The sequence below is a fragment of the Ambystoma mexicanum genome, chromosome 1p, assembly GCF_040938575.1.
Source record: "Ambystoma mexicanum isolate Mex_15411 chromosome 1p, UKY_AmexF1_1, whole genome shotgun sequence".
Classification (NCBI taxonomy): Eukaryota; Metazoa; Chordata; class Amphibia; order Caudata; family Ambystomatidae; genus Ambystoma; species Ambystoma mexicanum.
The window spans coordinates 947,556,587-947,628,675 of record NC_090921.1 but is presented as its reverse complement, the minus strand read 5'-3'; the positions used below and the strand labels follow the sequence as shown (position 1 = coordinate 947,628,675).

Here is a 72,089-nt window from a genome sequence, read left to right as displayed (position 1 = left end):
CCGTTCCTCACCACATCGGTTTTCCTGAATTACACATACTAAGTACGTCTGTTCAGGCCGTAAGCATACAACTCCTGTGTACCATGGCTCAGTGTTTGGCTTGTGGTATTGCTTGTTTTGTGAAACACTACAAAAAATGCGTGCTTTCCTAACTGCAAGAGTCGGGGAATGTAGCAGAGCATTGTTTTTCTCAAAATTCATAGAAGCCATTGCCGTACCAAGCCAACCATATCCACTGCATACCTTTTTTTTGGTAATTTTCCCGCTTTTTCCCCAATCTATGGCATTTTCCCCTACCTAGTTGTTGCCCGACCTGCGCAAATCCCCCTTCCTAAACTTGGAATTTTGTCTACTTTTCAGAAATGTATGCCTTTCTGTCCTCCAATTCGGCTTTCCTACCCTTTTCTTCCATTCCGTCCATGCATGTCCAATTGACACAAATGGCCAAAATCGCCTACCTCTCACAAAACGGTTGATAACCACATCAAAATAAAATAATTTAGTTTCTACTCAACCTGTTCTTGAAAGCCAAGAAATTAGGAAATTCAGCACAGCAAACCATTTGTTCCCAGCTCTTACCAGGAAAAAAACACATCATTTTATTACCATTTTTTGAAAAAACACATTTTTGCCCTTTACGGTTATTTTCTCTCACCCCCCTACAGCAACCTAGGATTCCTGGTTGGTGTTACAAAAGCCTACATGTGGGAAAATAAGGGGCCAAATTTGGCCGAGATATCTCATGTAACAAAAAAGTTACAAGGCATTGAATGGCGACATACCGAAATCCCCAAAAAAGGCCTTGGCACTGGGGGGAAAAACCCATGGCACTTAAAGGGTTAAATATTGTACTCAATGTTATTGTCTTCACGCTTTGCGCTGAATCACCTGGCACTTTGCACCTTTCACGATAATGGTCTGATTTGATACATGATACCCTACATGATACCCTAACAAAAACACCTGTTGGATGCAGTCTTGATAAAGACCCTCAGCTGGTCAAAACACGTGTCAGCACCTATGGTGAACAATAATAAAAACCTACAATGGTACCAAAATTAAATGTGTGGACTATACCTACTACGGATTACAGTGAACAAATCAAACTCTTATAGTATATGTACAAGCTCCATACAAGTAGAAATCCAACACAAAACCCGGTGGGTGTATTGTGTGTTGCCAGTCATATAGCTCAAGCTTGGATGAAGAAGGATGCCCAGACCATATATCTAGGTTTACTATTTTTATTCAGGATATTTAAAATGGATATCCCCGTTTCACTGCTTGCGCCTACTACACCTGCAGCAAGATCTGTGCGGGCTTTTCGCTCCCTCTCAAGCTACAATGAAAAAAAAATAATAATCACTCAGCAGAAACGAAAGGACGTGCCAGAAAGAAGAGCAACAAAGGTTGCGTCCTTACAAAAGAACCAGGGATCTACTAGATCCAAAAAAACACTGGTAACTAACCATTTGCCTGATGGTTCCACTAGGCAAACTCAATTGTATGGCCCTATGGACCAACCCTATTACATTGACGGCTGCAACCACATGCTCCTTTCCTGGGAGCGTGAATTCAGCGGGCAATTCGTCCGGGCTTCCAATGCAAGCTCTGGTTTCACCAACCAATGCACCTCAAACTGAGTGCTGTGCTGCTCCGAAGCCACTGAGCAAATTGCCAGACAACAAACTCTAATCACAGCTTCCCAAACTCAACCATCAACTCCAACCGACATAGATTACAACAAATTAGGTGATCTGGGGAAATGGGTTTTCATAGAAGAACTATATACCACAAATATCAGCCCTTTTCTAAATCGCTTGTTTATACTGGCTCTATTTAGACAAACTACTCAACTGAGATGTATTAATACTGCTGTTATTATGACAATTGAACTCCCCACAATTGGCTGTGAACCGAACTGGGCACTCAAAGTTAACCATCCCACTTATGGTTGCTTGTTTAAAAAAGCATGTGTCATTGCTTGCAGATCTGGGTTTTGCATTAACTGTATGACGTAAATCAAAGAAACAAAATCCTAAAGCAGCTCTTGGCAGGGAAAATCGTGCACTCCCGACAGTGTCTATCCACCCCTATTCAGAGGAGGACGTTCTTTGAGCCCTTCAACGTTCAAGCCAACAGCAAATCCCGAAACAGCAGGAAATTGAATATTGGGGTCTTGAGCAAGTGCTCAATAGTGAAACTGACCGGATTGGACCGAATGCAGATCAATGCTTTGGCTCTCACGGAACACGAAAGGCCACCGGGCATCCCTCTTTCAATGAGCTGAACTGAAAAATATTTTGCATTCTGATGTTTGCTTATTGCAGGTAACTTGGTTGACTGTTCCTTTCTTTGTTAGCGGCTACAATATATTGTACTACTTTGCTAAGCCTTCAAATCGGGGCTGAGCCAGTGGAGGGCTGGAAATAGGCGTCAGATCGAACCATCTGCTGGCACCATTTGTGTCATGTCACCATTTTCCTCCCCCTATGTATTATGTGCCACACTTACTATACCATCAATAGATACAAAGAAAATTATGAACAGGCAAACACACCAACACTTTACAAAGGACTATTGGAAAGGCCATCCCGGCATAGCATGAGTCTCACTCTAAAGATCTCATCATAATTGCTGGCAACCTAAATACTAGAGATGTTCACCTTAGCGTGCAATCAGGGGGCCATGGCAACAACAAATGAAAAACCTTTCTGTCAACCTATGCGGTGCAATGCCTACCCCTTGAAATGTCGAGACCTGAAGTCCCTATCTATATGTGGTCGAATGGCAGCTCTTATTCACACATAGATATGTAATAGTTGATCTAGAAATGGCTTCCTGTTGTAATGTGTCTAAAAGCAACTCAACTGACTTGAGCAATTACACTTATATCACATGGGCTATCAATACAGCTCTTTCCTCTAGCTGAAAGAGGTTTTGGCCAACATACATATCAACATTAAAAGGTAATCGCATAATGTGGTTGGCCGAGAGGATTAAGGAGATCAATGACTTTCTATCAAACGATCACTTAGACGAAGAGGATGGGTGGGAAAAGATATGGGACCTTGCGGGTCTCATCGGATCATTAACTAATTGTGCGCATATGGGATCGAAGAGTTCATTTGGCAATAGGAATTGGCTTCCAACCGTTCCTTTTGATCCTTTGATTCAGGAACAAAAAATATCAAAGCGCAAGAATAAGGCCTTCATTAGAAGAGACAAGGCCCTCACGAGTTTGGAAAAAGAGGCTGCCTTAACCAAGACAACCACTCGCTATAAGAACTGGCTTAAACAAACAAACAATCTTTTCTGCGGGCCAATTGGCTGGTCATCGCCTCTCTACTAAAATCATCTTGAAAATTCTGGTCCCGGTTTAATGACCATCAAAAAATCCCGCTGGCTAGTGATCTTAATCCAGTGACTGAGATTGCATGGGAAAGGAATATAAGGAAGCTGTATACTGCGCCTGGAAATACGATGGAATACGCTAATGAATGGCTGAAAAATGTAACAGTCCCCATCGCATCTTGATCTGGAGGATTTGGAAAACATAATACGAAAGCTAAAATCTTCCAGAGCTCCAGGACCCAATGGCATTCCCAATATTCTCCTGAAGAAAAGTCCACAGATCTGGGCTACGATCTGGTCTTCTATTTTTGACCAAATCTACTGTAGCGGCCATCTCCCTGAGAGTTGGCTCAAATCTATATTAATCCCTGTTTTTAAAAAGGGAGACAGAGCTGTCCCGTCAAATTACAGAATGCTGGCCATGCTCAATGTAAGCCAGAAGTTTTTCGCGACCACTCTGCTAGGAAGGCTCACAACATGGGCTGAGGGAAACAACTTTTTAACAATGTTTCAGATTGGCTTTAGGAAAAAGTATGGCACAATCGATAACTTGTGTGTTATACATTACCTCATGGTGCAAGCCTTAAATGATCCAAAAGACAACTTGTATTTCTGCTTTGTAGACTTCAGAAAGGCCTTACATCAGGTCAAGCGAGATCTCTTGTGGGAAAAGTCAAGGCATTGGGGGTATAGAGCCTGACCTTCTGTATTATATCGAGCTGCTCTATAGCAATACCACAATCCTAATACAGCAAAGTCATTTGGGCACTTTAAGTAAACCATTTGACACCAATCCAGGATTGAAGCAGGGGTGCGTTTTAGCACCCATCCTTTATCATTTGTAAGTAGCAGACATGGCACAGGTTCTTACCTCTGTACGAAATTTCCCCCAAAAATTAATAGCGAGCCACTGCTATGCATGACCTATGCTGACAACACAGTTATCTTTGACAGGATCCCAGTAGGCTTTCAGAGATCAACAGATGCGCTGCCAGGATACGCAAAGGCTAATGGTATGGAGATAAACATCACAAAGACAAAGATGATGTGTCTAGCTGGCAAACTCCCCCCAAAACCTTCCTTTCAGTGGCATCCTAATGGAGAGGCATTAGACATTAGACCAGTATAGCTACTTGGGCTTTCCCATTAAATATAAACAGTCTGCCCATTTCTACGGCACAATTTTTGCCTAAAAAATCTGGAAAAAATGGCTGGCAGTTAAACATTAAACACTAAGGTCTATTAGAGATCTATCAAGTAAGTAGGGTTCCCAGTCTACTATATGGTCTGGCAGTCCTTCCCTCGAAATGTGTCCTATGGCTTGACAAGACTGAGGGAAAAATACTGCGTAGTATCATCAATGTACCACCGTCTGTCCCTGTCACATCACTGAGTTTGAAATAAGGACTCGCCTCTTTTCCACACGCCTTCTACAAAGGTCGCTATTGTATTGCAAATTAACATCATCTTATGTAAATTCCAACCCTGTAATGCAACTGCTAGGAAAACAATCTGCGGTGGTAAAGAAAAAAAAATAACTTCAACGCTGAATTGAAGAAATCTTTGGAAACTAGCGCTAATGATCTGAATATACCATTGTCATACTTTTCTGATTCTCCTGACAGAGAACATACTTAAGAAAAAGATCAAGACATGGGATAGGATCAAGGGTATTGATACTCTTGCTAAGAAGAGACGATATGATAATCAGTATTTGCATCAAGCTTTCAATTCCATTTGCCCAGGTACGTATCTTAAAAAACTATGCTCAGAAGACTTGAGGCGCTTCATGTTATACCTTAGGCTAAAGATCCTGCCAACGATGCTTGGTAAGGCATCCCATTGGCAGACCGTTAAAGTAGATTGTGCCTAACATACATTGAGACCTGCCGGCATGTGTTCACCGGGTGCCTGGTCTGAAAATCACAATATATAAGAGGCTATGGCTCACTGGTGAACAGGCATGAGAGCATTGAATTGGAACAACTCTGGACAATCCTATTTGCAGCAAACTCTCTAGTAATAACAGCTGCCACATTCCGTGTCTGGAAGGAGGCACTGAAATTAATCTAACAGAGGCAATTGAATGATTGATTGCATTATATTAATTGTTAACAACTGTATATGTTCTAACTGTATCATATGAGAAGATGAATTTTGGCGCTTAAAGTTTTCTCTTTTTATTTTACATTTCTTTCTTCTAAATGCTTTGTTATATCTTAGTGCTTAAGGTTTGTAAAATATAACTGGATGCACAATAAAGAAAAAAAAGAAAAATATGTCTTTAAAATTTTTGGCAACTGAAAATTAAACAAGATCTACATAAACAAACAAAATGTCAGGATTGTTCAATCTTAAATTGGGGTTGTGTTTCTTTCCCTTAGATCCCCCACCCCCTTGTCCCAAATCCGTTCATGGATGTGGGTGCATTTGCCCTTCTGGCCTTAGAAGCAAGGATCTCAGTCCGTACAGTTCAAGATGGGTTACCTCAAAAGTTATGGCCTGGCAGGCTCTAGGGTGTCCTAAACCCTTCCTCTTCTTGGCCTAAACTAAATGCGGGCTGTCCGGGGTCCTGTCTCCAAGACTCATATGATGATACATTTTTCTGAGCAGGCGGGTCAGTGGACATAGGAGGTCATTACAACCTAGGCGGTAAGGGGTTAACGGCGCCGGTAAAGGTGCCGGAGCTGTCAACCCCTTACCGCCCCTTTACGAGTCTGCTCGTGGGAACCCGCTAAGGATGCCTGATTTTACCAGGCGCCCTTAGCAGGTCTCGCGAGCAGACCAGGGTGATAACAACGGGCGGCCCGTTATTAACGGTTGATTTTTCCACCACATGAGGTTCCTGTTTTGGCTTTTCTTTCTCATTTTGTTGTGATTCCTTCGTCTCCACTGTGCCACCTTCATAACCCCTTTGACCTCTTCTTTGTTCTCTCCTTGGGCTCTTTAAGATCTGTCTTTCCACTGATATTACTTCCATCGTGTCACTATCAGTCTCTAATGTTGACACCTATTTCGCCTGGGGTCTCACTACCTTCTCATGCACCCATGCTCCTATCACCTCTTATTGACTTCCACAACAGGTCCTGGTTTTATTTTCTCCGCCTGCCACTGTCCTTCTACTGAGGTTATCAATTCCTCTCTTCCTAGCTTAATTTGCCATCTCCTCCATTCCTTTACCTCCGTTGGTTATTATCACCTCTTCTTGTCTACTATCCCCTCTGATGCTCTCAGCTTCTCCTTCATGACTCCAACCACCTCCTTCTGTTCACGGCCACTGTGATGCTGGAAATGCATTGGAGGGACAGGGCCTCCGTATCCTTGTCCTTTATGCCTTTATCATGTATGTTCTGTGTTATTTTCTTTACAGGAGTTCATGTGGGACTCCTGGCGGTGTGGCTCTTCCTCTTTTTGGTTGTGGTGAACAGACCCTTGGGATACCCTTATGGCACCCCCGGGTGGGGCTACAACCCTGTACCCCTATTGTATGTTTTTGGGCACCTGTGTGTGGCCCACAGAGCAGGGTATGGGCTGGAGGCAGCTCCATGCTGAATTTGACAGGTGCTCTGACTATCCTCCATTTTGGGATACCCAGGTTCTGCCATTGGAATCAGTTGATTCCTGATGGGGACAAGACGGCCCCTGTGGCCTCTTGCTTTCAATCGCCCATTACCTTGTTTTTCCAAAGTCCTGGGAAGCCCTGACTCTGTCCCTTCCCCTGACTGGCTGTTGGGTGGAAGTTCCATATATGGTAGTGTGAGGTAGTCCAGGCCAGACTGGCTGGAGCCTTCCCGATGACTGTATGTTGTGGGTACGCCCGTGGGGTGGGACCCGGGGGGAATAAAGTGTGTGACGAATACGCATTTCATATTATGGGTCAATAGTATCTGGTGAGTGACACAATGACTGAGACAGCCCTGCCTGAAAAACTGGTATGAATGCAGTGTGGAGTGCTGAATGGCTGGGTGCTTGTCCGAATCCACATTCCGTGTTGTGAGTGTCTGGATGGAGAATAATGACCTGAATGTACTGTGAGCCTGATTAGCTGCCTGACTGCATGAAAGCCCTTCTGAATGATTGGTTGCCCGATTGTGACCCAGCAGAGTGAATGAAAGACCAAACAGTATCTGGGGACCTCTCACTGATGGAAATCGTTCAGAAGCTAAAGTCGAAACTTGATGCTTAACCTTGAAGCCCAGCCGGACGAGAAGATCTGCAGCCTCATTGATTCACTCACTGAAAGCTGTTGTGTCTTCAAGAACTGATCCAAGAGAGGGCCTGGCTAGGAGACCTCTTCCCGAGCTACGAGGGACCATCTGGCACCAGCTGATCTTTGCCAAAGCTCCCTGGAAATCAGACCCTCGAAAGGCTACTGACCGGGGAAGGGGACTGCCGCAGAATCCAAAGTGAAGCACCCAGACATCCAAGTCCATCGTCGTTGACCATTGTTTGCAGGTTTGTTATAACTGCTGGAATTCCATCGAAGTGTGTTGCCCAGACACAAGCACAACTTGACGTTGTGCTGCTCAACGACCGGAGCTGCTACGCTCCAACTTTGCCTAAGACATTTGATTCAAGTACTCCCTTGCTCATCATCGTCGACCGCTTTGTCTGGCTGCAGAAAGTCAAGGTTGTCGATGACCGAGGAGAATCCGCTGGTGGGTTTCCTGCCACCCGAAGACCTCGAAGACGCCGAAAAAGAGCCGAGAGCCAGCCGTGGTCACATCCCAATCGCAGACGCCAGACGCTGATGACCCAACTCCCTTGCTCGGCCAAAGTTCTTCATTGACTCTATTTGCGGCAACAAACTATCGGCGTCGAGGTATACCGGATGCCTCAATTTCACGGGACGTTCATAAGCTTTCGTCAACGAGCACCACGAGGATCGAAGCTGCTTCCCCGAAGCGTTCACCTTTTCTTCACTTGGAATCTCGATGACCTGTGGCTTCTGCCTTAAAGGGAGTTCACTCAAGAAGGGCCCGTCGACGACTCATCGAGGAACCCTACGAAACCGGGTACATTGGGGTCATAGAACCTTTAGAAGGAATCAAGACTATATTAAGCATATCTGGACTGGGCTTGTCAATTACGCTTTATTTACAGGTTTCCCAGGTGGGGGGATCCTCACACAGAACTCATGGTAGTGGGATAGACTGTTCTGCCATTGCTTGATTTAACTTGCCTTCTTTCTGTGGTCTATCGTTGATTCATCTTGCAATCTGATTTGTATGCCATTTGGACTGTTAGCAGTTGATGCATTTCAAAGGAATCGATAGTTAAGGGTGGTACCACGTAGACATGTATATATTTTCCATTATAGTATTGCCAGAGTACAAAGTGTGTTATTGTGATTGTGTACATAACCTTGGACCTTATTTATATAAAGAATGTGTTATCACTAACATAGTATGTGGACATTCCTTTGTGGGTGCTTGGGGACTACACTGTACTTAAGAACCAGCCCGCATCACCTCCTGAGAGCATAAGCCTTGATTGCTCGTCCACATTTTACTACAAAGAGAATCTTGGCTGGGGTGCTCTGTGCCTCTACTCTGCCACATATAGAGAGAAGGAGTACAGATATCCCCCTCCAGTCTTTACAGTCACCACCTTCTCTTTGACCCTCTTAACTCTTACCACCTCCTCCTGCTCTCCACTGCTACTTCTCACTGTCCTCCATCTCTCCGGCCCTCTCATACAGCCTACCCTACATGATTGCAGCTGCATGCTTTTATAGTGTGTTCCCTCATCCCTTGGGGTTAATTTACCATTGAAAGTCTGCACTGCCTCAATTTATTTATGTCATTGTTTTTTTATAATGCCCAAGTTCAGTTTCTAACCATCGATCCGGGATTCAAAGCGCTGTTTCCCTGCGTGGTCTTGCTCCCAAGACCAGCATGTTGCCCCTGTGCTATCCTCAGTTCACTTTTTACTTGATCATTGTATTGCACCGTACTGCCATTATTTTGGCTTTGGAGTGCTCTGTTATGCGTGACCCTTTGGCAGACCACAGTCTGAACGTTGAAAGCGACATCTATTTTGCATATTTAATGAACTGCGTGGGGTCATCTGATCCAACACCCCCTATCACAACGATCCCACCCCAGAATTCGGAGACAAGACACACGCTGTTTTCAATCTAAAATAATCAAAATTAAATGTTTTCCCCTAGTTTTACGCTGGGGAAGTCACCCACAATATGTTTTTATAAAATAGTACAGGCTGCTTGTTTAAAGAAGAAAAACACAACCTGCCTGCTATTTTCTTGCAAACATTTTATGGACACTACACATAAACACCCCATTGATATAGCTATTCTAGACAAATACATGTAATCATCTACAGAATAAAGATAAAAATGATTGCCGTTTGTTGGCATTGTATTTAAGGTACGACATTCATTCATCGCCCTTTTTTCTTTGCAGCACTTTTTGCTTATGCATTTTTGCCCAAAAAATATCTTAGACAGATATGGTGTGTTAGTTTGTAGGGTATAATTAAAAGGGCCGGGCGGTTTGGGGGAGGGGCCGGGCGGTTTGGGGGAGGGGTGGGCCCAAATGGAAAAAAAAAACAAAGATTTTATTCAGCAAATAATTGTCGGCAAAGAGTTCAGTGAAAAAAAAAAGCCAATAAATGAACATGAAAATCAACAGAAAGCATTCAATATTATCAGAAATGTACGTTGTGTATTTCACTTATTTTTCTCTAACACCATCAATAAGTTAGGCATCATAGAAATGTTTTAAGATATACATTTCACTTGAGTTTATCTACCACCATTGACAAGTGTTGGCATCAGAGAAGAACATAATTCTTTTTTTTTTCCAACATAACATTTTATTGACATTTTAAATTACAACAGTACATCAGACATTGCGTATATTCCAGAATACATTATATCACATATTGGTTTAGTGGCTTGATGGTTTACTAGTGAGAGGAGGTAGATTCTGGGTTGGGCGACTAAGTCCGGGGTGAAAGGAGGGGGGATGGTAGCGCTGCTGCTGTGGTGTCTCGTAGTCCCTCATATTATTCCAACCAGTGGGTGTGTGGGGGTCTACGAGAGAGGTTTGGGAACTGTGTTGTAAAGTCCATACACGGGGCACAAGTGTTCTGGAATTGGTTCAGATTCCTTGCTCGGAGAGCTGTGATCTTCTCAGCCTTAAGTGGGGTAAGAAATCGAGGGGGGGGCCCTCATTTGGGGGTGTGGCTTCTGGGAGGGGCGTGGCCTAAAAAGTACGCAAATCGTAGGGTATACACACAAATATATATAAATGTTATATATTTGTGTGCGTACCTTACTATGGTTTGTGTACTATGCAAGCCATCTTTTCTAAACATAGAAATATGTATATTTCTACGTTTATAAAAGATGGCTTGCAAAGTACACAAAACATAGTAAGGTACGCACACAAATATTTATATATATTTGTGTGCATACCCTTCGGTTTGACTAGTTTTCAGGCCATCTTTTTTAAACATTTCGGGTTTATAAAAGATGCCTTTGAAAGTACACAATTCAAGCCATCTTTTATAAAGCTTTGACTACGGACAAAATTGTCCGTCGGCAAAGCTTTATAAAAGATGGCTTGAAATGTGTACTTTTAAAGCCATCTTTCATAAACTTCGAAATATGTCGAGGAATCCCCAGGTTCGCCGAGGGTTAAAGACGCCTCGGCGACCTGGGGAAACAAAGGGACAGTAACTGCCTCTGGTGACCTCTCGCGCGACGGGTCACCAGACGCAGTTACTATGACTGACTGAAGTGGCAGCCAGGCACAGCATCGCTGTGGCTGGCTGGCACTTCTGTCAGCTTGCCTGACTTCATTGCAGGCGCATCTCCCGTCGCGGCTGCGGCCGCGACGGGATAATGCATCCCGCGATTTCCGCCAATGTTGCGGTAGGACGGGGCCCCGGCAGGGCCCCGGCTCAGTCCCACTTTTTGGAGACCCAGCATTTTGCCCACCATAGCGTGATTGATGGGCCCGTAGGGTTCTTCCAGAGCCGTGCTAATGCGATTTTTGCTGCTGTTAGGAGGTGTGTACAGAGACGAGCTTTGTGGCCTGTCAGGGGGAATTCCCCATCCCCTGTGTCCCCCAGCAAGACAATCCCTGGATCCCAGGGGATTGCAAGGCCTGCGATTGCTTTTATGTGGTCTAATACTTCTCTCCAATAGTTTGTTGCTTGCGGGCATGTCCATAGTAGGTGGAACAGGGTACCTTCCGCTTTGCAGCCCCTCCAGCAGCCAGGTGGAAGGTTTGGGTTGGCTTTGTGCAGCTGCGTAGGGGTGATGTAGTATCTGTAACAGATCTTATATCCGCATTCTCTATTGGTGATGCATTGGGTGCTTTTGTGGGTTCTCGCCCAGATCTTATTCCAGGTTTACTCATCTATTGGTCGCCCCAGGTCTTTCTCCCAGTTGATGATATATCTCTTTGATTGTGGGGTCAGGTTTATCCAGGCGCCGATATAGTGTGGAGAACTTGCCTCTGGGTGGGGCTGATGTTAGTGTCAGCTCTAGTGCCGTTAGGTCTCTGGAGCCCTTTTCCTTGACTGCTCTTTGGGATAGCCAGTGCCGCCATGAATCGCTTCGCTATCCGGGCCCTCCCCCCCCCCCCAGATTCATTTTAGTATGAATCGCTGTAGGCCGTTTAGCTCGTCCTTTGGGATGTGTACTGGTAGCGTCATGCAATAGTAGATTAGTATGGGGATCAGGTTCATTTTTGTTGCCGCCACCCTGCCCAGCCATGAGATCTCCTATTTGTTCCAGTGGAGTATATCCCTTCTCAGCTCTCTGAATAGTTGTGGGAAGTTGCTTTGGTATGTTTGGGCATGGCTTTTGGGAATGCGGACCCCCAGGTATTGGATTGCTACTTCGGTCCAAGGGATAGGAAATTTGGGGGAGAGTTCCTCCTTCTGCTTCTTTGTGATGTTGATTGCTAGTGCAGCTGATTTGTCGTAGTTCACCCTGAATCCTGGCGCTCTTCCAAACACTTCTAGCTCTTCTCGTAGGGGGTCCAGGGAGATGATTGGGTGTGTTATTGTTAGGAGAACGTTGTCAGCGTATAATGCCGCTTTATATTCCCTGCCACCCACTGAGATTCATTGTATGCCCGGGTTTTGCCGAATTCTTCCCGCAAAGGCCTCCATAGATAGTGCAAACACCATGGGAGAGAGTGGGCAACCCTGACGTGTTCCCCAGGTGATGGCTATGCTTTCTGATCTACTCCCATTCACCCACAGCTGGGTCGTTGGAGATTGGTAGTTCGCCATTATCCGTGTTGTGAATTTATGGCCAAAACCCATTTGTTCGAGTGTGTTCTTGATGTAGTCCCAGCCTACAAGGTTGAACGCTTTGTGTGCGTCTAGAGATATGACCAGGAGTTCTTCCTTCTGCCTCGTGGCACTCTTGATAAGATCTAGCGTTCTTCTGATATTAACAAACATACTCCTCCCGGGAATTAACCAAGTTTAGTCCCTGTCTATCAGGTCTGGAAGCACCTTCCCCAGTCTAGCGACCAGGACTTTGGAGTAGATCTTCCCGTCTAAGTTCATGAGCATTATCGATCTGTAAGAGGTTACCTGCTTTGGGTCTTTCCCGGTTTGTGGACTAATTCGGTGAGTGATTCCCCCATTGACTTAGTGACCTTCCCGGATTCTAGGAATGAGTTAAATACCCGAGTGAGCTGTGGGGCTAGTGCCTGCGTGTATTATTTGAGAAATTTCACTGTTAGCCCATCAGGGGCTGGGGAGGTGTTCTTCAGGGACTTGATAGCCTCCACGACTTCCTCTACCGTTATTGGGATTTCAAGGGATTCAAGCTGGAGTTTCATGTTGGGCGCTATGAATGGTTGTAGGTATTGCTTGCTCTGGCGTTGGGCCCCGGTTTGGGTAGGCGGGCCGGTCATAATTGTTTTGTGATGGGCTAGGAGGGCATTCATTTTTCCCCTGTCTGCGTACCGGGTTATGCCATCTTCTCTGGTGATGCAGACTATATTGTTCCTTTTGTGTATCCGCTGAAGCTTAGTATATGCGATTTGCCTTGTTACTTTTGCAATAATAAAACTGCTTCGTATATGCAAGGGCTTTAGCCGATCGGTCCGCCCAATGGATTTCTAGTGCGACTCTCGCTTTCCCCACCTCTCTCTCTAGCTTCCTAGAATGGTGAATTTTTAGGCTCTTCTCTATCTCTGAAACTTTTAGCTCCAGGGTGGATGCTTGGATCTTGGCGATCCGGTAGTGCTCCGCTGCTGCACTGATTAGTGTTCCCCTGATCACAGGCTTCATAGATTCCCATATTATTCCGATGGGTGTATCAGGGGTTGTGTTTTCCTTGAAGTAATTAGTCAGCGAGTCCCTCATCTCTGTTTTAATTACTTCATCTAGGAGTTTGGAGTCGTTTAGTTTCCAGTACCTCAGAGGGGGTGCTGGTAACCCACTTATTGCCAGGTCTGCTGAGACCGGGGCATGGTCTGAGATCATCCTGGTGAGGATGTGTATATTCTCCAGGCATGGGAATAGGGCCCCCGTGATTAGTAATAGATCAATCCGAGAATGACCTTCATGGGCGCTAGAGTAGAATGTGTAGTCCCTGGCCCCACCGTTCGCAAGCCTCCATGCATCTATTTTTTCAGTTTCGCGCATTAGCCTTGCGAAGGTTAGGGCTCGGGTGTAATTCAGATTGGATGGTGGGAGGGTTTTGTCTACTAGGGAGTCCGGGACCATGTTAAAGTCCCCTCCCATAAGAAGATGCCCTGTGGTGAATGTTACCAGTGTTGGGATTAGGTTCTGTAGGAATTTGTCTTGGTCCTTGTTGGGATAGTAAATCCCTACTATGATGATTGGTTGTTCTGAGATATATCCCTTTACCAAGATGTACCTGCCTTCTGGGTCTCTTTTCACTGTGGGATCCCGGATTGGGAAATTGTTGCTCAGTAGGATTGCTACCCCCGCTTCTTTTCCCCTGAAGAGGCAAGGTAGGCCTGTGTAAATCACCTAAGCCTCAGGCGATGCCCGTCAGTGGCCAATAGATGGGTCTCCTACAGGATTACGATATCGCCCTCTAGGTTGTTGAGCCTGTTCTCTAACGATTTGCGTTTCCTTGGAGAGTTGAGGCCGCCCATGTTCCATGTAAGAATGCGGACGTTTCTATCCTCCTCCAGCCCTGTTAGGTTCATGCGGTAGCGCTTCTATGGGCTCCTTTATTCCGGGCCCTCGGGTCGATGTTTTGCGGGCCCCCTTTGGCGAATGTGTATATGTCATGCCTGTGTTTTTCTGAGTTGTAACGCAGTATTCCTTCTTAGGGGCTAACATACCCCAACTCCCCCCCCATCCCCATCCCACCCTCCTCCCCCCTCCAACAGGGTAGGCTAGCTGGACCTCATCGTCGAGCTAATAGGGGCCAACGGGTCCCGAACGCCGTCAACAGGATGACTGGAGAGAGCGAGGCCCGATAGAGCGGGACCGTGTGCATTGCGTTAAGCTCAGTGTAAGGTATTATTGGGTCTGTGTATCTGCAGTGTCACCCTGGGTCATCAGTGTACCCTCTCCCATTTCGAGCTCCCCCCGGGGGGTGCCTATGGTTATGTCGTGGGAGTACCTTGGGAGAGTGGATCACCGCAGCGGGCAGCCGGGTTTTGGCTGTGGTCGTTATTCTTGGATCAGCCTGGTTCTGTGGCTTTCCGGGGGCCCCTGAGTCTACGCCTCCTCGTGGACCGCGTCCGTGCTGCGATCGGAGGTGGTTTCATCTTCCCTTGGCTGTGTGCTTTGGATTCGGAGGCTCCGCTTTTTGGACCTTTTCCCATGAATTTCTCCGCTTCATTTGGTGTGCGGATGTATCTCCGAGTTCCCTCCCATGTAAAGTTCAGGGCAGTTGGGAAACTCCATCGATACTGCACCTTCCGTTCTAGTAGCCATTCTGTGAGGTTGCAGAGTGCTTTCCGCTTCTGTAGGGTAGTGACGGACAAGTCCTGGTACAGTGAGATGCTTGGATGCTCTGGCCTCCCTCATGAGCTACTTCTTTATTTTGAAGAAGTGGATCCGTGCTAGGACATCAGGAGGAAACGGGGAGGATTGCCTCTGGGCTGTTGGATGCACCCAGTCGAGCTCCAGGGGGGAGCTATCTCGAAGGGTCAGGATGCATCTAAATAACTCCATTGTAAAGATCTCCATTGTAAAGTTATCCAGTTCTGCATCTGTGATTGTTGTGGGTATTCCCCGGAGGCGAATATTGTTCCTCCTGGAACGATTTTCCACGTCCTCTTGCTTGAGCTCTAGTAGGTCACAATTTGCATCCAGGGCTACGATTCTGTCCAGGTTTCTTTCCAGGTCGAAGGCATGGTCGCATACAGTGTTTTCCAGGTCTCCTGTGCGTCGTTCCACCTCTGCCACCCTTTTGTCAAGCGCCGTAATTCTCTTTGTGACCTCTTCGGTCCCCCTTTGGATATCCTGTGTTATTTCTGCTAGTAGGTCTTTGAGGTCAGACTTGGTAGCTGACTGGGCCGCTTCCGGGCCCTCAGGTGTGATGGCCTTCTCCGCAGCAGGGTCCGATATATGTTCGGCTTTCTTTAGCTTCTCAAAGGTGGAGTTGCCCATCAGGGCCGCAATGTCCGTTTGTTTTGTTGCCTTACTACTTTTCGCCATGGTTATGTTGGTTCCAGCCACAGCCCACTGTAGTGTGTCCGCCTTCCGGGACTGGGTGCGGGAGCTTCTGCTGCCGCTGGTATGCTGTGATGGCATCTGGCTGCTTGGTCTTTGTGCGCGACTGTGACCCCGGTTCCGCTGCGTGCTGGTGCCCCCCTCCCCATGCGTTCCACTGGGTCTGGGGTTGCTTGTTTCTGGTGCTGACCCTTTGGCTGTTTGCGTGTCCGATTGAGATGCACTTTTTGGGGTTGTAGTATAATCTGCGTAGGTAGAAGGGGGGAGCAGGACGATGGTGGGTGCACTCGTGCCTTGAGGAGCCTGAGGGCTCTGCTTTTCTGGTGAGTTGGTGTTTTTTTCTGTTGGCGTTAATCTAGCTGAAGGGATTCTTCTGCTTCCCCTCCTCCGTGTGGGGCCTTATTCAGAGCACTGCCTGGCGGGGTGTGCTCCCAGGGCTGTGCGGTGCCTCTTTGGGCGACTCCTAGGTTTGGCTCTAATTCTTCTCTGCCCGGTGCATATGGGACAGAGTTTAGTGCTTGCTGTGCGCTCCCCTAGTGAGGTGGGTCAGCTGGCGTCTTCCCTTTGTTCAAGGGTACTCCTGGGGCCCTTCTTCTCTAAATGTGGTTCACATTTGGAGGGGCCCTTGCTGCGAGGCGGCGTTTGAAAAAGTTGCTGACTGCGCCTCTGGGACCACTAAGGGTCTTCCCCCTTTGATGACTGTAGGCCGGATAGTGCCGGGTCTTGGTGGTGTCCCCGTTGGGTCTTGTGCAGGACCTGCCTGTTAGTACACCTTGCCCCGTCCCTCTGATAGTCATCCCCGTGGTGCCTCTTGTGGTGCTGGGACCCACCGGGTTGCCGACTACGGCTTTTCGGGTGTTTGGCAGTCAGGGCCCAGAGCCCCTCTTCGGAATATTATTTTACCCCTTACATTCAGCGGGGAGGGAGCTTACCGCCAGCTTGTGCGTACCTTCTTTTTTCTGCGCCGCCTCTTGGATTGAAGTGGTACGGCGCGCCGTCGGGAGTCGGCCCCCGCCGGTCCCTCTGCTTGCTGCTTGGGTGGGTCCTGCCACGGGATGCCTCAGGGCTGAAGGGCGCTGGTGCTGTCTAGGTTGCCCACCGCGGCGGCCCCGTGTTATCTGAAGCTCGGGACGTTACATTCCTGTGGGTGAGGGTTGGTGCCTCCCTTACAATACTGGTGCCAGGCTCGAGCCCCTCGGTCGGCATCAGCTGCTGGTGCTGGGATGCAGCTCTTCGCTGGCCCATTAGTCCTAGGGCACACTGGGCTCACTCTGCAAGCTTAGCACTCCCCAGCAGTGGGTCGCTAGGCTTTCAGGTTAGTGGCGCTGCTTCTGCTTCTCTGTGTCTTCCCGCTCCTTGCCGGGCTCTGTATGATGGCACCCGCCATTTTTTTTTTCGGTCCTGTTGACCGAGCGCATCTTCGGCTCAGCGGCATCTGGATTTTGGAGCCGTTTTGAGCGGGTCAGAGCACAGCGTTGGGTGCCGGGCCGCTTCAGCTCCACATGGTGTTATTTTGGGCTCTTAACAGAGGAAATTGTTTGTATACCTGCTTGAATGATGGGTCCAGCCAGGAGCTTTCAGGGAGCCATGCTGTCCGTGTCGGCTCCAAGCCACGCCCCCAGAAAAACACATTTTAACCAAATATAACATTCTTATTCTCAGGATAATTCTAATCTAAATGTAGAGTATGGATGGTTTCAAGTTTGGGCATTATATAAAATATAGGAAATGATATTGGACTACTGTTTAAAATGGCTTGGATTTAGAACTGAAGCATTTATTTCTGGAGCACACACAATCAAGGGTAACTTAAAAGTGTCCTAAAAACATGGGAATATAACTTTGTGATAGAACATGAATAAACACTTCATTTCAGTTTTGCATTAAAAGTCAGCTTAATTCATTTTTTTCTTTGCAATGTTATTTTAAAAAAATAACATTAGTTATTTAAATGAATTTTCTTTCTGGGGAATAACAGACAAAGTAACCTCCTTCCTATTCATCTTCCAGAGGTATGGCAATAGTCAGGATTTCACTTTTTAAATAAACTATGGTTTTGCTAGGCCAGGAAGTTGAGCATCCCTTTTAAATCTCTGAAGTGTGCACATTGTCAAAAACCTGGGCATAAAATATCCCTGTGAAAACTTGGTCATTAATTTCATTTGTTACTTTTAAAGGATATTATGTGCCCTGAACAATCATGAATTTTGGGCCACATTATTTTAAATATACATCCACAAGTTTCCGTTACATCCCAGTTCCCATTCAGTGGCATAGCTGGTAAAGGATTCCCCTAAAGGGCTTTCAATTGCTATTGGAGGGGTTTAACTAATTCCCAATTGCACAGGGATTGGTATACTTCTATTTGGTTTGGCTTTTAAAGACACTCAACATGAAGGAAAAGTTTGGCTAGGCATACTCTAGTCTCAGTCTGTCCCCTGCTTTCAAAATCCCTCTCATGAAATCTGCTTCCATCTTGGTCAAGGTTTCTGCATCAGGCTCCCGTCATTTGATTTCTCATTGGACAAGGCCTCCCATTGGCTCTTCTGATATTAACACTCACAACTAACCTCCCCTTTATTTTGATTGGTAAAATTTATTTTGCCATGTCACAATCTGAGGAATTTTCACCTCCCATCTGGAGTCTTGGATCAGTTTGGACAGGTCTATTTTCCCTCATAATTTCTGTTATTAACTTCTCCCATTATTGAGGCCCACATATTCAAAATCACAAGATAATTTGGACTATGGACATATGTTTCATAATAATATGTAATATGAAAGAGTTAAGTAAATATGGACGTTTGTTGATAATCTGCACATCTCGAGACATTGTATTTGGATTAATATTGCGATGAATGCTTTTCTGAATACAAATCTTTTTTCAGTTTCAAAATCAAGCAAAGCATCCCAACGTTTATGACCGCAAATATTTTATTTAATTTCGGTGCACTCATATCAATTCACTTATTGTAATTCGATTTTTCCATTTCTGTGCAGTTCAGGTGTTCATTCAAGCTAAATATTAACTTAAAAGCTAGTTTAAGCCCCTTAGAAACCATGCATCAAACAGCCTGCATAGATGGTAATTTATTGGCAAGCCACAGGTCAAAAGGTCTGCCTGGAAATGTAGTCATTTGATGTATTGTTTACTAAGAAACAGGTATATCCCTTGAGACTTAGTTCTGCCCATAAAACTGTTTAGACACTGCAAAGTGAGGATGGTGGAATGGAAAAATTACCTATTTTGATGTATTTGCAAGATTCGTCGTATACTTTGAAAACCCATTTCCTTCTGTTCAGTTTGGCTAATGGATTATTTACTGATTGTTAATGTGGTTGTGTCCTGCCAGAGAACTGAACTCTTGTCTTGGAAATATGAATACAGACCAGGTTTCAACTGTATTTGAAGATTTAAATGGACATACACAATAGAATATCAAGCTATATATCACTGGTGTATTTTTCTCTTAATTCAACAGTTCATAATGTAATTTACATTAATATGCACAATGCCTATTGCATTTTCAAATACAGTTTGGCTTTCTTACACAACAAACACCCAAAAACATTGTTTCATGCGATATAAAATGTACAGATGATAAAGACATGCAGCAAACATTTCCTTTAATAGGTGTTTGTTACATTAAATAACCTTGCAAAATAAATGAAAATCAACAGAGCATTGCATTACATGTGACTGTAGAATTTATAATTACAGCCAACTGTCCAATTATTAGCAGAGGGTAATGTAACAGTGACATTATTTTAGAGATAATAAGTATGTTCTCTCGTCACACCGTGGACTGCCTGTGGTAACTATATGACAGCTGGTACTCTTTGAAGTACAGCACTAGATGAGGAGCAATAGACAGGTGCATGTGTGCCCATCAATCCCAAAAGCAACTGTCTACAATTGAGGGCTCTGCAATACTTTAGATTCAAATCACATGCACAATAAATACAATGCAATCAGATGCACATTTAGGAGATAAATGAATGATACACTGCAATCCATGTCCACTTATTGGGCCAATGCACAGTCACACTGTACTATGACAACCGTCAGAAAAAGTCAAGACATGTCAAAGTTTCACAAGAGGTAGATATTGCATGATAATTCGAAGAATGGGAAGCATCAGTGGGAAATACATGAGAACAATCAGGTCGAAGGTTTTAGTTACTTACTTGTAACTATTGTTCTCCAGCATGGGTCTGGCATGGATTCACATGCTCGTGAATATTCCCCGTCAGGCTGGGAATCTTCGGTAAAAGAAAAAAACAGTTTCACTTTAAAACTGAATTTCTCCTCTAAACCAATCATTGTCCTCTGGGTCATACTACCCCCATCCAATGACCGTCCTCTCCCTAAGCCCCTCCTTTGGCAGTCATCTTCAGATTTGGTAAGCACGTAAAGTGACGGTATGACCAAGAAGAGGCCCAGAGGGGATGCAGGGAGGGTTTGCATGGGAATCCATGCCAGACCCATGCTGGAGAACAATAGTTACAAGTAAGTAATTTAAACCTTCTCCGGCATGGGGTCTGGCATAGATTCAAATGCTCATGAATAACGAATACATAGCAGTACAACATTACACAACCACGTGAGGTGGCAAGGCTCAACAGAAGCAATTAATGCTTACCCCTGGAACAGTCTCACCTGAAGCGAACAGGTTGCGTAGCACTGTTTGGCCGACTCTGGACTCCTCCCAGGAGACCCTGTCAATACAGTATAACTTAGTGAAGGTGTGCATGGACCTCCACGTAGCAGCCCTGCAGATGTCCAGCAGGGGCACACCAGACAGGAACGCTGCCGTCGCAGTGATCGCTCTGGTGGAATGGTCTCTCGGACAGCTGGGCAGTGGTCGGTTTGCCAACCGATGAAAGTGCGTGATACAGCCGGAGAGCCACCTTGAAATGGAAGCCTTGGACAAGGCTTTCCCATGATTCACAGGACCAAAGTTCACAAACAGTTGTGAGTTATTCCGCAAACTGTGCGTTTCACGTAGAACTTTAGGGAATGAGCCACATCCAGCGAGTGCAAGGCCCTTTTCGCCAGTGACAAAAGTTTCAGGAAAAAAACAGGTAACAACAAAGGTTTGTTGTGGTGGAATTCCGACTGAACCTTTGGCATGAAGGAGGGGTGCGTACGCAGCACCACTCTCGATTTGTGGAAAGTCAGGTATGGTTGCTTCCAGGATAGGGCCTGGATCTCACCTACCCTTCTGGCAGAGGTGATGGGCACAAGGAAAACCCTTTTCCACAAGAGGAACGTGAGTGGGGCCTGATGCATCGGCTGGAAGGGGGCCACCCCATGAGCCTCGTCAGAACCACGTTGGGTTCCCACACCAGGGCAGGAGCATTCACTGGTGGGAAAGATCGGAAAAGTCCTTTGAGAAATTCCTTGACGAGTCGGTGGGACCAAAGTGAAGATCTTCCGGGACACCTGGTGTAGCGGGAAATAGCCGCCAGATGTACCTTGATAGAGGCATGCACCAGTCCGGCCTTTGCCAAGGATAGCAAGTATGGAAGGATCTGCTGGGCTGTAACCCTCAGAGGGGTAATCTTCGGAGATCGGCACCACATAGTGAAACACTTCCACTGGTGACCATAGCCCTGGTCTTGGCAAGGACCTCCCTGCAGTCCACAGGCAACTCATATCCTCCAAACTCTAGGGTTGCAGGAGCCAAGCCCTCAGGTTCAGCGATCCTTCTCTGGTGAGAAGATCCGGAACCACTGGCAGCTTGATTAGAGGCAGCGCTGACAGGCTGATAAGGTCCGGATACCAGGTCTGCCTCGGCCACTCCAGGGCGATGAGTATCATCTTGTATGGACAATGGAACAGAGGAAACGCATACAGAAACAGCCCATCTCATGGGAAGGAGAATGCGCCCCCAAGCACCTCGGCTTGTGGAATCTGTTGGCAAACTTCTGGCACTTGGGAGTTCACCGCCATCGCAAATAGATCGATCTGGGGTCTGCCCCATTTGACGAATAGGCAGTCCACCTGATCCTGACAAAGCTCCCACTCATGGCATGAGCGCAATTCCCTGCTGAGGGAGTCAGCGATGGTGGTCGGGACTCCTGCCAGGTGGAGAGGGACGGGGAACACCCCCTGTCTGACAGCCCAGTGCCACAAGTCCTGTGCTTCTTTGGAGAGCCCTGGGGATCGAGTGTCCCCCTGCTTCCTGATGTAGAACATGGTGGTGGTGTTGTCTGTGAAGATCCTCACCACCTTGCCTTTCAGAGACGGTAGGAACGACCTGAGGGCCCAGAACACTGCCCGTAGCTCCAGGATGTTTATATGAAGATCCTTCTCCTCCGTGAGCTACAGGCTTCTGGCGTGCCCAACGGAACTCATCATTGAGAGAGATCTTGTTCATGAAGCTTCCGGACAGCTGTATACAGCGGGTGTCCAGGAATTCCTGTAGGGGTCGCATTTGCAACCTGCAGAGTTGGACGAGGTATATGCAGGACGACATAATGCCCAGTAATGACTTGATGGCCCACACTGTAGCCATCTTCGTTGACGACAGTCGTTGCACCTTTCTTTGAATGGCTGCTAGCCTCTCCTCCAAGGATGACGCCAGGCAAGACACCGTATTGAGTCTGGCAGCTAGGAACAGTGCCTTCTGTGTTGGCGTTAAGCAGGATTTTGGATAGTTGACAGAGAATCCAAGTTCAGTCAGTAGACAGACGGTCATCTCTTGTGTGTCCGTCGGCCAGGTACCGCGAGCGGGCAAGAATCAACCAGTCGTCCAGGTTATGGTTATAAGTGTATGCCCTGTACAAGCAGATGGGCTGCACTGGTGCCAGGCAGTTTGTGAACACTCTGGGGGACGACTTCAAGTCAAAAGCTAGGGCCTTGAACTGGTAGTGTTGTCCCTGCACCACAAAACGTAGAAACTTCTGATGTTTGTCAATTGGGACGTGGAAGTAGGCGTCCTCCAGGTCAAACAACGTCACAAAGTCTCCTTTTTCCAGTTGGCCAAGCACGTGTTGCAACATGACCATCCTGAACTTTTAGGACTTTAGGTATTTGTTTAGACGTCGTAGGTCTAGGATGAGCATCCAGCTCCCTGTCTTCTTGATGACCACAAAGTATCTGGAATAGACTCCGGAGCCCTGGAGCCATTGGGGAACCAGCTCTATTGCCTCTTTTCACAGCATGGCCCGTACCTCTTCCAGAAGCTAAAAGATGTGCTGCCCAAGACACCTGCATTGAAACTCCAGGGTGTGTTCTTGGTCGAGAACATCCAGCACCGATCTGTCAGTGGTGATCTTTCTCCACTCGCTGATGAACCTGTCAGCCGGCCTCCCACCGGGGTGCACAAGTGGGGGCCCAATGTCCCAGTCAGTTCAGGCTTGCTTTGGCACTGGCGTGCTGCCCTGTGGGTGACGGTGATGCTGTTGTCCACTGCCGTAGGCCTGGCAACAGCCTCTGTAAGCTTCCTGCGTTGAGGATCTGGAAGGCTGTTGGTACGTCATGGAGAACGCTTTTGAAGACCTGCTCGACTTTCCCCTGGAGAAGCGAAAAGACGAGCAGTGCTGCTGCAGAGTGCCCAGGGAACAGGCCGTCTCAGTATCCGTTTTAATGGCCGGAAGGGACTCATGATGACCTTCCCAAACAGATTTTCTCCGTCAAAGGGCATGTCCAGCACCTTAGCTTTGGACCTCCTGATGCAAATTTGTGGCTTTCATCCAACCTTGGCGATGAAGGTAGACACCGTTCCCCATTTGCCGGAACCCCCTGTTGGCGACGTCCAATGCCACTGTGTTGTTGTGATCCAACGTCAGTTCCCCATCCTGGAAGAGAGCGATTGCCTCCATCTTCTTATCGTCGGGGAGGAACTCCAGAATTGGACCCCATTTGTACCACAATTCCCTGTCGTACCTAGCCAGGATTGCCAGAGTGTCGGCCACCTTGATATTGGACGCTGCAGTGTAAATCACATTCTTTCACATGCGGTCCATCCTTTTCCCCCTCGCTGTTTGGGGGGACCGAAGATGACAAGGATGGGATGGGCCGACCGGTTCCTCACATCCGCTGATACCATTGAATCAGGCGATGGCTGCAACCACAGGCACTTGGGTGTGGAGTCCGGCATCCTATACTTCTTCTCCAGCCTATCCCGTTTGGCTGGAGCAGTACAAGGGCTCTTCATGAGGGCCAGGCCCTCCTCCCAAACACACCATCCGCCATGACAATGTCTTTATCATCATCTGTCAATGTGGCCATATCAGTTCCCATACCCGTGTCTGAAGGGGCCCGACATGGAGGAGTAGGTTGAAATGAGAGCATCGGATGACACTTCCTCTTCTTTGCTGGAGGCTGATCTGGGACCTGGGGGACCTGAGGCATCCTCATCTGGATCTCTGACACCAAGGTGTGTAGAGTTGACAGAATATCCAAGGAAATGTCCCTCGGCTGAGAAGGCAGAACAAGAACACTAGGCCCTGCAATGTCATCACTGTTGTGCTCTTCAACGTCCTCGTGAACCATATGTAAGGACTCCTGATCTTCGTCGTCCGTGAACAAGACCTCCATGGTTTGGGCGATGACCAGGGAGGGCTGTTTCGGGGCCTCCTTGCCCCCTTCTTTTCTCCCCTCTGAGGGTCTTGAAGCGTGGCCTGAGCCGGTTTCACCCCTTCTGACCCGCCTGCAGACGTTTGCCAAAGTCACTGCGGTGGTGGCACGCCTTGCAGAGGTAGGGACACTGAGCCGTGGGAGCTACCCTTGCAGGATCAGTGCCCTTAGCTGTCGTGGTAGTAGTAGTCAGAGTCGCTGATGAGTCTTAGCTGTTGCTGGTTGAGCCTACTTGGGCTGCTCTGTCTTCTCCTCCGACCGCAGCTTCAAGGATTTCTCACGTAGTTAGGTCATGGTAGATGACTTCCTCTTTGAAGAGGAGCTTGAGAGTAGGCTGGCAATGGTGGCCAGTCATAATTTCGAAAAAATAATGTCGAATGACAAAAATGTCGAAAACAAAATGTCGAAAACAAAATGTCGAATTCCGTTTTTTTTAAATTATATATTTATTTTGGAGTCTGGGAGTAAAAAAAAAAGGGGAAAAAAAATTTCAAAAAGGGGGGTTGGGGGGAACCCCCCCATTTAAAAAAAAAAACGTATTGAAAAAAACAAAAAAAAAAACGACATTTTTTTTTCGAAATAATGACTTTCGACATTATTATTTTCGAAATTATCACTGTAAACCGCTGCCAATGGAGGCGGAAGGTGATGCTAATCGCGCCCTAACCACTTTGGTACCCGCTTCTGTGGCAAACCCGTTGGACTTGGACTTGCAGCTTTTGTCCTCAACTTTGGCCCCCATGGAAGAGGCGCCGTCAAAGGACTTAGAAAACCTTTCCTCGGACCGGCCGCACCTGGGTGTGTCATGACCCTGCTCGGAGCACGGGTCAGAGACCTTGGCCTTAAGCCTGGCCACCAGCCTACTACGTCTCTCCTCTGTCATGGTTGGAGGGTGCGAAGAAGGCCCACAAGGCCTTGTCAAATCTTCAATGATCTTCGTCCTTGAGGGGCGCATAACTTCACATACAATGGACCCCTACTGTTGGCAGATGAAGAAATGAGCACACAGGCTTCTTTGAAACAAAAATGTAACTTTTTCTGTCGAATGAACACGAAAAAGCGTACATATAGCTTGGAAAGCAAACTCGAAGACTCACAACACTGTAGCGTGCAGTAAAAATCTGAAGATGGCTCCCAGAGGAGGGTAGAGGACTGTCATTGGATGGGGGCAGTATGACTCAGGATAGTGATTGGTTTAGAGGAGAAATGCAGATGAACCCAATTATCCACTAGAGTCATGTGTGACTGTGGGGGCACCTATCTGGGCACAAAGGAAAAAGGCTAAACCACTGATAGCCCCAAGTCTTTCGGAATTTTGCTCTTGTGGACAACCTACAGATTAGGGCCTGGGGTGTCGCAGCCACAAAGGAAAACATGCAAACCCATGCATTTCCGAAAAAGAAGACAACCATGGGAATCCACAGAGGTCTGACGTGCGCGAATCACCCCAGAATGTATCACCCACAATCCCTGGCAAAGTCTGAAATTTTGCAAAAAAACCCACCATTTTCAGACATTTCCCTCTGCCCACCCACTGAAACATGCTGCCAACAACACATGTCCTACCGTCCCGCGTTCCCACACGTGTCCCGACGAAAAAGGTACATCACAGGTGTGGGTGCACCAACCTGGGTGCAATGGCAAAAGGCTAAACCACTAGTAACTCCAAGTCTTTTGCCAGAGCAGATTTTGCAGGATTTTGCTCTTGTGGACAACCTACGGGGGTGTTGCAGCCAACAAGGAAAACAGGGAACCCCATGCATTTCCAAAAATAAGACACCCGTGGGAATCTAGAGAGGTCTGACTTGCGTGAATCGGGCCAGAATATATGTATTTTTTTGTAAAGTATTTTATTGGTATGTTATACATAGTTGGGCCAGAATTGATTACCCAAAATCCCAGGCAAAATCCAAAATTTGGTGGAAAAAACACAATTTTCACAAATTTCTCTCTGCCCACCCACCGAAACACATGTCATACCTTCCCGCATTCCCACAGGTGTCCCGACGAAAACGGTACGTCACATGTGTGGGTGCACCTACCTGGGCGCAAAGGGAAATCTCCCAAAGGGTTTGGGGAGCCAATCTACATATTTGGGCTTGGGGTGTCGCAGCCACTAAGGAAAACAGAAAAGAAGACACCCGTCGGAATCTTCAGAGGTATGACTTGTGCAAATCGCCCCAGAATTAATTACCCACAATCCCTGGGAAAGTCCAAAATTTCATGAAAAAAACCCACAATTTCCAGACATTTGCCATTGCGAACCCACCAAAACACGCCACCAATACCACATGTCCTACCTTCCCGCATTCCCAGAGGGGTCCCGACAAAAGGGTACCTCACATGCATCGGTGCACCTACCTGGCTGCAAAAGGAAAAGGCTAAACAACTGCTATCCCCCAAAAGGGTTTGGGGCGCCAACCAACAGATTTGTGCCTGGGGTGTCGCAGCCACCAAGGAAAACAGGGAACCCCATGCATTTCAGAAGAGAAGACACCTGTGGGAATCCGAAATGTGACGAAAAATACACAATTTTCAGATATTTCCCTCTGCCCACCCATCGAAACACGCCGCCAACAACACATGTCCTACTGTCCCGCGTTCCCACAGGTGTCCCAACGAAAACGGTACCTCACATGTGTGGGTGCACCTACCTGGGCGCAAAGGGAAAAGGCTAACCCACTGGTAACCCCAAGTCTTTCGGCAGAGCAAATTTTGATGAATTTTTCTCTTGTGGACAACCTGCAGATTTGGGGCTGGGGTGTCACAGCCACCAAGGAAAACAGGTACCCCATGCATTTCCGAAAAGAAGACACCCGTGGGAATCCACAGAGGTCTGATTTGCGACAATTTCCCAGAATGTATTACCCAGAAGCCCCGGCAAAGTCCCAAATTTAGGGGGAAAAAACACAACTTTCAGACATTTCCCACCTAGAAACTACTGAAACACGCCGCCAAGTGCAGCAGCTGTCCCAGGGAGCCCTGGCAGGGTCCTCATCCCTTTCCAGAGGATGGTCAAACCACATGGGAGACAGCCACCCAAGGCCAGGGACATCACCCCGACCATCCTGGAGCGCTGGCTGGGCTGTGTTATAGAATTTCCCTCGGGGGAAGGAAGGGGACCCTGCCGGGGCTCCCTGGAGCTGCCGCTGCGCTTGGGGACGGTACACCCACATGGTAAATGGATGCCCATGGCCTGGGACATCACTTCCAACCACCGTGAGTCCTTGCTAGCCTGTGTTACAGCTTTTCCCACCAGGGAGTCCCGGCAGTGTGGCAATACCTCCCCGAAGTGAAAAGCTGTTACGCAGCCCAGCCAAGGTGGCATGCTGGCATGAGGGGCAATTTGTGGCCTGACCCTGCAGTTCTGTCCCAGCCCAACAAAATATCTCCCCAGACGGCCCACTCCCGCCCACACCACCAACAATCCAGCCCCAGTCCCACCCACCCCACTGACAATGGGCCCTAACCATAGAATAAAAACCAGTACTCACATAACAGTTCGCGTAGAAAAAGCTGTAAATGAAACAAAAAACATTCATTACCTATGGTCAGCCCAGCAAAAACAAATCGTAACTTCTACTCTCTGATCACGGCCCCCCCTTTCAAGCCATCCCTAGTGGTCTACTGACCCTCACCCCCCCAGTAAAAACACATTTGCCCCTTCCTAGGGGCAGATTGCAAGATTGCACTAGCAATCTGCCCCCAGGGAGGGCTACATGAGAACCCACCCATCCAGATGGGGTGGTGGAGAGGACCACCCTCTTTTCATTATATAAGTCGCTGTTGGTTTAGGGTGCCTCCACCCCCATCCAAATCTAAATGCATTATTTATTTTTATTATTATTATTATTATTATTATTATTTTTGGCCCCTTCTCTAGGGGCAGATGGGCACCCATCTGCCCCCCAAGGGGGCAATAAGTGCAACCCCATGCTTGGGGGTGGCCTGCACCAAGATTTCTGCTGGCCCTTTCCCCCCACCTCAAATAGATGGTGGGCATCTCATGTAGCCCACCCTGGGCGGCGGGGCATACCCCTTTCATTGTAGCAAAAATCCTGGTGGTCTAGTGGCCCCCCCAACTCCACCCAAATCTAAATGTATTATTATTATTTTGTTTAATAATTTTATTTTTGGCCCAAGGAGGCCAATGCGTGCAGCCCCATGCTTGGGGTCGGGGGGCTGCACCGAGATTTCTGGTGACCCTCTCCCCCCCCACCCCAAATGGATGGGGGGCATCTCATGTAGCCCTCCCTCGGGGCAGATAGGAGCAGAAATCTGCCCCCAGAGAGTGCTACATGAGGTGCCCCCATCCACTTAGGGTGGGGGGAGGGCCACGCCCCTTTCATTGTAGCAACAATTCTGGTGGTCTAGTGGCCCCCCGCCCCCACCCAACCTAACTCTTCTTTGTTGGCCCCTTCCCTAGGGGGGAAATATGTGCTGCCCCATGCTTTGGAGGCCAGGGTGGAGAGGGCCACTTACACAGTAATCAGCCCCCTCTTACCTCCACTTGACAAACAGATCCCTGGTGGTCTAGTGGCATTGCTGGACGCGGATTGAGCGCTCCGCGCCCGATCCGTACCCCGAAAAGTTTCAAAAAAGGTGTTGTTGTGCAACAACACCTCCCTCGATCGGAACGGCAGAATAGTGCTGCAGATCGAGGGGGAGAAAGGTTGGGACTCACATTTCTTTTCACAGCGGCAGCCGAAAATGGCTGCTGCTGTGAAAATTACTTTGTTTCATGTCGGCGTGCATTATGCACGCTGATGTGAAACTGAAGGAAATCCAACCCATGGGCCGTGAGGAGGAACCTCCCCCTTGTAAAGACTGGAAGGGGGTTATCTGTACTCCTGCTCTCTATATGGCAGAGTCGAGGCACAGAGCACCCCAGCCAAGATTCTCTATTGTTGGTAGCAATGGACGAGCAATCAAGGCTTAAGCTCTAAGGAGGTGATGCGTACTGGTTCTTAAGTACAATGTAGTCCCCAAGCACCCACAAAGGAATGTCCACACACTATGTTAGTGAAAACACAGTCTTTATATAAATAAGGCTTTGATTATGTACACATACAATAACACACTTTGTGCTCCGACAATTCTAAAATGGTAAATATATACAGTCTCAATGTGGTACCACAATTACTCTTGATTCCATTAAAATGCATCAACTTTACTCAGTTCAAATGTCATACAAATCAGTAAATAAAGTGAACCAACAACAGACATAGGAGGAAAGCAGGTTGGTTAAAACAATAGGCAGAATACTGGGCCCCTACCCTAGGCACAGTTCTCTGTGAGGATCCCCCCACCTGGGCAACCTGTAAATAAAGATACAAAACAAGCCCAGTCCATATATTGTTCATATGAAACTTAATTCCCGCTAGAAAGGTTCTACCACCCCAATGTACCTGGAATAGCAGAGTTGGACGTCTGGTCGTCAATGGATCCTTCTGGAGTGGCTCCCTTTAAGGCAGGAGCCACAAATCGTTGAGATTCAACGACAAAATTGTGAACAAAGGCCTTGAGACAGCAGCTTTGGTCCTGGCGGTGCTCATCGACGATCGGTCGTGGACGTCCTGAGAAGAGGAGGCATGCGGTGCACCTTGACAACAATAGTTTGTTGCCGCAAAGAGTCTAGGAAGAACTTTGGCCCAGCAAGGGAGTCTCGTCGTCGTCTCTGCGGTCTTCAGGTGGCAAGAAACCACCAGCAGATTCTCCTCTGTGCGTCAATGGCCTTGACTTTCTCCGGCGGAAAAAAGCGGTAATCGGTGATGAGCAAGGGAGTCCTTCGTTCAAAGTGTTCTTAGGCAAAGGAGCACTGCAGCTCCGGTCGTCAACGGCAGTCGTCGACGGTGATGGACTTCAATGTCTGGGTGCTTCGCTTCATGATTCCGCGTCGGTCCCTGTCTCCAGTCGGCAGCCTTTTTCGAGGGTCTGACGTCCAGGGAGCTTTGGCAAAGATCAGCTTCTGCACGATGGTCCCTCGTAGCTCGGGGAGAGGTCTCCTAGCCAGATCCTCCCTTGGATCAGTTCCTTGACAGTCACGCAGCTTTCAGATTAGCGAAGGACAGCTGCAGCAATTCTTTATCTTCCAGTGGGCTTCAAGGTTAAGCATCAAGTATCAACTCCAGCTTCTGAACGATTTCCAACAGTGAGAGGCCACCAGATATACTATATGGTCTCTCATTCACCCTGCTGCATCACACTCAGGCAACCAATCATCCAGAAGGGCATTCAGCAGGAGGCAGCCAATCAGGCTCACAGTGCATTCAGGCCATTCTCCTCCCTCTCAGACACTCACAACAAGGAATGTGTATTGGGACAAGTACACCTGTCCATGAGAGGAATACACACATAGCAATCACATCGTGTGTCTCCATTCATGCATGCATGGAAATGTGGTTGCAACCAGGGAATAAATGCATGCTATGGTGCCATTGATACAGGTCCCATATGATGTGATGACTTACACATATACATTGTTGCCCACATGCAGGTGATGCAGGCTGTCCCTTGAAGAGGTGGCTCCTTACCCCAGTCCGGAACCCACAGAACAGGCACGAGGAGGACTACAATCGTGCGCATACACATACCCGTGTGGTGATTGAGCAGACATTTGGCCTCTTGAAGGCACGGTTTCGCTGCCTCAGCAGGTCTGGTGGGGCACTCCTGTACCGCCATGAGAAGGTGGCCAAGATCGTCATGGCATGTGTCATGCTACACAATATGTGCATCAGACAGAATGTGCCTCTGCCCCCTGACGCTGAACTACAACCACCTGACGATGAGGAGGGTGGAGATGGGGCTGCACTTCAGGGAGGCAGCGATGCACAGGAGGGACGTGCCATGCGTCAGACTCTGATCAACCAATGTTTCTAGCACACATGGACGGGGAGTGTGACATGGAGGTGGCACTTAGGGCACTGGGTGTGTCAGGAACATGGACACTGTAGACTGTTCACCAATAAAGCACACATACACAATAAGCAATGTCCGCACATGTGAATTATGATTTCCCAACAGGTGTATTAAAGTAATAACAAAGTGCACATGCCCTCCACCCCACACACCCACTCCCCCCTCAACTCCCCACACACCCTCTCCCCCACACACCCTCTCCCCCTCCCCCCTCAACTCCCCCACACATCCACTCCCCCCTACCCCCTCAACTCCCACACACACCCTCTCCCCCCTGCCCCTGCAACTCCCTCACACACCCACTCCCCCCTCAACTCCCCACACACCCTCTCCCCCCTCAACTCCCCTACAAACCCACTCCCCCCTCCCCCTACCCCCTCCCCCACATACCTTCTCCCCCGTCCCCCTCAACTCCCCCACACACCCACTCCCCCCCAACTCCCCCACACACCCACTCCCCCCTCAACTCCCCCACACACCTTCTCCCTCTCCCCCTCCCCCTCCCCCCTTGACTTCCCCACACATGGTGTGCAGTAGCGTGCACCAGTAGTCCACATGGCACCAGTATGCATGGCTGTACCTACTGCCCTCCCCCTCTTCCAGCACCAGGTGCCCCCCTGTCTGATCTGCGCAGGTTCCTGCCAGATCTACGTACGGGGCTGGTCCTGGTTGAACTAGCATTCGAAGATGTTCCAGGTTGTTCTGGCAACTGTGGTGGAGGCATGGCCTGTATTGCTGCCACCATTTCAGAGAGGACGTGCCGCACAGCTGCCAATTCGGCACAAATGTCCTTCGAGGATGACTCGATAGCTGTTTTCAAGGACGCAGCACATTCCCGAATGTCATCCCTTGCCCTCCCACATTCCGTAATATGCTGCGTCAACAGGCCTGTGAGCTCCTCTTGGCGCCTCTGAATAGCCCGGATCCCCTCTTGGCTGGTTGGGGCTGCGGTGGATGTGGGAGGGGTTTCTGACATGCTATGTTCCTCGGGCACAGTTGGCGTGGGGCTGGGAGTTGCAGGCCATGAATGAACCGGGGACAGCCTGTGCATGCTGCTGTCATGCATGCTGCATGGGGATAGTTGTGGGGAATTCAGGGGGCCTGTGGCGGGAGTTGCACCATGCAGCTGATCTTCCTCATCGTCCGAAACGGCTGCTGTGGCAGCTGTCTTACCCACTGTGCTGCTGGCAGCCGATGCAGTGCCTTCTGTCGCTGCTTCCTGGGTGCTGGCGGCTGTTGTGGGTGCTGTAGTGGGGGCTGTAGTGCACATTGGTGCTGTGGCCTCTGGGGTTTTCTTGGCCTTCCGCTGTGGTGCCGGTTGGCCTATACCCCTTGAAGTGGAGGGGTGGTGTTCTCCCTCCTCACCCCTGGCCTTCTTTCGTGATGTGGCATCTTCCTCCCTGGTGTCCTCGTCACCGCTGTCTGAATGCGGGCCTGTGGGGGACCAATAGAGGGAGAGGGTTAGTGATGGGTCTACAGGCATCGGGCATGCATTGGGATGGCTGCATTCATATGGAATGGCAGATGATTGACATTGGGGGAGGGACATACGGGTTGCTTGGCTTTTGGGTGGGTGATGCATGGAGGCGTCTGGGTTGACACATAAGGGGTGCATTCTGCATGTGGACAAGGTGATGCTCTGCACTGCCTGTAGGCAATATTGTACTCATGTGTCTGGTGGACCCTGCTCTACATCATTGCACTGTCAGTTCCGGTGGACATCATTGTGGTGGTATTAGGATTGTATCATTTGGGACACCTACCTGCATCGGCTGATGACGGGGCTCCTCGCTCCATGTCCCCGACTCCCTGAATTGCCTCTGTCGCTATGCAGACCTTCCAGGATTTTGTGGCATGAAATGGCAAATTTTGCGGCACAAACCTTTATTTATTGCAGCATTTTTGCGGGACATTTTGTATTAACTGGAGGGTGTAAGACTGCCACATTGCAGGAAATAGGCAGATTGCAAGGCTACAAGAGAGCCAGGGTATCATTATTATGTATCTTTTGTATTCATTTAATAGGAAGAGTCCCAGATGTGTCTGGCTTGGCAGAACAGTGTTTGATTTGGCTAGATTTATGGTTTAATGCCTATTTAATAGTATTTAACTAAATTGATAATTATCAATGGTAATGCTGAAAATATTCCCCGTCTATGTTCTCCAATCCCCCAAACACCCACACACCGCTCTCACCAACACACATCTCACCAACTCTCCATCACAACTTGCATTCCTTAACCTCTCACTCTGTCATGCAAATACTCACATGCTATGTCACACTGTCAAGTCACAATTTGCACTGCCCAGCCCCTGCCACACTCCAAATCATACTCCCAACTCACACCTTACAGTCTACAATTCCTCCCGCAATATACAGTCCTTCATTCTTTTGTGCTGCCTGCATCTTGCATCCTTTCTCCCATTCTATCGCACTCTTCCCTCATCCTTTTTCCCAATCTGCAGCTCACTGCGTCTTTCTGGCCAACCACTTCCTGGCTCACTGACCACACGCTACCTCTACTTTCTGTACCTCTGCTCGCTCTCAGATTTCTGGCCCAGCGCATCACTGCTTCCTCGGCTCTCTTCTGCAGCGCTTCCTCCTCTGACCCACTGCTCTCCCTCTGCTTTCTTGCCTATCACTTCACATCTCACCCCTCTCTCTCTCTCTCTCTCTCTCTCTCTCTCTCTCTCTCTCTCTCTCTCTCTCTCTCTCTCTCTCTCTCTCTCTCTCTCTCTCTCTCTCTCTCTCTCTCTCTCTCTCTCTCTCTCTCTCTCTCTCTCTCTCTCTCTCTCTCTCTCTCTCTCTCTCTCTCTCATAGTGTAACAATTTTTTTTAAATGTACATATTGACCCAGTTCCTCAAATAATGGGGCATTTGAAAAGGTTTGAGCTGTAGCGCAAATTGTGCGCTTGTCAGTCTGAAATAACAAAACTCCTAACCGTCGTGTTGCCCCCCCTTTTTGGGCAAGCACGCTCTTCGGTCTTCAGACAATCTTTGACAATCTCCTAGAGGGTTGTGGATCACTATACCCCCCCTTGACTGCATTCGTATCAGGCTCTATGTGCACTGTGTTTACTTACACAAATAACAAATAACATTAAGTGTCATGATCTCTGCTTCCAAAAGGTCAGGGTTTTCCCAACTCCCTTGGAAGCAGATCCATAACCCAGGTTCCGAGTGCCAACCAGTCCCAATTGGGACCTTTTGGACCCAGTCCTGGCGCCAGTGGCACCAGGCTCATAAATATGCCCAGTCCCAGCGCTGGAAGCGCCGGGCTCATAATGCTTGGGTGGACTTACCTGCAGCAGACCATGCTGCTTACTTGCCTGCCAGTTGAGTCTCTGATCCTCTTCTGTTTGGAACTACTTTTCCTGTTGGGTGGGGCAGGAGCCACTCCCTAGATTCAGAACACTGGAACTCTTCTGGAAAGCAGGAACTCTTTTCTTACCTAGGCGTGGCTGTGGAAGGAGACACCTAAGCACTACAGGAGGCTATTTAAACCACACCCGATGGATGAATCTTGCTTTGCGTTATTCTGCATCCTCAGCAGCAGAACGCTCATCGTGTCTTCTGCATCTGATCCTGGGCCTAAGGAAAAAGGCTTACCAATTTGAATCCAGTGTTCAGCAACACCTATAAAGACAAGAAAGAACAGGTTAGCATTACGGTCTTCAGTGACAGCTCTTCACTTACCTGGTCCATCGGCTGTCACCAACGCCTCGCGCTGCATTCCGGCATCTGAAAGACAAAGGCTTACCTACTCTTCGTGCGCTCCGGAAGTCTTCACACTGCATTCCGGCATCTGAAAGACAAAAGCTTACCAACTCTTCGCACGCTCCGGAGGCCTTCGGCGCTGCATCCCGCATCTGAAAGACAAAACAAGGTGCGTTTAAAGACATTGGGGAACTTTAATACTCACGTGCCATTACTCCTTTCCACATCTAACCCAGTGGGTATTCCGGCACCCTGCAGCCGCCCCGAACTTGTACCTGCAAAATAAAAAGACAGTTAGAGTGCATCGTGAAGCAGGCAACAAGCGCTTACTTACGTGCTTCCAGGCGCTTCTATTCATCACACGGGCTCCATCTTCAACTCACTTCAGCCCGCCATCCGCCATCGCCGGAACCCTGCAAAACAAGAGACATCATTACTAAAGACTTTAAAGACATTAGAATTACTCGAAACTTACCGTTCGTGCAGTAAACGACGGACAGCAGTCCTCTGAAGTCAAGAGGCCTGCTCCCCTTATCCAGTGAAGAAACTGGTTACAGCACCCTGCCTCGAGGCAGATGGAGAGCACGGCGTTCACTTACCTAAGGTGAGAGCGTTAACCTTTGGGGTTCTACAGGAGAAGAGAAAGGGAAGAAGAGAGAGACATTCAATAACCCAGTTCATTAATCCCACATTTTCTATCTGCAGACATCTTACCCTTCGAGCCAGACATACAGTGCACAGAGGTCCAGCCCAAAGAGCCAGCCGTGTGGTACACATCACCTTTGAAGATACGGTATACGCCCAGTCAAGACCGGCGCCTCTACGGGAATCAGGTGAGCGTTACAGAACGCAAAGCCTACCACAAAACTCCTGTCCAGGCGCTATGGAAACCTCGGATACCGACCAGCTAGCCCAGTTACTTGGGGAACTAAGGGCAGAAGTGCATGCAGCCCGTCAGGAAACGAACGCTCTAAGAAGGGAACTGATTATTTCCAAGGAGTGAACAGGTGATCTCGCTAGACAATTGCTACAGTCACAAGCCGGACAGACCCCGTTACCCACATCTGGGGGAAATCTTCCTTCTACATCCTCTATGAATCCAGTGCAGATCAACCTACCTGGGAATGTACCTCTGGCTCCGCCCGAACGATTTTCTGGTGACCCAAAGAGGTTTGCAGTATTTATCAATCAGTGCCGGTTGCATTTCTTATGCCGGCCAGCAGCCTTTCCAACTGATCAAGCTAAAGTAGCTTTCGTGCTTTCGTACCTTAGTGGCAATGCGGCAGACTGGTCGATCCCTCTAGTAAATCAAGATGATCCGGTCCTCCATGATTTTCAAGCTTTTCAGCTCAGTATGGAAAAACTGTTCGCAAGACATTCACAGGGGCAGGCCTTGGACAATGAGCTTCTTTCGTTGCGACAAGGTAATCAAGACCTTTTGGCTTATATTGCGTCTTACAACAGACTGATAGTGGAAACTCACTGGCCTGAGGACAAAAGGATTACGCTGTTTTATAGAGGTCTACGCGGAGAGCTCAAAGATGTGTTAGCCCAAGTAGTGAATCCCCCACAAGATTGTTCGGACTATATAGACTTAGTCGTTCAAATAGATCACAGACTGCAGAACAGGAAGGCCGATCGTTCCAAGTTTGATGCTCGAGTATTTTCCAAACCGCCAACTCCTTCCAAAGGAGTAGACTCCGGGGAACCCATGCAAATAGGGGGTCTGAAAGGTCCTCTAACACAAAAGGAGCGGGAAAGGAGAAAACAGTTGCAATTATGCCTCTATTGCGGAAACTCAGGGCACTTTCTTCGAGACTGTCCGGTGAAACCGGCCAAGAAGGCAGTAGGAGCTGCAGTTACCAAAGTTACAAACTCTGAGCAGGGAAACGACCTCGCCCGACAAGAATAGAGGTCCTCTTGCCAAGCGTGAAAACCAGTTCCGTGACCTCGCATTTCGTGATACCTATGGTCCTCATTAGCCCTGATAATTCGGATCGATTACATGCAATTGAAGCTTACGTCGACAGCGGTGCCATCGGCAATTATGTGGATCATGAAATGGTTTTGAGGATGAATCTAACTCTTTGTCCCAAGGCTGTAAAGGACGTCATTACTACGGTGGATGGTACGGAGATAGCCTCCGGGCCAGTAACGCATACCACTCAAGAAGTGACGCTAGTAAGTCAAGATGGACACCATGAGAAGATTGTGTTCGATGTGATCAAGGCCCCTCAGTTTCAGATTATTCTAGGAATACCTTGGTTAGAGAAACACAATCCTCTGATCGATTGGCGAGCAAGAACGGTCCAGTTTCCAGAATGTGTCTCTACTTGTCACCCTCCACCTGGTGTTGCACTGGCAGCAATTTCTTCAGAGACTCCCCAGTTACCTCCCGAATACCTAGAATACCAAGATGTTTTCCGGAAGGATCAGGCTAACTCTCTACCTCCTCACAGGTCTTATGACTGCCAGATCGACCTGATACCTGGATCTACTCCTCCTTGTAGCAGAATTTATGCCCTCACCGAGCCTGAGAACCTTCACCTTCGACAATACCTGGATCAATACCTGGCAAATGGGTTTATTCGTCCTTCCAAGTCCCCTGCTTCTTCAGCTTTGTTCTTCGTTCCAAAAAAGGAAGGAGACCTTAGAACTTGTATAGATTATCGCTCCCTGAACCAGATCACCGTTAAGAATAGATATCCGTTACCTTTGATCCCTGAACTCCTGAACCAAGTCAGAAAAGCATGCATATATACAAAGCTGGATCTTAGAGGAGCTTACCACTTGGTACGAGTAAAAGAGGGCGATGAATGGAAGACGGCCTTCCGCACCAAGGATGGGCTATTTGAATATCAGGTCATGCCCTTCGGACTTTGTAATGCCCCGGCCGCCTTTCAATATTTTATGAACGATGTCCTCAGAGAGCTCATAGATGTGTGTGTTGTTGTTTACATTGACGACATCCTCGTTTATTCTTCATCGGAATCTGAACATCGGAAACACGTGAAAATGGTCCTCGAAAGATTGCGTCAACACAAACTTTTCGCTAAGTTGGAAAAATGTGTTTTCAACGTGACTGAAGTTGAATTCTTGGGATTCATATTATCACCTGGCAGAGTGCGTATGGATTCAAAGAAGGTCGATGCAGTTCTCAAATGGCCATCACCATCCTCCGTAAAAGGTGTGCAAAGCATGTTAGGCTTCGCTAACTTTTACCGCAGGTTTATCCCCGAATTCTCTCGAATAGTCCAGCCCATCACTGCCTTGTTAAAGAAAAACAAACGTTTTGAATGGTCTACCGAGGCGGAACAAGCTTTCCAGGATTTGAAGACTAAATTTATCTCTGCACCAATCTTAAAACACCCTCGCCCCGAACTCCCCTACATCGTGGAAACTGATGCTTCAAGCCTTGCCATGGGGGCAGTTCTATCACAAAAGGACCCGGTAACCAATCAGTTGCATCCCAAGGCATTTTGGTCCCGCAAATTCTCGCCTCCTGAAATCAATTACACGATTACTGACAAGGAACTTCTGGCTATCAAGTCTGCCTTTAAGGCTTGGCGGCATTATCTGCTGGGGGCCCGACACACCGTTACTGTGATTACGGATCACCGAAACCTGCAATATTTGAAAACCGCAAAAGCCCAATGCTCTAGACAACTCCGTTGGGCATTATTCTTTGCCGAGTTTGACTTCATAATTACCTATCGACCTGGTACAAAAAACGGTAAAGCTGATGCCCTTTCTCGGATGGGAGTGGAAGAACAATTGATCAACCCTAAACCTGTACCAATCATTCCCGAACAAAGACTTCTGGGTGTAATCGCCACAGAATCCATAGAGGAAGTTATGGATAAAGCCAGGCAACTTGTAACTCCAGCAGACATACAGAATTGGCATCTGCAGGGAAAGGACTTTGCAGTAAAGGACAACTTATTGTATTTCCAAGAACGATTATACCTACCCAGCACAGATTTACAGAAAAAAGTAATCTCTTGTTATCACGATTCTTTAATGGAAAGACATCCCGGTATGGCCAAGACCTCAGAAAAGATCAAGCGCTACTTCTGGTGGCCGTCTTGGAAAAAAGATATCAGAGACTTTATAATGTCTTGTGGAGTATGCGCCCAAAACAAGAGTCAAAAGGAAAGACCAGCAGGCCTCTTACGCCCTATTGACATCCCACCTCGCCCTTGGCATACGCTTTCTATGGACTTCATCACCGATCTACCTCCATGCTCCGGATACAATACGATTCTAGTAATCGTGGACTTATTCTCCAAGATGGCGCATTTCATTCCGCTCAAAGGCTTGCCAACAGCAGCAACTCTGGCCCGAGAATTTCTCGAAAACATCGTCCGACTGCACGGTTTTCCTTCGGTTCTAATTTCGGATCGAGGTAGTCAATTTATTTCTCATTTTTGGCGAAGTTGCTGTCGGTCGGCTCAAATTGATGTGAGACTATCGACCAGTCACCACCCTCAGACCGACGGACAAACCGAGAGGACCAATCAAACTCTGGAACAGTATTTACGCTGCATGCTGCAACAAACTGAAAAAACTTGGAAAGACATCCTTTGGATAGCCGAATATGCCTACAATAACTCTGTCCATTCGGGAACTGGGAAAACCCCGTTTTTTCTTTTGTACGGCAGTCACCCTCGAACCTCGGAGTTGGATCCCCTCCAAGATCTTGAAACACCAGCAGTAGACTACCTGCATTCTACAATCACCCAAGCCTTTAAGGAAGCTGTTTCTCACCTTCAAAGGGCTAAAGAACAATACAAGAAAGGAGCAGATCAACATCGGAAGGAAGCCCCTCAATATCAAGTAGGGGATCAAGTCTGGTTATCGACCAAATATCTACCTCTAAAAGGGCCACGCACATTCAACCCAAGATACCTTGGTCCCTATTCCATCACTACCATAGTAAACCCAGTAGCGGTCAAGTTGGACTTGCCCCCGCACATGAAGATACATCCGGTCTTCCACGTCTCTCTATTAAAACCCGTGCAACCTCAAACCCGACTAACCAAATCTCCAAAACCTATCCTAGTTGATGGAGAACTCGAGTTTGAAGTCAAAAGCATTCTGGACTCCAAGATCTCCAAATCTAAACTATTCTACCTAATTGACTGGAAAGGCTACGGCCCCCAAGAGAGATCCTGGGAACCTGCTGAATATGTCCACGCTCCTCGCCTAATCAAAAGATTTCACCGAACATTTCCTGACAAGCCAAAACCCCCGGAGAAGCCCGGTTTGGGAGGGGCCTTGAGGGGAGGTACTGTCATGATCTCTGCTTCCAAAAGGTCAGGGTTTTCCCAACTCCCTTGGAAGCAGATCCATAACCCAGGTTCCGAGTGCCAACCAGTCCCAATTGGGACCTTTTGGACCCAGTCCTGGCGCCAGTGGCACCAGGCTCATAAATATGCCCAGTCCCAGCGCTGGAAGCGCCGGGCTCATAATGCTTGGGTGGACTTACCTGCAGCAGACCATGCTGCTTACTTGCCTGCCAGTTGAGTCTCTGATCCTCTTCTGTTTGGAACTACTTTTCCTGTTGGGTGGGGCAGGAGCCACTCCCTAGATTCAGAACACTGGAACTCTTCTGGAAAGCAGGAACTCTTTTCTTACCTAGGCGTGGCTGTGGAAGGAGACACCTAAGCACTACAGGAGGCTATTTAAACCACACCCGATGGATGAATCTTGCTTTGCGTTATTCTGCATCCTCAGCAGCAGAACGCTCATCGTGTCTTCTGCATCTGATCCTGGGCCTAAGGAAAAAGGCTTACCAATTTGAATCCAGTGTTCAGCAACACCTATAAAGACAAGAAAGAACAGGTTAGCATTACGGTCTTCAGTGACAGCTCTTCACTTACCTGGTCCATCGGCTGTCACCAACGCCTCGCGCTGCATTCCGGCATCTGAAAGACAAAGGCTTACCTACTCTTCGTGCGCTCCGGAAGTCTTCACACTGCATTCCGGCATCTGAAAGACAAAAGCTTACCAACTCTTCGCACGCTCCGGAGGCCTTCGGCGCTGCATCCCGCATCTGAAAGACAAAACAAGGTGCGTTTAAAGACATTGGGGAACTTTAATACTCACGTGCCATTACTCCTTTCCACATCTAACCCAGTGGGTATTCCGGCACCCTGCAGCCGCCCCGAACTTGTAGCTGCAAAATAAAAAGACAGTTAGAGCGCATCGTGAAGCAGGCAACAAGCGCTTACTTACGTGCTTCCAGGCGCTTCTATTCATCACACGGGCTCCATCTTCAAATCACTTCAGCCCGCCATCCGCCATCGCCGGAACCCTGCAAAACAAGAGACATCATTACTAAAGACTTTAAAGACATTAGAATTACTCGAAACTTACCGTTCGTGCAGTAAACGACGGACAGCAGTCCTCTGAAGTCAAGAGGCCTGCTCCCCTTATCCAGTGAAGAAACTGGTTACAGCACCCTGCCTCGAGGCAGATGGAGAGCACGGCGTTCACTTACCTAAGGTGAGAGCGTTAACCTTTGGGGTTCTACAGGAGAAGAGAAAGGGAAGAAGAGAGAGACATTCAATAACCCAGTTCATTAATCCCACATTTTCTATCTGCAGACATCTTACCCTTCGAGCCAGACATACAGTGCACAGAGGTCCAGCCCAAAGAGCCAGCCGTGTGTTACACATCACCTTCGAAGATACGGTATACGCCCAGTCAAGACCGGCGCCTCTACGGGAATCAGGTGAGCGTTACATTAAGACACAAAGAATCGATTCAATTTATAACAATGGGATACATTGATTTATATACACACAGCTAAGCATAATGCATAACACTGCAAGCAGTTCTAATGCTATGTCTAATTTGCACCTTTTATACATCTGGTGCAAAGCTATCATGCAGTAACTATGTAAGCCTGTGCTGCAAGTGTGTGTGTGTAAGTGTGTGTGTGTGTAAGTGTGTGTGTGTAAGTGTGTGTGTGTGTAAGTGTGTGTGTGTAAGTGTGTGTGTGTAAGTGTGTGTGTGTGTAAGTGTGTGTGTGTGTAAGTGTGCGTGTGTGTAAGTGTGTAAGTGTGTAAGTGTGTGTGTGTGTGTGTATGTGTGTTCCCCTCAGTTTTGCCTATGCCAAAACCATACTTCCCATTCTGTTGTCAATCAGTCACTGGCAGGCCTCAAGACTGCCAAGCTCTCTCTCTGCCTCATCGATCTCATCAAGCCTCATCAGTCTGCTGCACCAAGACACATCTTGTCTTGCACCATCTCCAGCCAACAGCCAGCAACCTCAGCAACCCCTCGGTGGCTCTCTCCAACTCTCTGGCAACTCCTCAGCAACTCCCTCGAACTAGCCTTCTGCAACTCTCTGGCTCTCTCGATCTCTCGTGCAGTCCCCCTCTCGTGCAGACTAACTCCAGCCCATTCTAGCCTCCTTGGTTATAGTCTTCCATGACGCACATACATAAGCTAAAGAATGTCTCTCCCTCAGCGTTTAGCAAAATGCCCGTCTGTCTGCTTGCGTGTTCCTTGCACGGCATGTCCTGTCACTTCGTGTGCTGTCAGTGTGACATTAGAACATCATCTTTCTTTCATGGCCATTCTGTGTGCGAAACACCATCTATTCCCTGTTTCTGTTCATACCCATCCTTCCTTCACTGTTGGCACTACGAAAATGCTTTTAGGCCCCGTCCCTCTCATGCAAAAGCACTCCCTCCATCTTTCCACGTCACTCCCTTGGCGCAGCCCTCACCTTTGCAGTCTCTCCGCGAAGCACACCAGCCAAGCTGATAAGCTTCCTAGGCCGTCTCTACTAGGACAAGGATCCATGTTATCTGTGTCTCTCTGCCAATGTTTACGAATACTTTCTCAGTGTAATTCATAACAATTCTTTGCACTGAGCCCAGTGGCGCAGGCAACTTCTGCTCCATCAGAATGGATCCAAATGCCAGCCTAATGCTTTCTAGCGTTTACAATTTCTCTCACAATACAAGCACTACATAATGCAAACTCATTCTAAGTGACTCAACATACATACATACATACATGTATGTCAATCATATCTCTAAATGTGTCTCTACAAAGCATAACAAACTGAATGGCTTTTCATTTCATTTCAAATATGACACTGTGTGTGTAGTGCAAGCAATGCATTTTCTCTCTCAGCCTAAGCGCTATATCTAATGCAAACATAGATGCATAGCAAATCATGGCGAGTATATATTGTGTCTCTAAAACACTACATGGCACTTCAGATATATGCCAGTGTCATTCTATTTCAAATGGCAAAGTGCAAAGTGGCTTAATGTTTCTCATGGCAAGCACTATATGCAAACATATCAATCTATACGAAGACCCTTCATATAACTGGGCCTATCTCTTCACATGCCTAATATGTCAATCTATAAGCAAATTGCAAATGCATACAAAGGTGACAGTCTAATATGTGGACAGTGTCTACTTCAGCAATGTACTAATCAGAACTAAACAGAATGCAATAATGGAATGATTCCATAGCAAAGTAATGGTGATTCTAATGATTCTCTAACAGGGAGTCTAATAATGGATAATGGTTCTTCTACAGATAGTCTTATGATTTCTAATAATGATAACAATTCCAGGCTTCTCATTTCACCCAATTCCACATGCTGGCTAGCTGCCTTGAATGGTGTTCTGGGTTGTTTGACCGAAGTGTAATTTTTGCGGCGGAATTGACCGTAGTCAATTTTGCTGAGAATTGATTTGCACTTCAGCCAAACAAGCCAAAATGTACCTTTCACCACCGCCCCACCCCCTCCCTTACTTAACTGCTTGGTCACTGCCGCTTCCCCTGCAACCCTGCGGTGCCAGAACCGTCCCTCTAACGCGGGTCTGATCCGACTCCGCAGGGTCCCTTTTTCATCATTTTCTTTTTTTCTGTCCCCGCCTCCAATTTTGAGGAAAAAGGGGAAACACTTCTGCAACCACCCTAGACCAAAAATACTGAACATGGGGAGCGGGTGACACCCCCACAACACATGTTTAGTATTTATTTAAAAAAAATAAATAAAAAAAAAATGTTTTAAAAAAATCGATCGATCGAATAGTACTGGACGAAATAGGTCAAATTGTAACATTCGATAGATTTTTGTCATCAAAATGGGCAGTACTTTGAATAGAATAGCTCCCCTGACAGTGTTCTGCAAGCTCCCAGTGCCTTTCACAGGGACAGGCCCTCAGGTGCCTGCCGCTGTAAAATGCGACCCAAAAATGCATTTTTATCCTTTTTGAGGAACATAAATGCAAGCGACACAGCAGCGGTTCATACCTTAAAGGAAATGCATGACAGGGTCAGGAAAGACCCTGTCATGCAGTGGCAGCCCCACATCCCGTGCGCGTAGGGTTGCCTACAATTTCTACACATTTAAAAGTGCATCTTGCTTGGAAATGAGGGATGCGCTTTTAAATTGACAGAAACGCCATTTTATTTGATCAAGGAGGTGAAAAAGGCCACCTGAATGGGCGCGCATATAAAATGTGCACATTCATGTGTCCCTTGTGGATTGGGCTGCACTTTTTTGGGGCGCAAGTGATGAGATGTGTTAGCGCATTTCATTTCTTGTGTAAAAAAAAAAAAAAAAAGTTGAGAACCTGGCACCCGGAGTATAATTTTTCTTAAAACAGTAATTTTTGCAGATTAAAAAAAAACTTTTTAATTTTTTTTTTAAAGATGCTGTTTTTGCACAAAACGGCCGTTTTTGCGGCATTTTGCCCAAAACAGCCTTTTTCACAGCATTTTGCGGATCGCAAAATCTCTACAAGCTGCAGATTCTGCCTATGGTGGTGGCGCATATCTCCTCCCATGGTTGCAATTTGATGGGGGACTCTGCACCTCCCCCTGTCGCCATCCCCAGGTTGCGGTTGGAGGAGAGGATGCTCTGCACGAGTAAACGCAGATCATCCCAGCGCTTACGGCAGTCTTTGGGAGTGCGGAGTGTGGTGCCAACGGCACTGACTTTCTGGGCGACCTCCACCCATATTTGTTTCTTTCGCTGCACTGCAGCACGGGACATGTCTGAGGAAAACACGACATTGGCATGTTCTTGCAGCGTCTCTGCCAGCATGGTTAACTCCTCTCGGGAGAAGCGCTCCTTGCGCAGGCGATCAGTGTTTTTTTTGACAGCTTTCGGCATGGTGAGATGCAGCAGGTAGTGTTGGAGGTGTGGCAGAGTTCTGGGGGTCAGATGGCTCCTGGTTGTGGTGAATGGCAATGGATTGTGTTTTTAAAGATGGCTGCGGTGCTCTTTGCCGTTCCTGTGCGATGACGCTACTTCCGGTTCCGCTTATTAGCGGTCACTCCTAATAGCAGTCACCGCTAATGCCGATGGCTTGGATGCCGGAGGAGATATTTGCACTACAGGCGATGCCGGAAAGGGGGATTTTTTGCCCTTTTACAGCATGGCGGTGGGGTCATTACCGGCATGGCACAAAGCTCGTGCCCGCGTAATCGTAATAGGGAGCGTTTGGCTGTCTATTGCCAGCACAGACACAGTACTTGCGCCATGCCGGTAATGACCGGTACTTACCGCCCGGGTCTCAATGAGGCCCAATGTTAACGTCGCAGAAAAAAAGAAAACTTGACAGCAACGCTTTAACAAAAAAATGCCTACCCACAGGTTTACCCAAAATATGCCCTGCCAAAATGGCTAAAAATTGTTAATGGTTCTATAAGTCTTTCCTTCCTTGAAAAAAGCAAATGAAAAGTTGAGGGCATGTAAGAGGCTGGGTGGCTCCGGAGCTCCCGTTGATCCGATCAGAATCCTGCATCTGCCTGCCCGGTAGACTCGCTACAAACAGTTCCCAAGAGAGGAGAACCTGTGGGAAAGTGTACAGCGCATATTGTGTCAAGACGGGACCATATTCGAATACCGAGTGAGAAGATATTCACAAAAGATTGGCCGCAGGATCTCCACTGACCCAGAGACAAGATGGCCGCTCCATCACACAAAGGATCAGGACAGACGGGGTTTCCAATAGAAGATGCAGCGATGTGAAGAGCGGGAGAATAAAAGGAAAAGAGAGCAGGAAGCGCCCATCAGGTGGGACAGTCGTGAGGTGTCAGGATATGCCAGAGAACAGAAAGTGAAGCCGGCTCCCACAGAACACCACCCATAGATATAGAACGGAGGTCCGCGCGACACTGAGCGGCACCAAGGAAATTTGTCTGCTAGGGCCGGTGTGCCTCAGAGCGGACACTGCTGCTCTGCGGAACGCACGGCAACTGAGCGAAAACGGCAAACTGCATCCGCTCTCAAGGCTTCAGGCATCCATGTCCTGGGAAGAATAACCATGGACGCAGAGACAAGATGGCCGCTCCAACACACAAAGGATCTAGACTGATTGAGATCCCAACGGTAGATGCGGCAGGGTGAGGAGCGCGGAAATCAAGGGAAAAGGGATCAGGGAAGTGCCCATCTGGCAAAACAGCAGCGAAGAGCCCGAATATGCTTGCGAACAGAAAGTGAAAGCCAGCTCCCACGGAACGCCACACATGGATGTGGAACGGAGGTCCGCGCAACACTGAGCGGCACCAAGGAAATTCGTTCACACGTGACAGGGCGCCTACAGAGCGGACACAAGATGGTGAGAGGCATAAGGGGTGCCAAAGGGGATCGGTCACTACACAAAAGTGGAGGAGCGATTGGCAAAGGAAAAGAGAGGTCCGCCGCGGCAGCCCAGTAGAGCAGACCGCTTAACGATACAAAAGATTTCAACGAGCCTCAGTAAGCACATGAAAGCGCATGAGGTAGCCCCCCAAGAAACACAACAAGAGGAACTGAGGAGAGCCTGCTGGGACAAAGGGCACAATAGCACAACCCAGTGATCTAGACCTTTGCTACCATAGAACGGGGCTCCAACTGGTGAGGCTAGTTGTACGCCAGGCTCCTGTGCTGCTCTGGCAGGCGCGCTACTGCCACAAAAGGCCCAAGAACTACACGGCCAGGAGTGATGGCTGCATGAAAAGACACTCAACAGCGCAGGAGTGAGTAGCAATTTATACTGGGGAGGAGAAATACCCCCGTGAAAGGAGGCAATACGCCCAGGCCCGGGATAGCAACCACGATCTGAAACTACAACCGGGTGGCAGATAAAGGAAAGCTCTTCTGCTGTTAATGGACACTTTGCCACTGAGCACCAAAAAAGCACTATTAACTGGGGTGGTATTCTGGCGCAGGCAAGCGCAACTGGGTGGCCCCAGAACTGAACCAAGTGCTAACGAACGGACGCAAGTCTGCACAACGGGAAACTCAGATCCCAGTTATCCGGAGTGTCTGGGATGGCATCCAAACAACTCAAAATGAAGGGGAAACAGCCCACCATAGAGGATTATGCAAAAACACCACAACCGTAGGAAGGAGCCAGAAGCAAAGACAGAAACCCCCAGACAGACGTGGTGCCTGGGCATAGTGATCAGCAAATCCTGGAGGAGATACCAGACCTAAAAGTTGCATGGGAGACCAAACTAGATGCAGCCATGACCAACCTTAAAACATCCCTCGAATTCATGATCGATGCAGTACAGGTGGACGTTAACCTATTGCGACAAGATGTAAGAGCGATAGCGGAACGCACAGGCGAGCTGGAGAAAGAAGTCAAATCGAATACAACCGCCTGTGCAGCAAATGCTTCGGAGATCCACACACTATGCCAACAGGTGTGCAACCTGGAAAACAGAGCTGAGGAGGCCGAAGGACGGGCCCGCAGAAACAACATACGCATAATTGGGCTCCCGAAAGGCGAGGAGGGATCTAACCCTACAGACTATATTGGAACCATGCTGCTGCAAGAAATAGAAGGAGGAGCGCTCACCCAGGGATTTGCGGTGGAGAGAGCACACTGGGCATTAACAAGGAGACAGGCGCCAGGAGCCCCCCCCCAAGGCCGATCATAGCCAAGATACTATCGAGACAGGGAAAGAATCCTGGAACATTTTCGAAAAGGGGGCACAATACGGAGAGCTTCTGCGTCAATAAGGGCATACCCGTACTATACTCTCCAGGTCCAAAGACGGCGACTAAACTTTGTAACTGTAAAGAGGAGATTACGCGAAGAAAGCTACAAATACATGTTGATGTACCCGGAGAAGCTGAAAGTGTTTCACAAAAACAGGGCATTGTTCTTTGAGAGTCCGGAAGAGGCTATGTCATGGTTGGATTCACAGAATGGCCCGTCAGGACTGAACGATCAGAGAGATGGCGGAACGGATGATGGACGCCACGATCACGAAAACTGAGGTGCTGTATAAACAAAGACATTGGGACTTGAATATAGACCGGCATATGGCAGCCATAAGAAAAGCAGGGAATATGGGCGGGGAAGGCACACAGTAGTATAAATGCTGGAGGCACAGAGGATCCAACTTGCACCCCATTAGATAGACTAGTTGGGTTGCCAGTAGTGTGGCAACCCCCGGCATAACCAGGGTAGGACTAGATGCGGGAAAGCCTGAGATCCAGGGATGGAGCTGGGCAACAGTTGGGGTTGGGGAGGCAGGTGGGAGGGATGGGAGTTGGGGAGTTTGTTAGGGAACGAGCTTATATCCACGTGCTGCTGCGCGTTAGGTTGATGACTGGGGAGGACAGAGGCGGGAAGGAATATGGATAAAAGATGGGAGACCTGAAAATAGCAACCTGGAATGTCAGGGGACTTAATCGTTATCTGAAGAGAAACAAGGTCATGATGTACTGAGAAGGCAGAACATAGACATAGCCTTACTTCAGGAAACCCACCTCACAAAAGAAAAACAAGAGGTGATACAGAGAAAATGGCTGGGGACCATTACTAGGGTAACATTCGGCATATGCCAGGGGGGTAATCACTTGGATCATGCCACATGTACCCTTCCAGGTACTGCAGTCCATAATGGAGTCGGATGGGAGAATGGTGGCAATACGGGGAATGCTGGAAAACAGGGAGGTGTGTATCATTAACACATATGCCCCTAATCAGGACACAGTGGCCTACTTTAAGGCCCTGTACAGTAAAGTTAGCCCGCACCTGGGGGTTACAGTCATATGGGGAGGAGACTTTAACTGCATGTTGGACCCCAGCGTGGACAGATCGGACAAGAAGATTGTCAAGCCTACCCCCGCAGCCAAAACTCTGAAGGCCCTGCTGGGCGACTTCCAACTGGAAGACATATGGAGATTGTACCACCCACATGATAGACACTACTCACACTACTCAGCCCCACAAAATCTCTACACATGGCTAGATTATGTGTTTGCCAACCCGGATTTCACAGGTGAGATCGGAATACAAAGCAAGAGTCCTATCGGACTACTCACCCCTGATCCTAACGTGGCAGCATCAGCCCCCTCAGGACATGGCTTAGAGCCAAAGCACTGAAAGATACAGAGTTCTGGGAGGAAATAATAGAATACTTTGAAAATAACACTGGGAGTGCAGCAACGGAATGCACCTTGTGGGAGGCATTTAAGGTGATGGTAAGGGGTGCAGCTATATCAAAATCCAAAGGGCTCCAGGGAGACATAACGAAAGAGTTGCAAGAAACGGAAAGGAAACTAGAAGCAATCATGAATAAAGGTGACACCTCACGGGAGGATGCCAAAGCCATGAGCGAATTACAACAAGAATGTGGTGAGCATTGGGAGAGACTATGCAATTTAAGATATAAGAAATACATTGAAAGACAACACGTGGGTGCTGATAGGCCAGGGAGGTTGCTGGCATGGCTGTATAAGAATGAGATGTCTAAACAGGCGATAAGAGAGATAAGGGGAGAGAATAGCCAGATACTGGACAGCCAAGAGAGCGTAAACAGGGGTTTTCTTAATTTCTACCAACACCTATATGAAGGCACTGGAGGGGCGGAGGAGAACGAGATGAGGGAGACGTTAGAGGACATCAGGTTACCTAAACTGAGTACAGAAGAGAAGGAGAACCTGGACAACTCCATCACATTAGAAGAGTTGGAAATAGTGGTCAGACAATTATCCACCGGTAAAGCCCCAGGGGCAGACCGGCTCCCTCAAGAGTTTTATAAAACATACAGGGCAGAAGTGCTCCCCCGCTATTGGCAATGTTAAACGAGGCCTTCGAGACAGGTAGATTACCGGAATCCCTAAGAGAGGCAATAATTCCTCCTGCTTCTCAAACCAAATAAGCCAAGCACAGAATGTGGATTGTACAGACCACTGTCCATGCTGAACCAGGACAGCAAAATACTTGCTGCGGTGCTAGCGAATAGACTCAAATTGGTCATAAGCAAACTTATACATCATGATCAGACGGGATATGTCCCGTGTAGAAGTATAGCCGATAATCATAGAAGGCTCCACTGCATCATAGAACAGACAGAAGGAGACACAAAGTAGCCATCGTTTCACTAGACGCAGTGAAAGCCTTCGACTCAGTAAGGTGGCCATGGCTGATGGCAGCACTGAAGGAATATGGAATGGGGCCTAGGTACTTGAGGTGGGTGAGATGACAAATGGCAGCTCAGCAGGGGCACCAGACAAGGCTGCCCATGCTCCCCAATGCTGTATATGCCAGCACTGGAACCTCTAGCGATATATTTGAGACAACAATATGAAGCGATAGGGGTTCACACCAAGGAGGAGACGCATCTAATATCACTGTATGCAGACGACATGCTGCTGTATCTGCGGTACCCAGAAGAAAACCTGCAATATATCAGAGAGGTAATGGAACGATTTGCGTTATTCTCCGGCATAGCCGTCAACCCCAAGAAGTCATGTATATTTCTCCTTGGGAGATACAAGGGAATGGCGCAAGAAAACCTGCCAGTTCTGCAAATACCCTGGGAGACTAGAACATTTAGATATTTGGGGATCGACATTTATCACGAGATAGAAGATGAACATAAATATAACAGAGAAAGCAGTAGCTAACATTGAAAATAGCATGAAGTTCTGGGCTAACCTCCCCCTGGCTATGATGGGAAGGGTGGCACTGTTGAAAATGGTTGTATTACCTAGCCTGTTGCACTACTTTGTGAACATCCCATATATGGTGCTTAAACGCTTCTTCAGTAAACTACAGAGCATATGTAGAGGTTTCATCTGGCACAACACTAGGAACAGGATTGCCTTATGGAAATTACAAAACACGTACTGGAGAGGGGGCATACAATTGGCCAACTTTGAGATATACTATCTGGCCGGGCAGCCACATTATCAGAGCCCACCCAAGCCAGTCCAAGCGAACACAACACCTCTGGGAGCACAAAAGGATGGGCGCCTCCGAAGGAATCATAATAGGAGGTACAAGGGGGTATGCTCGAGTTAAGGGGGGGGAGGGAAATGGAGGGCAGTGGTAAATTCATGTTAATGCATTTGATGTTTGGATGCCTATAACCTTCACTGTCGGGTGTGTGGTGATGTTTGTAGATTGTAAAATAATAAAAATTGTTATAAAAAAAAAAAGGCTTCTATGCCATTCAAATAATAAATAAATAAATAAAGTTAACCACTTCTGCAGGAAGGGCAAAAAATGGGATTGAAACACCCATCCACGTACCAGCCCACCCTGCATGTCCACACTGATGGGTAGCATACTTGAGTGAAACGAGACCATGAACGCCCAGGACTCGCAGAAATCCTTCATGCCATGAGAGGAAGATGAACTTGCAATACTAGCTGTTGGCAACCCCCTCCAGGATCTGTGAGAAGGGGAAAAGACAGGAGAAGTCTGGGGACGTATTTTAGCAGCTCCAGAAGGGTTGAAAACCACACTGGTGATGGCCAAAAAGGAAAGGAGTCAGGAGGACTATCAAAACCCTTTGTCTGGGCACCTGGAGCAGAACCCTTGCAATCAAGGAGAACTGAGGTAACGCATAACCCTGGAGATGAGTCCAGCCTTGTAGAAACACATCCACCGCCATAGGCTCCAGTTCTGGGCACCAACTGAAAAACTAAGGCCCTTGGCAATTGAGGTGAGAGACAAAGAGGTATGTGTGAAAAGGACCCGAGAGGTGGGAAAGAAGGAACATCTCAGTGTTCAGCTTCCAATCGCTCCCTTTGTGCAAGTATCTGGATTCCAATCCGCTACAGTGTTAACCAACCCTGGGGGGTACTCTGCTTGAAGAATTAACCTGCGCCTGAGGCAAAAGTGCCAAAAATCTCTCATTTTTAGCAAGATGCAACAATTCATTATGTCCTTTGCAAAGCTCTTCACTGCGAAGGAACCCACGAAGGGCTTCAGACAGTTGATATTAAGAGACTGCTCTTGAACAGACTACTTCCCTCCGGTAGAAACCTCCTGCTTTCTTGCTCCTCAACCTGGAAGGCTGGCATCTGACTAACACCATGTCGTTAGCGAATCCGAAGATAGCTCTCCCATTACAGGTTTCCATGTGTTGAAGCCATCATTGTAACTCCCTGGTTGCATCCTCACCCGAGAATACAGAGCCTCCCTTCAGCGATAACAGGCCTATAGCCTCTGAAGGGCCCTGTAATGCAAAAGGGCAGGGAAAAATCATCTGGATCGAGACTGACATGTGAATTACCCAGGCTAGGACACTGAGTGAGAGAAATCCATTCTTTAGAATGGATCTTATTTGGAGTCCAATTCCCTTTATTCGTTTCTGAGGCAGAAGCAGCCGACACTGCTGAGAATCGATAACGAAGCCCAGAAATTGGATACATTGTGTAGGCACGACAATAGACCTCTAGGTTGATAACAAAGCCCAGATCCTGAAGGGGGAAATAGTCATCCTGAGAAAAGGACATCAGTAACTCTTCCTGTTGAGCCAAAATGAGCATATCGTCCAAGTGCACTAATACACGCACCACCAGCACTTGAGGAATGTCATTACCAGGTGCAGAATCTTCATGAAACACTATGGGGCTGAGGACAGGTCGAATGGCCAGCGACAATCTTGCCTGGATATCCTGCAGTCCTTTATGGGTGTGGGGTCCCCTCTGCGCAGCCTGTGTAGGGTTGACACTGGTCCTTGGAGCAGCACGGGTGGAGAGCGTGTCTGGTGTGGCCAAAAGGTATGGTTGTCACGAGTAAGCTATAGTCATGCTAGGTGTGGCCATTTTCCACGTGAAACTTCCTATTTAGCCTGCTAGGCGATACTAGGCAACAAGGACTTGTTAGAATCAGGACAGTGGTTTGTCATTGGATAGCTGTAGTACGCCTTTTCTTTCACATATCAACCTAGTTCATTGGATAGATTAAAGGTGAAATGGCTTTGGGGAAGTTAGTAAGAAAACGAAGGCTCAGAAGGCAGACTTTTCTCACTGCATGTTAGAAAACACAGCCAGGAGAAGGTGGTGGCTCAGGACCCTGTGATGGCCGAGTTGGGTAGGATAGAGAAATTGATGTCACGATTGGAAAATAAATTTGATAAAATGAGTGAGAAAGTGGACCAGTTGGAAATGAGAACTGCCATGCTAGAGCAGAACACTAACAAAATGGATCAACAGTGTGCCTTGGTTCAGCAGACGGGGAGAGATGTGGAGGGTGTGAATAAAGGGAACATGGCAGTGGAGTCCAGATTGGAATACTTCCAAAACATGGTGCGAGCTATACAACTGCTGATTATCAGTCTCCCAGGTGGAGCGAAAGGGAAAGACCCCCAAGTCCAAGATACTGCAACAGCTGGAAGTAAAAGTGATGAGAAGTCTGACCGAGGCCGACTCATTGGTGGAAACACTGAAAGAAAATCCCCAGAAAGTGAAAAAAGAAACAGAAACAATGGACTGGATTGAAACTGGGTTAGAAATGCGACTTGCAAAACCAAAGAATAGCCTCACAATTACAGACAAAAAGCTGGGAGAAGTACCAAAGTATCTACAAAAACATCCAGATAATGACTCAAGAAATATTTTTCTTCGAACACGCTTAAACTTAATTCACACAGGTGAAATTCTGACTATTAGAAGGCAAAGGTAGAATGCTATTACTTTCTGTAATGTTTGTGCAGACCCAAATAAACAAAATCTGCGGCATTTACTTAAAGATTGTGAAGGAACTTGGGAAACAAGAGTAATGTACTTTTCGAAGTTTGTACATAAAACGGATTATCTGCTTTCAGAAAACTTTTGGAACCTTTTGACATCAGGACACAGTACTGCTAATTGCAGTAGATTAGGTCCTAACAAAGATCGGCCTGACCTCTAAAGAAGCACGGCAGATTAAGACCAACACTCCAGAAGAAAATTAGGGTTTACGTGGAAGTGGCAAAAAATAGTTTCCATTCAAATCGTTTTTTGAGGACATTGGAAAGACAGAAGGGGTCGAGAAATAGTAGATGCTGCATATTGGGCCTGCTGGGTGATTGTTTTTCTCTTTTTCCTTTCTTTTTTTTTAGGCCTTTTTATAAAAACTTCTATAGTAACATGGAGCCCTCTAATAGTAAGAAATGTAAAGAATTCGCTGTAAATTTTAATGATAAATACTGGAAACAGAATATCTTCATTTTTGTAAAGATCTAAATGATCCAAAAAAAAAAAAGAAAAACCCCCATTAGTTTTATTACCAGCTGGGCCCCAAAAGTGTTGGATTTGGTGGTGGAGGAGCACCCCATATATGTGGACAAATGCTATTGTATCAAGTCCCCCACCTCCAATCTGTCACCAAATACGGCTGCAGGTCCAACACTCATTGTCAAGTTTACTGATGCTCGGGACAGGAAGAAGGTCCAGAAGGCTTCGATAGCCAAAAAGGCTATGACATTCCAGGAGCATAAGGTACTTTTCTTTTCTGATTTGGCGCAAGCGACTAAAAAGAAAAGGAAGGGCTTAATATCAAACAGAAATCCTTTCTGCCACAAAGGGTTAAGGCAGGACTGCTTGGACCAGCTAAACTGAGGGTTTCATGGAACGAGAAAGAATATTTTTGGGGGAATTCTGAGAGTCTGACAAACTATTGCCAACCATACCTGTGAAAACAATATCCAGTCAGGATAAGGGATGAGGTATCTTGGTGCTGGTATCTCCCGGATCCACAGTGCATGACATTCCATTCTTACTATGGTAAGCATTTCGGTTTTAATATTTGTAGGATGTATTACATGTGATAGTGGTTCTGCTAATAGTACAGGGTATATCTTTCACTGCTATTTGCCTATTCACTGTTATGGTATACTCCTGATGGGGGCCTAGATGTGGGAGAGCGCAGCGAGAAGAGATGTGTAAGCAGAGAGTGGTTAAAACGGACATCTATTACACACTATAGGATATCCCCTCCCCCACTGGAAAGAGGACCCGCAGGGTGTCTCACTATGACAATGAGTTGAAGCTTATGTTGCTGTTTCCTTTTTGAGGCATGGGCTACCCATGAGGAGGGCTCACCTCTTGTTTGTATTTGCATATTAAAATTACAATAAAAATAAAATGTAAAAGAAATGAATACCCTCCATCTTGAAATAGCGATAGACCACAAAAGAATTGAGAGCCTTGAGATTGATAACAAGGCGGAAACCTCTGTCTGGTTTGGGCACCAGATAAATGGAATTGAGGAAGGGGTAGGCCTTGTTAGAAGCCTGGCCAACTGCCCCCTGTCGAATGTGCACCTCTGTGCCCACTAAATCTGGTTTGTTGTGGCTGAACACCAACAGAGATGGTAGAATCACCTGACAAGGGGGACAATAAAACTAATTTGCAATATTCCACCACTGCCTGGAGGACCCACACATCTGAAGTCAGGCCAGACCAGTTGTGAACAAAACAAGCCAACCTTTCCCCTAGCTCTCCCTGGGAAGAAACATTTAAAATGTAAAATGATCACCTGTTGCTGAACAAGAACCTCCTGCACCTCCGCCGGAGCAACCTCTTGAGGGAAGAAGTGTTCTTAGGCTCCTGTGCTAACAAAGGACCCTGCAAACAACCCTCTGGTTGCAAACTGCACTGGATGGGAGGAGCCCTGAAAGGGACAGCCAACGAAGTGGGCTATACCTCTTCCAGCTCTGGAAAAACACCAGAGGTCAAGGCTTTCTGGATGTTTGTCTGGGACATATCTAGAGCCGTGAAGGTAAGAACAAAGGAAGCAAACTCCTTAATAAGACCTATCTCCCAATGGCAACCCCTGGACTTTAGGCCCTGCCTCTGACATAGTCCATACACTAGCTTTGGGTCCAGGTGTATTAACAGCACCTTCCTCCTTTCTGTGGACATGGAAGTATTGGCATTTCCAAGTAGGCAAACCACTCTTTGGAGCCAACACCGCAGAATAGACGTGTTCGAGGGGTGGTGGGCTTTGGGGGGGGGGTGTCATAGACAACACTCTCCTCCAATATCTCAAACACCTGGGTGAGGGGCCCCCAAGACACCCAACAACGTATCCTGACATGCCCGTAATCTTCATCAATCCGCTTTCTGGAGTCCTTCCCTTTTGTGAGGAAAACTACCATAGAGTGGTCAATGTCAGGCGTTTGGGACACCATGTCTGGAAGGCTAGGACGAGGACACTTCAACTGCAACTTATTACGGTCATCTCTCGCCAAAGGTTTCCTAACCCAATGTTTCATGAAAGAACCCACTGTCTCAGAGAGGACTCATTCCGCTGAGCACAGAAACTGAAAATTGGAAGGATTAAAGAAAGGCTCCCAAACACATCTGTAGACACTTTTTCCTTGCCAGAGGGTTCTTCCCTTTTTACCCTCTTTCAATTAGAAGGGGAATCTGAGTTGTCTGACGAGGACCCTGAGAAAGTATCTTTACCACTTCTACGCCTCTTACAGGAGCAGGGACTTTGGGCTTGTCAAGAGAAACCCCAACCGCAAGATGGTTGGTCTTAGACATACACTTGCCCTGCCCAGGACTTGTGTAATAGTCACCTCTGGCAATGTAGAGCCCTCCGCCTGAAAAATCCGAAATACCAGTAAGAAGGCGGTCAAATGCAGAGACGAAACTATTATTCAAGTCCTACAGGGCATCATTCATGGAATCTTGCACCACTCTGAGCATTGCTGTAGGGCTAACCTCAGAGCAGCTAGCAAACGGCTGTTGCTTCAACGTGACCCAAACTTCCTCAGAGGAACTAGAATGAAGAACTAATCCCCCCCATCCTTGCTAAAACCCTTTTGCATGGGTACTTCACCTCCCCTAGGGGCTGACATGCCCTTTTATTGAAAGCACTTCTCAGGCACAATCACAAAATAAACCCAACAAGGGACGGAGCACAGGAAAGTGAAATGAAACTGCCTCGAGCAGAGGCATTCCCACAAACCCAGCAAACCACTGCAATGCCACACGGTGGAAGGGAAAGAGGCCAAGCAGACCATGACTGGGAGGGAACAGAGAAGGGCATACACCAGCCCATAACCCAGCAGGCTCCGACGGCAGTCACGCCGGACCACAAGTGCCCCTCAGACACAGTCACCGAGCAGGTGACGGGGAAACCAGAAGATACACCACACACAAGTTTCAGTGAAAGTGGAGTTGGGAAAAAATGTTGCGACACTGCTATCACGCTGGCACGAGCATCCCAGGACTCTCGCAGGGGCTGAATTCCAGCACTGTCACCCCTGCGGTGTATGGCATACGTGCAAATCCGAGACCGGCACACTAGTTCCAAACAGCGGGTTGAAACGAGCAAAGACGCTCACATAGTTGCAACAAAATGACAAGCTGAACCAATGAGACACTGTAATTGCAAACAATGAGAGCACGCTAACAAAGTATCCCAAAGCAGCAGAATGTAAGAAACCGAGCATAAAATGAAAGAAAGCTTAAACAGTAGAAAGTACTTATCTGCTGATCAAGAAGCAAAGAAGAGGATGAGGGACTGAGGAGGACTTTATAGGAGGGCACCAACCCTGATGGCTAATGGATACTCCCTGGCTACCATCTTAGATAGGGTTTCCTGGCATATGTAGGCAGAAAATGTTTGGCTTTTGAAAGGTTTTCATGGTAAGTGATATTTAATCTTTGCTGCTGGTTGTTGAGTAAATAGTTAAAATGCATAAAAACGAAGCCTCCGGTCTCGATATAGAATTTGTTCTTGTATTGAGAATTTTTCCAGACCCTTTTGCTTTAAAAGACGATTTCCTGGTGAGATCTGTTGCCAGAACCTGCTACTGTTCTAGTGCCCTTGTTACCTACCCTGAAGACCTGTGGTCTCTGCCCTCCTGCCCTGTGCTTTGTGATGAATCAAGAGTTTTTGTCCCTTCTCCCCAGGCAGGGTGAAACCCCCTGTGAGGCTAGGGAAGTGAGCCCGCTTAGCAAGACCCTTCCTAGGTATCTGGGCAAGTGGAACCTCACTAGGGTCCAAGGACTCTCATTCCCAAATGCAACTCCCTATGCAAGCAACACTATCTGCTTATATGGGATATCCTGTGATTACAAGTAAAGTACCTTCCTCTCCATTGGCTTCAGGTAATGTTGGATCAAATACAACACCTGAAGAAAAACAGAACGATCCTTTCAACAGGGACTTGTAAGCAACAGCGACAAACCGATCAAGAAGAGAGCATACGCAGGGGGAAGCCCTCTGACATAGTCACATCTTGCAAGGGTGGAGAATGCCAGAGAAAGACGCTGGAGGCCTGGAATTAATGAACAATGGGGAAACTGCTGTCAGGATGGAGTCCTGGATACAGTCCTAAGTGGTGGCGTGACCACAGGAAATTCGTGGTGGGCCTGGGTCCTATCAACATGCCGAAACCAGAAGGAATTGGAGTAACGAAAACCTCCTGTCGTCAGACCTATGCCAAGCACTCAGACATAACGAGACGCTGAGAGCAAATCCGCGATGGAGCTGAAAAAGCTGCGACCGAGACAAGAGGAAGTTAATCCGTCCCGAAAGCAAGTCTTGTGAATCCACCCATGTCAAGTAAAGGCACCCGGGTGGACAAGGCGAAGGGGAGGCAACAGGACTCCATGTATTACATGTGTAACAGAGGTGCAGAAATGAAGATGAGGTACCAGCAACTGAATGCAGTAGGGGACAGCCCCCCCCCAGTTAAAACTATGCAGAGAAATTCATATGGAGTTATTTAGTATTGTAAATGTGTGAAAATAGAACTCATAGGGTTAAATGATATTAGTATTTCAAATGGTGTATGCTTATGAAGTCAAAAATGCTTTTTATCACGGTTTAGTAGGTAGGCAGGGTAGAGAATGCATATTATAAAAAATTGAATGGGAAAATGATTAAGTGTTTTTAATATACCCAGACAGAAAAGAACTCTATTATTTGTGAAGCTGACAAATCCCTTTAATTCGAACAATGCCTTTAAATGATTAAAAAGAATGCATTAAATGAAGACGTTCTGCAGAGCATGGTAGCGTGAGTCAGTCCTGGAGTTGAAAAATTCAAGGCTACAGTGCCCTGCAGAAACCAGATAAGAAGCATGAAGCCAGACATATAATGAGGCTATGTCTGAGTTTCTCGCCAAGGAGTGCAGCTGCGTGACCATATTTGGGTAGTGTGGCCGGTAAAATCCAAGGATGGGTGCCAGAATGTATTTCAATTTGAAGGTTTAAACAGATAAGAAATAATTGCCTGGTACGCGAGTATAGTCAGCGGAGAGTTTGCCTGGGCATGTTTAGAAAAGGGTGGGGGGGTTCAACTCTTCTTTCTCTGAAATGTATAAAAAGGAAGCTCTGTTTTCAGCAGGGGGCAGGGGTTCGTGTACTTGACAACGATGCTGTGTCAGTCGGGCGTGAAATAAAACCTGATGAACCTGACTCTGCCTCCTGTCTGCTGTCTGAGTACTTTGCTGAAATGCCAGAGAGCCCAGAACGTCCAGTAGAGCCTGTCAGAGCGGAAGAGGTGCTGAAAGACAAGGTCAGGGTCTTAGGACCTCGAGAACACATGGCGAGCCAAACCAGGAAGGATAGGATGATCAACAGAATGAACAGATTACATCACTTCAAGCCAAAAAGAGCCTGCACAGTCAAGACTAAGCGACTAAGGTGAGCCATACTGTTCTGCCCAAGTTAAAAGTGGAGAAAGGGGGATAGAAAAAAAGATAGGGATGGGGAAGACTGCAGCTGCCCTAGCCAATAGAAAAGAATCAAGGGACAGGGCAGTTAGGGAGAACACTATGGCAGAAAGAGAATATATATATTGTGGTAACTTCTCAGGGAAAAATAATAATATCAGTCCAGCTCTGGGAAAAAGCCAAGAAATTAACAGCATTTAAAAATCACAAGTATACAATATTCATGGGGAACCTGAAAGGAAGCGCCCCCAATTCAGCACGATCCTCCCCGCAATGAGAGACAATAAGGGACTCTCCCGTAGTGGGAATAAGACCAAGACAGAGTGCGGGTGAGCGTAAGTGGGAGTTTATCCAAGGATAAGGCATGCAAAGAACTCTGCAACCTACGAGAGCGCTCTGCCTGACAATAGCAAAGACAGGCGTATTTCTAATACAAAAAACGTCATCAACACCTAAACACTATAGGGGGCACAAGTCAATTGGGATTGGGTGGTGTCGACTAACTATAGGTGTTGCTGGCGCGGGGTTGGTCTTGGCGGGACGACGTCACTGGTCAGCCTCGTGGGTTGGGTTGGGCCTGGCAGGCCGGCTTGAGGTCATCCATGCGGTGTTGATGTGCTGGGGCAGCCTGTGACAATAACGAATACCTTTCCTGTCTCATTTGCCCTAGGCCATGCACACTACAGTTATTCAGAAAATGACATTTACGTTCATTAATAAATCGCTTCACCAGCTTATCTTATAAAATAAACACAACACATGAGGAATGCACCTCGTGAGAGGTCTGGTGGTTGTTGGTTGGGGTGAGATTTACCTGTGTCTTATTGACCGGTATTTTAGGTCACGGGACGGGGCTCTGGGACCTGGGCCGAGTGATACATGTCTGTCTGCTGCGTTAGAAGTTATTATATAGATGGGTCTCTGTGTCTTGTCCCAATGATGGGGGTCGTCCTTACACGGGGTCAGGATTCTTGGGGGGGGTTCGTGGGGATTTATGAGAGGGTGCTGGTAGATCAGTGGGTTCATCCGTGGGTTTATTACCGTGCTGTAAATAACACAGGTGGCGGGCTGTGGCCTTGGTTGCGGCGCCGGGGCCTCTGACTCTCTGAAGTAACGCCAGCTTGGTTGGGGGAGGTGAGGGAGCGCAGCACAAGTCTTAGCTTTTTTATCTGGCAGGCTTGGTGGGGTGGGAGAGGGAATGACCTTGCATATACTCACAAAGGTATTTTCCTCGTGCGTTGCTGATCAGTGAATGCAGAAGTTTTATACTGTTCTGCCTTATTTTAACGTTATTCAGACACACATATATATATATATATATTTCATTTTCGTTACACATTTCTTTAATACAGTCGGTTCCAGTACCTTTTCATTACCTAACATTATGTTCACTACATTGTGTGCGTATTGTATGTACATTAGACGTTATACGAGGGATATCTAGGTTATGGCCTACAGAGATTGATGCTCGCCGCTTTGGGTGATTCAAAACATATATGAGTTCAAGTTTCTACATACTATTGAAAAACACTTTTACAAATAGAGGTTACACGTTTGGTCAACATCTTTCTCCGTGGTTATAGCAGCATTAGTCCAGACCTGGAGGGATATCATATAACGTTACATTTTTATGGTTCGTTCACATTTTAAACAGAGGTAGTTCATTAATACCAATACTTGAACTATTTTCTACCTTCTTCAGATAGTGATGCTTCAGCTTTTTTCCCCGTTGCCCCGGCCTTGCGGTCCGGGTCATACGGGGTGCAATATCACATTGTTACTAATATAATGTTGCCGTGTTGGCATCTCGGGTTTAGCTCATCTCCGACTTTCTCATGGGAACGCGCTCGCAGCGGATCTGCCAGGGCTGCTGAGGCGGCAGAGATGCATGAAAGGCCCTCCAAAGGTGGGGGCCTCGTTACAGTGTGCTGAACTCACACCATGTTTGCTGTGCAAGATGGCGTCTAGGCCTAACTTAAGTTTCGGTAAATGCAAAGACAGGGTGCGTGTGGGCAATGTCGTCGGCGGGTGAACCCCCCTCCACCTGGGCCCGGGTGGCATGAGGGTGCTCCCACCGAGCCATGGTCCTCACCTGGGGAGGGAGCTGTAGGTGAGGAGGGCCTCGTGGCCATTCCTCCCCTACATTTCCCCCCTTTCGTTACTTAAAGTAACGAATTTCTTTAGCTCTTCTAATCTTCTACATTCTTGTTCTTCTAACACTGCACCATCCCATGCAGGGGTTCCTTTTATAGGCATCCATGCTCTGCACACCCCCCTTAAGCTCTCACCTCTCCTAGCATACTCGTCTGGTGTACATGTCAAATATATACAGTCGCCGGTCTCTTCCAGATCTACCCAGACCTCCTCATACCATTCCAGTTCTACGTCTCGTGGTTCTTTAATCGTGGTGTGCCATAGCTTATCTACTATGTACTTGTCACGGCACATAGGCACTAACTGGTACCTGGGGGTGTTGTCTGTTCCTGTCTGCACATGTACTTCTTGTGTTGCTTTAATTGTACCACCGGAGTTGCCCATTGTCACCATCATCATTGCACCGTTAGGGACTGCATTAGCACAACATCGGAGGCCCACCTGGCACAGGCAGAACATCACAAGGATGATCACCACTATTGGTATCAGGAACTTCATTGTCACTCCAAGCCATGAGGGAACCCAAGAGAAGATATTGTCGAACCACGAGCTATCCTCAGCTCCACCTTCCATTTTCATCTTCTCGCCCAGGTTATGTACTGCTTCAATAACGTGGGACAGGGACCCATTTTCTGCGTCTTCGGAAGGTACGAACGTGCAGCATGCACTTCCTATTTTTCGGCAAACACCTCCATCGATTGCTGTTAACAGGTCTAGAACATACCTGTTTTGCATGGTCATTAATCGCAGAGCTCGTAGTTCCACCTTTATTATGTTAAACCCTTCTTCAGTGTCATTGGCCAACTGGATCAGTTCCCACCGTGTGATCTGGAGCCATTTTGCATTTGCTCTTGCTTGGACACTTGATACTAGTGAAGCAAAGAATGTTTCCACGGAGCTGAACAGGCGATACTTGTCTGGGATCTGTGCCAATAAATCAGATGATGCTTGTGATATGTAGTTCGAGGCTCGCTTGTTCCTTGAGAGCTCTTCTCCTTTCCCTCCGGAGGACAGGACATAAAGGTGCGCTTGTGTAGTTGGAGACGCTGCATTCTGGTTCAAGCCTTCGTTCATCGTGTTACTTCTGTCAATATGGCTTTCGGGAATCACCATTAGTGTTGAATGCAAAGTGGCCATTGAGCAGCTACCACTCCATGATTGGGGAAGGTGCAGGTACGCCTTGTTCCCGCATACCCAGTAGGTGTCCATTAGTGCTGCTGTTCCTTTTTTCATATCTGGGATGGTGAGAGTTTTGTTACAGTTCTTGTTCGTTCCTATTGCCATTTTTCCTTCTCCCTTGAAACATAGTTTGTTTTGTATTTCACTTTGTAGCTTAAAGGGTTTTTCCATCGCTGTTACCCATGTTAATTTAGGGATGTGTTCTTTCCATATTGGCAAGCACGTTCTTTCCATCCACCGCAACTTTTCCGGTTGAACACCCTTCAGTGCTTCTGCCTTGCACAGCACTTCTTCGTCTTTCCATTTGCTTTCGGAAAACAGTGTCCCTTGTATTGCAAAGAAAGGTTCTTTAAGGCAGATCACTCCAGACGCTTGCGAATAGCACGTTTTGTTGTTCTGTACCATTCTGAAAGAGACATCGTGTGCTTGGAAAGTGTTCTTTATTCTACACAGCGTGAGATGAAGGAGACATTGGGCATCCACAATGGGCAATTCTCGTGGCAACAATACTTTAGGTGTGCCTGATGCATGGGGGATAAGTGAGCAGACATAACAGCTCTCATTGGTTGTTTGTTTAGCTGTTGTGCTCATATCTGCATACCATTTATTTGCTTGGTGAGGGTGTCGTGGGTCTTCCATTTTGTCTAACCCTAGCCCATAATACTCATCATACCCTTTTCCACCAGTCTCTCTTCTCCGCCTACTTTTCTCCCTTCTTCTGTACCTTCTCGTTATAGGAGGTGAAGAACCAGGCCCCCCTTCCTCCCTCCCACCCCCCTTTTCTAATTCTTCATATAGGGACTTGTGTTCTGTCATCATAATCACTTTTCCATCCTCATTAATAAACAAGAGATCGTTGTTTGAAATTGGGGCGGGAGGGATCGTGTGGTTGTTGTATGTTCCAGGTTGGGACATTGTGTCATTATCTACATTTTTGGTTCTCCATTGTGAGAGGACAGCAGTGGGTGGTGTAGTATAGTATCCCCACACAAAGTGTGATCCATCCCAGATCAAGAAATCACCTTCTTTGATACCTACAGTCGGAATTGTTTTCGTTCCAGGAGCAAGGGTGGTGTTGTTCCCCCCTCCCCCCTCGTTCATCTCGGTAGAGATGAACGCTATAATCCAGTGTAACACCAGACAAAACATTGAGATGAAGAACACGATAGCACACATTGATAAACCACATTCAAATGAATATGTTAATCTAGCCACTAACATTTCTCTAAATCTAACATATCTATTAGTTGCAGGCTGCCCATTCGATGCCATGATAAATCCTGTTTGAGACACAAAAGTTCATTAAATACAAACATGTGAGCATTTCCACATTGTAACGTTTCGGTGATAAAATATAGGGTTGGGTGAGGAAGGGGGTTTGTTGACAGACAAGGTAGCTTTCAGTCAATATTATTCGTACCTTACTATATATATATATAAATAATAAAAAACATGACATTTTTAAAAACAACAATAATAAAAAACATCTTAAAGAGTACAGGAAGGGAAAAAAGAACCCCACGCAAAACTTTCAAAAATTATAAAAAGAAAATTTACATATACATGTGTACATGTTTTAGTCCAGGACATTTGTTGCGCGCTAATTGTGTTCACTGTTCATCTCATGAAGCACACAAAATTCCAATCATTCATTCCGCACAACTTCATCGTCCGCTGTTGCCTGTGCCTCATCCTGCACCTCACTCTCCGCAGCGCTGTAAGCTTTACGTACATCTGTCAAATGCACCCAATATCGCAGGCCCTTAACCTTTACTGCTGTAGGCGTGCAAAACACTACCTCATAGGGGCCATGGAAGCGTGGTGCGTTCCACCTCCGCACAAAACTTCTAACATATATAAGGTCACCAGGCATTAGCTGTAGTGGTTTTTCAGGCAAACCGTTTGGTTCAGTCGCGTTCCCCTCCTCTCTTGTCGAGGGGGGGGCTAGTTGCTTTGAAATTACGCGCGCTGCCCGTGTCAATTTTCGCAGGTATTCTGTGAACTCCTCCCCCAATATAGCTGCGCTTCTGTGTGCATCAGAACGCTCACGGAGAGGCGAATGCGCTGTGTGCATTCTTCTTCCCGTGACGATCTCGTGCGGGGACAAATGGTGATCCTTACTTGGCTGGTTTCGTAGTTCAAACAAGGCCAAAGGCAGGCAGTACATCCAAGTCTTTTTAAGGGAAAAACAAAGTTTTGATAATCTGCTTTTTAACAGGCCGTTTATCTTTTCTACGACGCCATTACTTTGAGGATGATAAATCGAACATAATTTGTGCTTTATTCCCAATAATGTAGTCACTTCTTTAAAGAGTTCATTAACAAAATGCGTCCCGTTATCTGAGCGAATAACGTCGCAAATTCCCCAGCGCGGAAACACTTCCCGCACTAGGAACTTCGCGGCGCCCTTCGCGTCAGGGCGGGCACAAGGGCCTGCCTCCACCCACCTCGAAAATGGACATACAACCACAATCATGTATCGAGCCCCGTTACACCTTTCTCCCATGTCTACATAATCAATGTGGAGCTCTCTGAATGGGCCACTTGGTTTTGGTATCGTACCCCTTAGTGTACGCAATGTCATACCTGAGTTGTAAATTTGACATGTCGTGCATTCTAGAGCTAACCTTGTGACGTGTTCCTGGAGGCAAGGTGTAAACCAATCTTCTTGTATCTCTGCCATTATGTGTTTCTTTGTGTTGTGTGCAGGAAAGTGTAGTTGTTGAAATGCTATTTCTAACAGCGTGATTGGCATTACCACTTTTCCTGAACTCTCTTGTCGCCACAATAAATCAGTCGGTGATTTGCTGCATCCTCTCTTAGTCCACAGCAATTTTTCCTCTGCACTAGCTCCCTCTTGCAGCTCTATTATCTCCTGTGTGGACATCATGTTGTATCCTGTGGGGACTTCTTGGCTTGCTGTGTGGTGCAACATGTACTCTCCTATTTCACCTTTTTGTAGATATGAAGCTGCTTTGGCAGCGGCGTCTGCTGCCGCGTTCCCCAAAGATATAAAATCTGTATTTGCGGTATGAGCTTGACATTTTACGATGGCCACTGCCGTGGGGTCTTGCAGGGCCTCAATCAGTTCTTTCAATAATTCTGCATGCTGGACTGGCGTTCCGTCTGCTCGCCGAAACCCTCTCCGCCCCCACCGGGCCAACCCGCCGTGAACTGTTGTTGTCATGTATGCTGAGTCTGTATATATGGTCACTGCGCACCCCTTGGCGGCATGCAATGCTTCTATTAGCGCTATTAGTTCTGCTGCTTGCGCTGAATAGTGTGATGGGAGGCGGTGTTGTACTAGTATCTCATATTCATCTTCCTCTAATCGTACCACTGCCATACCCACATGCTTTTCTCCTGTCTCCATGTCGATTGATGCTGACCCGTCCACAAAATACACCTCACCCTCGGTCAGGGCATTTTCAAAAATCACTGTATCCTTACTTTCGTCACCTGTGTACGTGGCGCAGTTGTGGTTTTGCATGTCCTCTATGGTGCATGCCTCTGTGATGAATGTGGCTGGGTTCACTGTTTTACATCTTACTATATGGATGTTAGCGCTGGACAGTATTATCTCATATGCTGTGGCGCGTTGTGTTGTCAATGTGCTCTTTGTTCGCTCTAATATTGCAAAAAGTGAGTGTTCCACAAACAGTGTCACCGGGCAGCCCATTACTATCGTGGCACTTTTTTCAATTGCGAACGCGGCTGCAGCTAGGGATTGCTCGCAGGCGAAATGACCTTGCATTACTGCGTCTAGGGTGCCGCTGTAGTAAGCTAGTGGTTTGTGCCCTAAGGATGTTTTCTGTGTCAGTACTGCTGTCATCAATGTTCCTTTGCAGTGTGAAAATAAGAAGAATTCGCGCCCATAATCTGGGTTTGCTAGTACTGGAGCGCTTGATATCAGCTCTTTTAGTGAGTTAAATGCTGTGTTCATCACCTCTGTCCATTCTATGTGTTTGTGTTCTTGTTGTGCTTCTTTCAGTGCCTGTAGCAGGGGCCTTGTGTACGCCGCATAGTCCAATATCCATGCTCGGCAATAGTTACACATACCCAGAAATTTCTGCATCTCTTTTACTGTTTTGGGCTCCCCAATTGTTCTAATCGCCTGTGCCCTGTCTGGTATAATTCGCTTGCCATCCTTTGATATCAACTGACCCAAGTATAGGACCTTCGTCAGACAGTATTGTAACTTCCCCTTGTCCACCTTGTACCCCTTATTTGCCAATAATGTCAAGAGTGTTATCGAGTCCTGTCTGCATTCTTCCTCAGCCTGTGCACAAACCAATAAATCATCAACGTACTGAATCACTGTGCTTTCTACAGACAAATTCCCCAGATCTTCATGTAGTACCCTGTTAAATATGCTTGGGCTCTCGCAATATCCTTGTGGTAGTCTGCAGTGTTCGAACCTCCTTCCTCCCAATGTAAATGCTGTCAAGTACCTGCTCTCTTCTGCCAAGGGAATCGAAAAGAATGCATTTTTTAAGTCAATTACTGTGAAGTGTGATGCTATTTTTGGAATGTTGCACAGTATTGTCGCCGGGTTCGGGACTAAAGGGAACTCCTTCATTACCACATCGTTCAATGGGCGTAAATCTTGTATCATCCTCCATGAACCCCCCTTCGCTTTTTTGATTGGGTAAATGCATGTGTTGCATGGGGAGTTTGAGGGCACTATTATACCCTGTGCTAGCAGTGCTTCTATTGTCTCTCTGATCCCTTCTTCTGCTTCTCGCGACAGTGGATATTGTTTCACCCGGGGTAGTATTGCTCCTTGTTTTACTTTTATCACCACAGGCTGAACTTCATGTAGCAACCCTACATCGTGGGGGCCATTAGTCCATAAGTTAGCGGGTACTGAACTCATGTCTTCATCAAAAAATGTATGCGGTGCTCCTACTACCGCCATTAGTTCAACTTTAGTTTGTCTGGCTGTAACTACGATGTCGCAGGGCATTGCCAGTTCCATCACTACTTCACCATCTCCCTCAGTGTCAGAAAATAGCTCCTCGTCCGAGAGCTCTCTCAGGGGGATATTTGCATTTGTACACAATACTGTCCGCCACTCACACCCTTCCATGTCAATACCAATCACGCATATTCTGTTTGCTGATACATGTATTGCATGCAAATCCAATGATAGTACTTCCCCAAGAGCAGTGTCAGGGCTTGCTATGGGACGAAAAAGGAATTCTGCTGGTATTCTCCACTCCACCCTTTTTAGTTCTGGTACTATGAGAGCCAATGTTCTCATGCCTTCAACAAACATCTCCTCATTTCTTGGTACCCCTCTGATCTCTTTTATTATTGTGTGGCCGTGTATTACTGCTAATATACGGAGGGGGCATATGCCTGGCGTTGAACATACGATGCCGCTCCCTGTGAATGATATGGTCATGTTTAGTTTGCTCAAGAGATCTCTCCCCAGTAAGTTGATGGGAGAGTTTTCATAGTACAGTAAGGGTGCTTTCACTGTTTTACCCCCCACTGTCACATCCAATACCTCTGTGTAAGGAACTTCAATTACAGCCCCAGAGAACCCCTGCGTCTCTAACGTTCTATTAGATAACGGGAACCGGCCCTCTCTAATGCATGATTTCTCCGCTCCCGAATCCACCATGAATATGAATTGCTTGTCTCCTATCTGCGCTCCTATCAATGGTTCCTCTGATGCATTGTGGGTCGTAGACAGTACTGGACACGCAAGTGCTCTCTGTGGGCTGTCCTATGCGGGGTGTCTCATTGCCCCCCCTTGATCGAAAATATTCCCCGAAACTACTGACACTCCACTGTAAGGTGCGGGGGCTGGTGCCCCATTAGCTCCTGTGGCGAAAGTATTACCAGGCGTGTAGTGCACATTGTCATTATTCTGTGGGCTGGTTTGTGTTCGGTATTGATGTCCGTGTAGTTGTGCGTTACTCCTTTGTACTACATTGTCTGGTTGCTGGTATTGTCCCATGGGGAGGCCGTAGGGGCTTCCTGGATGGGGGTGTCCGTACTGTTCTATCTCTTGGAAACCGTTGTTTTGTCTGCTCCTACATTCCCTTGAGTAATGCCCCCATCTCCCACAATTCCAACAGCTCCCCTGTGGACCTCTGGGACCCTGCCACCCATTTCCTCCCATTCCTCCATACCCTTGTCCTCCTCTTCGCCCCCTGTACCCACCTCTTCCTCCTCTTGGGGCCCACTCTTGCCACGTTGGACCTCCGTTCTGCTCCTGCTCTGTCCACTGTCGTTGCCCTTGTCCTGCCCAATTCGCTGCTATTCTTCCTTGTATTGCTATTTGCCCCTCCTCTCCTTCCTCTCCCTCCCGTATGAGTGGGAGTCCCGCTACCGCTGCTGCGACCTTCACCAATTTTGATTGCACCAACTTCGCCTCGTCCGCCAACCTTTTCTGTGCTACTTCCCTCTCTCTTTCTTTGATCCGTTTACAATGGTGTACTATTATGCTTTGGATCTCCGGCCAGCCTTTTGCCTCAACACCTGCTATTTTATCTAGTGCCTTTTGCACTTCCTTTGGGAGCCCTCTTTTAATGATGAAGTAAAATAGAGACGTGGATTGGTGCCAGGGCGTACCCGTTTCCGCTCTCCACATCTCCTGCACCCGGAGAATGTAATCCATAGCGTCCTCCCCATCATTCATGGTACATTGCATTACTGACTGCAGATCAGGGGTATCTGGGAAGGTTTCCCGCAGTGCGTCCCACACCCTTGCTCGCACGGTGTTAAAAGAAGCCCCATCATGGCGATCACACTCCAAAGTTACAGCTGGAAAACCCGCTTTAGCCCACACTCTGTCTGCCTGATCCCCTACTGCGGACACTAGTAGGCTTTTCACATCGCCTACTGCCAGCGGTATACCCGCGGTATGTTTCTCAAATGCATATATCCACTTGCTTGCCCCTCCTGACAGCTGTGGTAGTAATTTCATTAAGTTAGCCTTGTCCATCTGAGCCCACGGTATATAGTTCGGCCTCCCACCTCCCCTGTGGAGTAATGGTAGTTGTAATTTCCCTTTTGCCGTTGCAGCTTCCTTTTCCTTAGTCACTGCTGACTCTAATGACGCCATCTTCCCCACCCTATTTCTTAGTCGTCCTATCCATTCATCCTCTATAGTCCCCAGTGAACATGCCCCATCTAGCTCCTCGCCTTCTCCTCCTACTGCCATGCTCAATCTATCACTCTCATCCCCCCCTCCTCTGACATCACATAACAAATCCTCTCTGATCCCTCTCTCTCGCGAGACATCACCAATGCTTCCTTCTGCTGTCCCTACTTCTATTATCCTGGTCGGTTCTTCCTCAATTCTGAACAGTATTTCCCCCTTTTTCCATCCTTCCTCAATTTGTCTACTTTCGCTCGACGCTCTAGACGTGCGTCCAGATTGTGTGGGGGCGCACGCTGTGCGTTCACATATGTCTTTTATTCTTGAGAGCTCATCTCGTGCCACTGTAAGCCTCGACTCTAAGTCACTCGTTAACTTCTCTATGTCCACTCTCTGTGTGCCTCCCTGAGTGCGCTCTCTGGTGTTTTCGTATGGTGGGGGTGCAGTTGGTCTTTGTGGCGTGCTGGTTGAAGGGGGAGGCACATAAATCGGGTCGCTATATCCTGCTGCAGGGGCTGGTTTAGGTAATATTGGGTACAACATAACCACTTCCGCAGGCTGTTCTGTACTTAACTGTTCCTTTTCCTCTCGCGGGATCATTAGTGGATTGTCTGTGGTGGAGGGTAAATCAATATTTGGAGCTGGAGCTTTGGGTGGGGGTACTTCCTCAAACAATCTCCAAAGATCTAATATCTCCTTCCTGTTCTGCCATTGTTTTCCCTTATACTTGAGGCGAATACATGTACATACCATATCAAGAACGCTTTTGTCAAAAGACCCTCCTTCTGGCCAAATCTGGGGCAACCCCTCCCCTTTCAATTCTGTTAACCATTGATCATGATATTTATTTATGCGTTCAGCATATCCCGGCAAGCTCTTGCAAATGTGTGACAAGGGAGTTTCAGCCCCCATCCTTTAAATCGCTAGCGCTACCACGTTCGCTTTCGTTACCTTTTATTAGCTGTAAATATGCGTATGTATTCCTTTATGGCACAGACAAGAGCGGACCTCTTAAAATTATCACCCACCGTTATTCACTGCACAAATCTCTTCTCACTCACCATATCTCATCTCTTTCCCATTCCCAGGCACTCTTATGTGATCTCACTTGTAATTGATCAAGTACTGGTTATGGCCACACTCTCTGACACCACCTCGCGGCCACCCGTTCGTCTCTCACACTCGTACGGTGCGCGCACCCTTCACAATGCTTTCCACTCACACTCTTTGTCTTTCTCCTCCCTTTCCTCCCTAACCAGCTGTCCCTGTTTTCCTGCTAAGGTTACTGTGTTCACGTCTGTACGTGCCACTACTGAGTCCCCGCTTTTTAAGATGTTCTAACTTCTTTATACCCTTCTCATTTTCGCCCCCTACCCCGTGGAAATGGAAAAAGAAGAAATAGAGAGAGAGAGCACAATCACTAAAAAATATTCCCGGTGTCTCCTTTTGCTAGACACCAATAACTTATTTCTCACTTCTTCATATATTCCCAGTACTAGTCTAG

The 72,089-nt window shown here is 47.5% G+C and overlaps 1 protein-coding gene across 1 annotated transcript; it reads right to left on the bottom strand.

The window, feature by feature from the left end:
• Window positions 1-23,365: 23,365 nt before the first annotated feature.
• LOC138515930 (myb-related transcription factor, partner of profilin-like) lies at window positions 23,366-45,391 on the bottom strand. The gene is made up of 3 exons (XM_069630735.1): window positions 45,091-45,391; window positions 32,172-32,950; window positions 23,366-23,533 (listed from the first exon to the last, which is right to left on the bottom strand). The coding sequence occupies exons 1-3, from the start codon at window positions 45,389-45,391 to the stop codon at window positions 23,366-23,368; spliced, it is 1,248 nt and encodes a 415-aa protein (XP_069486836.1).
• Window positions 45,392-72,089: the final 26,698 nt, after the last annotated feature.

What these genes read in the sequence shown, in the direction of transcription:
- LOC138515930 (XM_069630735.1), bottom strand. Translation starts at nt 45,391, where the DNA reads ATGCCGAAAGCTGTCAAAAAAAACACTGATCGCCTGCGCAAGGAGCGC. An exon ending in GGGGATGGCGACAGGGGGAG is followed by an intron (nt 32,951 to 45,090) that starts GTGCAGAGTCCC and finishes GGTCCCCCACAG; the next exon opens with GCCCGCATTCAGACAGCGGT. An exon ending in GTTCAACCAGGACCAGCCCC is followed by an intron (nt 23,534 to 32,171) that starts GTACGTAGATCT and finishes TCGCTTCTCCAG; the next exon opens with GGGAAAGTCGAGCAGGTCTT.